We start from the raw sequence: 72,089 nt of genomic DNA, 5'->3' as shown, positions 1-72,089 counted from the left end.
GATAAATATTACATAAGGGCAGGATTTATGACTTCCGTGACGATTGTCTCCGTGTCCCTCCACCAAGCTTTCTGATTCATCAACTGTTGGCTTATGGTATATTTCATCATGCTGACCCAGTTTTATTTCATTGTATCTGACAGGAGCAGTAAATCATCTTGGAGGATGGATTCTCAGGGGGACTCCCCTGTCTTTATTTCACACATGTGCTGCCAGGACCTCGGAGTGTGTGTGAGTCTGAGCGCACGTGCGAGCGCTAAATCCCAGATCACCAATCCTAACAGTGTGAGCTGCTATCTCTTAGTTTGTTGCTCATTCATGGCCACTTGTGCTGTGCCCCCCCCCCCCCACACACACACACACACACACCATTATTACTGTATCCAACCCTGGTGATTCCCCTTTCACTCCATGGAATTAAATAATTGAGCAGTGGTGTAAGATGGCGTCATCACACACAGCCTCCCCGAGAACACATCCAGGCCAAAGAAACTGATGAGGATGTTAGTTGCCTGTAGCTCGACCGTGCCCCAAATATCACACACACACACACGCACACACAAAGTCATGAGATCCACGTGCGTCCTTGAAAACATGCAGTCGCCGTATCTCGGTCTTTTACCGTGTCCCAGTCGGTGACATCACGGCAAAGTGGACCACAGATGGATGGCGAGGAGAGCAACCCGTCGACCCCACACACACTGAGGCCCGTCGCTACGCTGCGAACGCTGCGAACAAACAGAAATGACTTCAAAACAGCTTTGATTTCTGTTGCAGGGCCCGGCCACAGAGCAATTTTAATGAGCATTGAAGCAGTTTTGGGACTTGTCTGCACTAAAACCCCCTGTGGACTCAGGGTGAGTAAGAGAGAGCGTGTGTGTGTGTGTGTGTGTGTGTGTGTGTGTGTGTGTGTGTGTGTGTGTGTGTGTGTGTGTGTGTGTGTGTGTGTGTGTGTGTGTGTGTGTGTGTGTGCAGTTGTAAAGTCACAGTGAGGCTTTAGCTCACGTGAGTTTTACTGGAAGCGAATGAATCATGGGGGAAGGGAGTTTAGAATAAGTAAATAAGCACGTCATTGTGTCTGCCTCTTCATTACGGTCACAGTGCATCCTTAAATCATTAACTTGTTAAAACCAATAATGGGACATGGACCTACAATTGAAACCAACACGTCGGGGGATAAGAGGTGCAGTAAGGTCATTATGTGCAATCCTATTGATGCAGGGACACACATGCTCTATTAATCCAGAGCACGGTAGTTGGAAGTGAAAAAAACAAAAAAACAAAACCCCAACAGCGAATAAAGATAACATTAATTTCCCTCAACCTTCAGACGACCCAACATGGTACCTTGAATACGATGGGACAATTTAACAAATAAGGACGACTCAAATGGGTGCAGCCGGTGGAAAGTAAAGAAAAACAAATATTTCAAAATGAGTGTTTAAAAACAGAAAATGTCCTCCATGCTTCCCCAAAACAGCAGTTAGGTCAGGTGTCCTCCCCGTGCCCTCCACACGTCCTCTCTTTCCGTCCTTTTCCTCATGCCCCTCGTTTCCATCCTCCAGAGGAGAAAGTCGGTTGGAGTGGGAGAGGTGGTGGTGGAGGTGGTAGTGGCGGGGATTTGGAGGGCATGGGCTTCTCTGCTAAAAACTGCATGGATACAAGGGGGGGCTGGAAGGGTGGGAGGGAAGGAGGGAGGGAAGGAGGGAGGGCATCTATGTTTTTGTAACGTGGAGCAGTCAGTGTGTCAGAGACAGGCCCATCACAAAATCAGCCAGTCAGTGTGTCAGAGCGTGTGGCGGGGAGTGGCGCACGCGAGTGCATTTGCCTGTTTGTGACTGTGTGTGTGTGGGGTGGGGGTGGAGGGGGGGGGGGGGGGGGGGGGGTTGCGTGCATGCAGCATGGCTGATTTCTTCCCATCTGAGCTGGGAGAAGTCAAGCCACACCCTCCCCCCAAAAAATTACCACTCTGGAGCCCATGTGCACACAGTGAAGAAGATGAATGTTTGAACGTTTCTCATTCAACGACACAACTTTGCTCTAATGACATGTTTAAAATATATTTTATTTCAATTATTATTTTTCTCACATCATTTATCTATTTAGTTCGAAAAGTAATGGAATGATTCTCCATTGATCAGGTAATGAATTAAGTCCCCACCTTATTGTCATTAAGAGATATTTTGGCAGTGTTTGTTCCTTTATGGGTCTTTAAAAAAAAAAAAATCTTACTCATGTTTAAGTGTGCTTTTTAGCAATTTAATATACCACAAGTTTGTTGTGTGTTTGTAGTCAATGATGTTGTTCTTTTACCAGAGAAAAGAAATCCTGCTTTACAGTTCATTCTTTACAGAATTTTCAATCTTTATTTACTTTATTATTCATCTGATTAAATGTTCTATCAACCAATCAACATTTATTTATACAGCCCTTAACAACACTAAGTGACCCAAGTGCTTCACAGTAAAAAAATACAAATCAGACATTAAAATTGAGAAAGAAAAGGAATTAAAAGAGAACAAGAGTAAAAACTATTATTACAGTATTATTTAAAAAAATATGTGATACATTATATTTCTAACAAGCACCCTATTTGGTGTTCATGTTTTGTCTCTCACTCTCTCTCTCTTCTTTTCATAGTTTTCATAGAATCACTTTTTGAGGCCTCAATGTGGGCAGTACATCGCTGACACCACATCGCAATCTCTGACTTATTACTTTTGAAAGGGACTGAAATCACTACGCTCAGTTCAGAGACCGGTCTCTCTCTCCCACACGCAGTTCTTTCGAATAAAAGAAAAAGCAGAGAGGAAGCAGACTCAATCGCCACCCCAAAGTCTTCTACCGCACACGGGAGGTATTTATTTACTATAATCTCTCAAAATAAACACCCAACTCACGCAAGCGTACAAGTAAAGACGCAGGAGTGCTTGCGTTCTGCAGTAGCAGCTGGTTGGAGGATCAACCAGGCCCCCCGCTATTCTCAGTCAGATTACAGAGGCTGGAGTCACCCCCCCCCCCCCCCCCCCCCCCCCCCACACACACACACACCCGCCCACCAACCTCGTCTGATCGCCCCCACCCACCCACGTACACATACACACACACTTAAAAATGTACAGTCTCTAAATCTGCACCCCATTGAGTCACACATCTGTTAAGTGAGAGCTGCTTTCCAAAATAGGAGTCTTATTTAGGCTGTTGAATCTCAGCAGAGCAAACAAACAACCCCCACCCACCCCCCCAAAAAAAAAAAAAAGTTAGTAAATTTGTGGAGACAAAAGAATGTTTCACAAAACTACACCAAGACGGTTTATTTTTCCAAAAATGTGTCATTTATTAAAAGATTTTTTTTTTTCATTTGTGTTGTCATTGAAAAGAAAAATAAGCCAGGAGAGTAATATTGTGTAAGGATGTGGTGAGAGAAGACAAGAGTTTAGTTAAGAAAGCAAAAGGTACGAACAGGATTTGAGGGAGCTGAAGGAGAGAAAGCAAGGGCAGACAAGTGCAGCAGTGAGGGGGAGGGGAGGGAAGGCAGGGAGGAAGAGGAGGAGGAGGAGGAAGAGGTGGGGTGGGGGGGGGGGGGTAACTACAGTCAGCCTTTACAATGTAAAAAGAAGATAAAAAGAAGAAGGCAGCTAAAATAAACAAGACGTCATTATTTCCCGACCAATCAGCAGTGGTCACTGCAGTAGAAAACATTACATGGAAAAAAAATAAAAACACAATGAAAAAAAATAAAATAAGTGCAAGTGGTTTCTCTGACATACCACAACCGTAGAAAAGCAGGAGCAAGGTGGAAGACGCCCCCCCCCCTAGCCTGTGATCACCGAGTCAGCGTCTGGCACATGTCGCACAGGATGGGGTGAGGCAGACGCACCCCCGATCTGCCACCGAGGGTTTGTTCTCCTGCTCCACACACAGAGGCAGTAACATGGGGGCTGCCAGTGGATCTCGTGTTCACACATGGCGCTTTTATTTATCTGTTGAGGAGTGTTGCAAGAGGGGATTTTATTTTCCCCCTCTCTCGTCGGGTGAATAGTGTATGAAACACTCATACCAATTTAAAAATATTTCAGTCTAAATATTTACAATACACATTTCATTATACGCCAATCACAAACAATTCTCATATATTTAGAGGGATACTATGGGCAGGTTTCCGAATGAAGAAGGGGGGAGACTCCTGTGAAATACTTGGTCGATCTGGAATTAGAAGAACAATAGCAGCGGTAGAGGGTGGCGCACATAAAGGTATCCTCCCTTACATTTATATTCTCTGTTTATTTCAAGTTTTCGAGAGCACCAGCTAGAGGTGCAGGTCGGTTCCAACAGCTGATCAGAACATAAAGGAAACAAAAAGGAAAGCCCCACAGGAGCGCTTTAACGCTGCGCTCCATTCGCCTCGAACGTTTGGCTTTCCCATCTTAGAACGAGAGTGACTTTCTCGAAAAAAAAAAAAAAAAAAGTCAGGTTGTAATATTCCGGGTTATGAAAACTTTACAAATCAGAAAACAGCATGGATGGAACCAAGCTGATCTTGTGCTAGCTCTTTGTGAGCACGAAAAAAAAAAGAACAATAAAAAAAACAACCTTAGCAGCGTTTCATTGGAAAGAAACGATGGAAAAACTTCCGACATGTTGCAAAACATTGTTTATGTTAACATGTGACGCTGCGCACAGCCATGTTTTTTTTGTTGTTTTTTTCTTCCAAAGTCGAGGCAAATGGATCACAGCGCAACGCTGAAACACGACCAGACGGATCGTTGCCACTGCTGTTGGTGTATAATCGTAGCAGATGCAGGCAGTTCGGATCCATTGTAAATGTCGGGATACTAAAAAGTGTTGTCGATACCGTTGAGGCTGTGTGTAGCTTTTTGAAGCGGGACGACTACATGTAGGCTTTCATGTTTGAATGTGTTCTGGTTTTTAATGCGCGCAAACAATCAAAATGCAGTGTGAATGCACTGTAAGCACCAAATGCTTTTCCAAACACATCCTATTTGGTTAAAGGCACAGTAGTCTAGTTGTCTGATCCGAAAGGTTTTCAACTTCCTTCTATTGTTCCCTCCTCGTAGTAGCAATAATAACCACAATGTTCAACAGCATCTTTCCAAGCGCCTCAAAACAAAAAAATGTAGACCAAACTGTGCGAGTGCACAGAAGGCAAAAATCAGCTGCCCAATAAATAAATACAAACAATAAATAGATGTAGTGTCAGATCAACACATGAATAAATTAACTGAGGGACTTGAGAGTCGTCATGTCTTTGAGTGGTCCTTGTCTTTTACTCAAGCTGGTCTTTTTTGAAAGTCTTTCTTGAATCCTCACGACACCAATGAGCCGCGGCAACATGGGGGAGACGTTAGGTGACCTCCCATCGCCCGGATGTGGCTCCTGTCCAACGCCGCTGGTCTTCCCGACTCGCGCCCACACGATTCTTAGATTACATTCGGGAGTTGTGGCGTCAGTTTTCCGCCGTCGCCGATGACTTCGACGCGCCACACGCATGGTTCAATGCCGCGCTTTTGTGCGCCGTATTTCGCTTTCAATGACTTCGGTATCACTTTTGATTTTCCTCTGCAAGCCGGACAACTTAGTTCTATCTACAAGTTAGTGTCACGTCAATCACGTCTCCTGTCCTAAAAATTAGAATGAGCTCACCGGTTCACTCACGCCGGATTGAATGATAACGAGTTACTTCATCATGATGAATGTCGGAAGCTTTCCTTCTCAATACTGACATCAGCTTTTCTATTTTCAGTGCGTCCTTCAAGTTAGATGCCTGCTGAAACAGCCATTTCTCAGGATATTGATTGCTTTCTTGCCGAGGAGAAACGCGTATTAACTCCTCAAAAGTTATTCAGAATTGCTCGGATTGGTCATCCCAGAATCTGTCAAATACCTTTGATCATGAGGTGTATTCTTTATTCCTTTTCCCTCCAACCGCAACCTACTTTTTTGTTTCGATTGTAACTTAATGTGATTAATGCTCTTTCATAGAGTCGACTCATCTGAACACATTTTGCTTGAAATAGGTGGGTTGAGCAACGGTCTTGATGAGAGTTTATGTTTCATCCGTCGTTTGTTTGTTCAACTTGGTGTTGCCAACAATTCTTACCCCCCCTTCCCCCACCCCCCACTTCCTTTTCTTTGATGGATTTATAATAACAGGCCTTCAGCCTCTTCCCTTCTTCCCGTCACAGCAGCGTTAAGCCCGGTGGTGGAACAAACCAAGGCTGCCGGCTCGTGGCTCTTGCTGGGTATCAGGTCTCTACGGTGGCGGGACACTCCCTGGGCAAAGGCTTCAGTGTGACATGAGGAGATTGGCTCCGACCCTGACACGTCTCAGTGGTCTCTCGCCCACTCTCCCCTTCAGCGTCAGGCTGGCTTTGGCACGGTGTTGGCTTCTTCTGATTTTTGGGGTGCTTGTGCGGCGTGGTGGAAGATATGGAGCTGTCTTGCATTGCCGGGCTGCCTCTTCTGCCCGGCGCAAGGATTTTCTCGAAATGGCCCGCCACCATTGCAGCCGCACCCTCGAGGGGCAGACAGGCCTTCCTCGGGGACAAGATGGGCGCTACGTGCACCCATGTCAGACTGGGCTCGGAGCTGTGACCTGCTTTGTACTTTGAGAGCTTGTTTTGTTCGTCGCCGTCACTGTCTGTTCCCTTTGTGTCGTCACTCTGGCTGCGGCCGGCTACATCTGGCGAGATTTGGTTTGCATCAGAGGCCAGTGGTTGGGAAGGAGGGGGGCCGTCTCTTTCATCTTCGTGCCGCTTCACACTCTTCTCTTCCGCGCTGACACGAGGGCACTTGAGGAGCACAGGCGAAGGTGTGGGCGATTCCGTACCTGTCCAGCTGAGTCTGCGCTTCTGGAAAACAAAAAAAAAAAGGGAACAGAAGAGCATTTTGTCAGTGGATATCAAGCTTAAATTGTGGCGGTGGGAGTAGGGTTGACTATGCGAGCAAGTTGACTCCTGCACACGCAGGAATGCGTGCGCGCTCACCTTGACGGGAATATGTAACTGATCCCTGTGTTTGTGCGGCGGAGTGGCGCTGGATGTGTCCTGGAGGGAGCGCGTGGGAGACGTGGTCACGCTGGAGGCTGCAGACACAGGCTGAGTGGAAATCTGTGGGAACCACAGCTTCAGCATCATCTCCACCTGGAGCAGCGTGTTCAGGTACTTCTCCCTACAATAAACAGGAAGAGGAGGTATAAAGGTAAGGAACGCCTGCACACGACCTGAACATTTCTGGGGCTTGCATATAGAGATACAGAGGTTTTGGCGTTTCCCTACGTGGCCTGTGAATGCTGTAACTCTACCTACCGCAAGGTTTGTTCAATAAAACATGCTATGGGGATATGAGACTTGAAATACAAAACTACTTCATGTGCACCTTATGCAATGTATTAATCATTCACGCCCTGAGTGCACATTTACCACGCGTTAGTCCTGATGAATTTACATCGTCACTGGGATTTTTAACAATCACCCAAACTATGTAAATACATGGTAAGTGATCTATACATGATGTGACTAAGATTTTCCAACCTCAAAAACAATAGCTTGTGCCATGATAAATGCCCCGTGGAATTTATGCAGCCAACAATCAATTTCTAAATGTTTGCGAGTCATAACAATGGAAGGAAGATCTGGTGAAAGCAGACAGCGGTTCAGAGGGCTCTCGCATCCTGTTTAGTTGGTCTAACACCAAAATTTATAATGCGTTTCTAGTTGAATCAAACTCCCAAAAGATTAGGTTGTGGAGTGGGCCCCGAGACCCCTGATGGGAATGTTTAGGTCAAACAAATGAGCTGCACTCAGAGCGAAGCACAAGAGTTTGTTCCGATGAGGCCATACCAGCCAAGTGTAAACCGCGAGTGTGTGTCTCAACATGCTGGAAATGAGTTACAGAAACACCAAGAGTGGCCTGTGTGACAATGTGGAGGATATCTCACCCAATGTTTGGTCTCTGTAAAACCCCCACAATCCTCTGTATGCGATCCATGGCAACGCTCTGCTGGAAACTACTCAGACCTGTTGGACAAAAACATAATCCTCGCGTCAAGAGTTTGCTTTGAATGGCTGTGGACGTGCGCAGTAGTTATCTCTCTTTCTCCCGAGACTTTTTCGGCTGTGGCAAAGTCTCGTGAGCTAATGAGTCAGCCGCAAGACTGCTGTTTCACACACGCTGCACTTTGGGACTGCATCAATAGGCTGCGTCAATACAGGCTGCTGCACAAAGCAACCCTCCCTGTAGCAATAGACTGAGGCCACTAGGATCATATAAAGTTGTGTTCAGCATCCAGAACTTTGGCCGCTTGTCTACACACACACACACACACACACACACACACACATTCGCTCGAGGCCACTGGTGTGAGGATGCTTACCGCGGTCGAATCGGCCCTTCTTCAGTCCATTCAGCAGCTCCAGTAGGGGCCTGATAAAACCCTGCAGCTCAGCACACTGACAGAGGAGGTGGGAAAGAAGATAGATTACTACTCCGGCCCTCAGTGTCTGCTGGGCTTTCCTCAGAACAAACACTGCTTTGTCATTGCGCTCTTCTTACCTTCTGAGCAAACAGCAGATCTCCCTGTGATTTTGGGCTCTGGCTCGTCTGATCCACCTCGCCCAAGCCGATGCGTGCCGCCTTGCTGCCACTCGCCGACCTGTACGCCTCCTCCTCCTCCTCCTTATCGGTGAAGCCGTCGCACGTCCACTGGGACCCGGGGCTCTCTGATCCCCGGTCTTCGGTGGCCGCGGGCCCGCTCGCCCCGCCGATGATCACGGAGGAAGGGCTGTCCGTCAGAAAGACGTCGGTGTCGTCCTCCGCCTGCTCCGAGTCGCTGAACAAGAGGCTGTCGCTGGAGCTCAGGGAGTCGAAGGAGGGCTGCGAGGAGGTGCTGCCCTGGGACTGCATTGCTGTTGGGATAGCAGCAGAGGGTTTGGGATTACTGGGAGAGTTTTCACAAGGAGAAAACCCGGCGGTCTCGGCGCAGAAAAAGCAGCACATTTGAAGTTGCCGGTGAAGTCAGTTCAAATGTGAACGGACAGGAAAGGACAGGGCACAGACACAAATTCTTGGCTTTCCATTTGGCAACACCCCATTTTCCTATCTCTTCACCAAAAAAAAAAATAAGCCCCATTACTCAAAATGGTGGGTATACCAGTGCCCTAGTTAAACATGGTGCAGAGTGGGACTGGGGGTAGGCGGTAGGCACACAATGGTAGTGCATGTCTGGCTCCCATTGAGGAGATTGGAGACTGTAGGAGAGTAAAATGTGAGGGGGATGGGAGCTTGTAGAGTAGTGAAATCAGAATAAGCACACACTTGCTCTCGCTCTCTCTCTCTCTCTCTCTCTCTCTGCCACAGCCTCCAGTGCTCTCTCTCGCCCCTCCTCTCAGTCTCGGGCTTGTTCTCCATCCCCCCCCTTGGATACACACTCACACACAAACCACTCTCTTTCCTCTCTCGCTGCATTTCTGTATGCCTCTCATCTCTCCCTGCTCATCCTGTTCGTTATGCACACAAGCCCTGTGCCCCTTCTCTTCCTCTTCTCTCCAAACCAGCCCGTTTCCTCTTCCTCCTCCTCCTCCTCCTCCACTACCACCTCCCACTGCCTTTCCTCTCGTACTCAAATTTTACATTCTGTATCTTTGGCCATGTGCCGTTCTTTCATCTTCTGTCTGCCTTCCTCTTTCCCTTCTCAGTCTGTGATCTATGAGTGCCTGCTGGTCTCTGATCCCACCACCACACTGGGAGGGGAAGAAGAGGAAGAAAAAAACTAAACTTGTAACCATACAAACGGGGCATGTATTTATACGAAAGATACATTTAAAAGTCGCCCAAGGGCACAAACCGACAGCAGAACTCATTTCATACAGACTTTATGAAACCTGTTCATCATTTTACAACAGACAGCACGCGGTGCTGTTCACATCTGATGGCTTGGAAAACCAAATGTTGTTTACATGCATTAATCAACCAGAACAACTCCAGCTAGAACCACAATTCGGTCCTTTGCTCCCTTTTTTTCTCTCTCTCTCTCTCTCTTTCCCTGTGTCCACGCCCTGCTGGATGGCTTGCCTCACAGCCTCTGGTGGACAGAGATGGGGTGGGATGGGATGATGCATGTGTCGCCACAGCCTGCACAGGTAGACATGGACCATGAGGCTGCGTCTCAGGTGCTGGCAGCTCCTGTGTGCGTGTGTGTGGGGGTGGGTGTGTGTGGGTGGGTGTGTGTGTGTGTATGTGTGTGTATGTGCAGCACGATGCCAAACAGGAACCCAACCCACACACACCGCACATGGATACAAAGCGTTCAGTACATCCAGAACCGCTCGCGGGACATCTGAGTAAACATAAAGTGTGAGAGATGGAAGTAGACGATGTATCATTTCTTATCCAGACCGTATAAATCTCACATGTATTAAAGAATGTACTTGGAACAGAGCAACAATAATTAATATAGAGGTTTTCTTTTGTGTGTGTGTGTGTATTTAATAAATCGTAACAGCAGCACATATAGAAGATATAACGGGACAGGAAATTCCTTCGGCCTGACAACTTCGAAGACAACGGAACAAAAAAAAACAAAAAACCACACAGATAGAAGACCTACCTTCAGTATTTAGCGATAAAACTGCAGCTTCTACAATCTCCCGATGCGGGGGTTTTTTTTTCTCCTCCTGCTTTGCTGGTTCTGATCGTCAGTTCGCACTCCGCGGCTGGAGCAGCATCAGGGAGCCAGCGGCGGCTGTCTCTCTCTCTCTCTCTCTCATACACACTCACACACTCACACACACACACGTACACACCGCCCGGACGAGCGTCGGTCTGTGCGTTTGCTGGCTCTTTCTCTCGGCAGTTTACGAGCGTCAACATGTGCGCGAGTCCACGTGCCCACGTTTTGCGCGCAGCTCATTGGCCGCCGTCCCGGCGGCGGCGCGCGCGATTGGCTGACGCGTCCAGCCAGTGACGTGTTCACGAGCCGCTGACTGGCCGAGGAGCCGGGCGCTCGCGGTCCAACCCACTCATGTGTCGCCCGTGTGTTTGGTGCCGGGCAGGGCTGCTTCTACTACAGCGACCGGGGTGTAAACACACGCGCGCACGTACTACGGATCCTCCCGAGATGTGGGCCTATTTCTATGCGTTGTTATTTTTTTTTTATGTATACCGAAATGATAACTCCACCCTCAAACAAACATAACAAAATACAATAAAAAAAACAAACAAACAAAAAACGTGCGCAGTATGCAAACACACTGCAAAAGCAACCCCCCCCCCCCCCTCCAAAAAACCTAATGCAACTCAACTCATCCATAAATGATTTAATTGCAATGAATGCAAAGCAAACTAACACGCACAAAACACGGTGACCTTTCATCCAAATCTGCATATTCGGGAGAAATAACTAAAATCCATTTGTTTGGATTTTCTGACCCTCAATCTGGACAGTTTGTTGTGAACTGTGTGCACTGGAGATTAAACCATCAGGAACCTTCAATTTGATCCCAAAATAAAATATAAAAAAGCGGTAGGGTGAATCCAATTAAAAACATTTCAAGTGCTAAACAACTGTGGTTCCATATGTTTGGGCTTGAATACTGTTTAGCATTCATGCCTCAAAGCAAGATTATCCCTCGGTTTGCTTTATGAATGCTGTATATTCTTGCCGTGCTCCGGTTTCCTCCTGCAGCCCACAGATAGGGATTTGAGTTTTCTCTTGGTGGCTCAATTTGCTCTCATGTGTAAATGTGCAGGTGTGTGTGACTGTGTGTTTATGTTTGCCTTGTGATGGCCTTGCGACCCGTCCTTGTAGAGGTTAATACCAGGTGTTAGCTCAAAGTGATACGGATGAGGCTGAGTGACATGTTGGCCATACAGGACAAATCCTCCAGCGACCTTATCAGTTTGGACTATAGATGAATGGGACAATATAATAACACTGAGTGATGCACAACATGCAGAACCATCTTAAATGCCCTGTATTCATTAATCAATTCACTGCTTTTCTTTTTACTGAGCGCCGAATTTTGTTCACTCGGTTTGTTTTTGTTTTCATCACTGGCCCTTTTTGTATTATTACTGTCACTGTTATCTATTCTGCCAAAATTCTACCTCACTGCTTTTATGAGAGTGCAAAACAAATTTTGTTGTGATTTTTTTTCTTCATGGTAGTTCAATAAAGCCCTCTCATAATTTGATGGAAATTGATTTTCAGGAAGTATGTTCATAAAGCCTGATCATCTGTAAGGAAAATGCTGCATACCACAACAAGCAAGTTCCCAACGGCCAGGAATCCACATTTATTCAAAAGAAAATAATAACCCTTCATCAATGTATCTTGCATGCAATTAAGGGTTACAGGAGAAGATAACATTATCAAAATGAGATGCCAAAAAGTAACTAATATCACAAAACAACAACCCCATAAAACACATAGGTCACATAAAACTAAACTTAATGAGCGCTATCAGTAAACATGATCCATATAAACAAAAACCACAAATCAATGGTCGTTAGACCTAAAAGGACACAACATGAGCAAAGATCTAAAACAGGACAATCAGCAACCACATGTCATTTAAAATAACTACAAAACTCTGCAAGAATGTGCAAAATGGAAACGCACAACAACTACATTCTGAATCTATATGGTTTGTTGTTGTTTTCAATATCCTAATCCTTATCCGTGAGATAAGCAGGAGGTCTTTCACGTGCCTGAGCCGTGGGCCAGATATAATCTGGCCGTAATTGTAGGACGACGACAAGCCTTTTCTATATTGTTGTTGTGAAACATTAATTAGAGCAAATTTAACATTGAACCACGTATTGATATTAATTAAAGCTGACATTGTTTCCACGTTGGGGCTCGAGCACACTTCACTGTGATGATCATCATGTGGTATCATAGTGAAATAATGTGCACTTACATGAAATTCCTCTTGCACAATCTGTCTCCAGGCAACATCAACAACCCTGATGTTTGACTCAGTGACTTGATTGTCACAGTCAAGAATGCTACCATACATGCTTTCCTCTCTTCAGCCCTTCTAACAAGGATCCTCAAGGCTAAACCTCATCAATGAGCCTGAACTGGAGAACGACTGTAGGAGCAAAGATTCACTAAAGAATTTCTTCTGTAAGATTGTGGACAAGCATTAGTGTTTCATCCTTGGCAGGGGGTTAATCTTTATTTTCAATATCATTTTTATCATTCGGTATCTTAAAAAATGAAAATCTTAGCATTTAAAAATTATTCAGTAAGTCTTCTGTTGTTTTATCTTTCTAACCTCTTGTAGTGTTACTTCAACAGATATGAGTATTTTGTGATTTTATAGCTTTGAGAAGAAAACAAGCATCTGAAACATCAATTTAATTGGACATGATCAAGGTTTAAATAGCAAACAAATTCATGGTGGAAAAAAGAAATAAGACGGGATTTTTTTTTTCTGTTCTGTTGTGACATTAGTTATAAACATTCAATCATAAACACAACAGCATCAAAACATGTGATAGAAATGTGGCCAAAGCATCACACGTAAGCCTTGTATGCTCATGATTTACAGGCAGCCTCCCCCCACTTTGCCGTTAGGTTATTATAGGGTGAACTCCTTTACCTCGACTTGAAGCCTAAAGTCCACTTCACCAGCAAACATGGAAGACACCAACACACGCGATTATCATCTGTCACACACTACTCATACGTATTGGCGTTTTCACCCTTTTAAGTCTTTAATTGTTGGAAGGCTCTCTCCGGTATTTATAGATGGGAGAAATCAGTGGAAAACACGAGGGGCTGTGTTTGCCTCTAAGCCTGCTTTGCGTGTTTGAGTCAGGGAAGTGGTACGTGCAGCGGGCCCCATCCCCCACTATACATACAACACACATACGAACCCACTGACCTGCTCTCCTCAGCAGACCTACAGCGGAATGCCCTTGGATGATTGACAACGCCTGTTTATGCGGATAGTAAATATACACAGTCCACACACACACACTATGCACACACACAGTCCATACATTGACTTAAAACCCAGGTCAACAAACCAACCCCCCCCCCCCCCCCTCTCATTCTTATCGTTTGGTTACGGTAAACCAGAGGAAAGGTTCTTGTTTGTATACGTAACATAGACCAGGTTGGAAAAAGCCTCCCGCCCCCCACCAGCATTCCTCTGCAGCACACGAACCCAGTGAACCTACTCCGAGTTCATGCGTGCTGAAGACCACCCCCATTATTTCCATCTTCTCCCTTCCCCCAGAGTCCCATCCCCCTCCTCGCTGCCGTGTTTTTCTCCTCTCACCACCCTCATCTCGTTATTGTCACATGTATTGACATGCTCGAGAATCCAAGGGTCGTGGTAAAGACTAAGCCTGTTGATGGTCATCTGCTCCGTGAAATGGGCCAAAGTGCAGTCCAGTAAAATGGGACCCTGAGTGCAGAAATTAAAGCCCGTCCTCATCTGGGTTACAGTGGGTGAAAATGATGCAATAAAAAATATTTCTGCATGTCACAGCAGCTGCTGTGTGGAGTAAATGGTTTGTTTATGTTGAAGGTTATGTCCTTAAAAAGCCTCCCAAGCACAATAGATGATTTCGATTAGGAAGCTGTGCGAGTTCAGTCACGACATATGTAGACATATAGTTGTCAAAATGTCAGAAATACCAGAGATGAGGTCTGGTTTCCAGTGAAAGAATGCGACCCTTCAGGTGGTGAAAGTATGCAGGCGTTTTCTTAAAGCGGAATGCGTGAGCAGGTGCGGCTGGTCAGAGGACCGACAACAGATATCTAATCTGCCTCACGAAAACGGAGTCCTTTAGAGAGACTAAACTGTTTCTCCCCTTTATTCCATACCAACATATCACGTTTCACCTGGCAACCAGGGCAGCAGAGAAACAATTAGACACTCTCCTGCTCAGTTATTTTTCCATTCTGCACCTGTTTGCCACCTTCTTTTTCCTCAGCATTCTAATAAATGTACTAATATTGCTCAATAAATTGTATCTCCCTGTATATTACAATTGAATAATTTCAAGGTGAGAAAATGAAACACAAATGGTTCTCTTGTCTCTGCCCTTACAGAATTGTCCTTGGTAAGAAAAACACTGTAAACCGACTCTGGGTCAAACGGCCATTGCTAAGTGAATATGTGTGTATGTGAACGTGACTGATCACATGACCTGAGCTGAAACTGCCGGGGCTTCATTAGTAAAAAAAATCCTTATATTATTTATTTTAGCATTCATGTAGCCTTTATTTGTTTCCTGTTTCTTTTAGACTAATAACGTTCATTGATTGCAGTTACATAATACATGATTGGATAGTCATTTCAAACATCGACATATGTATTGGCATATTGACATTGACGTTTGAGTGGGATTCATGAAATATTGACAACACTCCGGCTTTACATTTTTCATAACATAATATCCTGAACACTGTGGTTTCATCTCATATGTCCCATGTGCAATAGGCATGTGATGCAATTGACTTGGAAATATGAGGGGGGAAATCCTGACACCATGCTTGAGTGCATGGATTATACTATTAAAACAAATGCAGATCATTTCCAAACATTGCTTTCATTCTTGTCATATGTAGGGTATAGCACAACACATAAGGTTGTGTATTTTACAATAAGTGAATCTTTTAAGCAAGAATTCTTTAAATATGACTTGTATCTGTCAGTCTTAACAACCAAAAAGGATCTATTATATCTGAATGGCATATGTTCAATATTGCTTGTTGATGCTAATTTTAGTGTTAAAGTGTTAAATCAAGTCTAAACAGGAATTTGTGATGAAATTGTCTATTTGTAACTGTTTTGACGAGTTTCTTGAAAGGATTCAAGTATTTAGTTCTATAGCAAGACAAACGGGAGTCAGAAGAAAATTTAATTAAAAAAAAAAAGTGATTTTAAGCGCTAATACAATCTTTCGGTAGTTGGTAGTTACTGAGTCTGCACTGATAATGGTGGAAAAAATACCTTCATAACGGCTCATTCGGTTACCAGAAAATTCAACAGAGCTGCAAAATAAATTAATCTGTCAGTAATTAACAGCAATTCACCATGCGCTAATTTTCACAGTAAAATGTTTTACTGTAAGACTATTTTGTTGACGACTGAAAAACCTCTGCGTTCGTCTTCCACCGAGGCTTCGGAGCTTCCCTCCGCTCACACCCCCTCAGCAGCGACATGCGTGCGCCGGTATAAACAGGGCGGTCTTCACTTGTCGGAGAGACGCTCCGCGGGTAGATTTTGTGAATGAAATCGCCCGGCACGCCCCCTTAATGCACATAGCCAATGGCGTCCGCGGATTCCTTGAGCCCCGCCCCACAGCGGAACGCCGGCCAGCCAATGAGCGAGCGGCAGGGGGTCGCTGCTGTTGCATAATTTGGCTAAAGCGCTTCACGTTTGAGAGGTCCGGTGCGCGGTGTGAGAAGATGGAGCGGCGGAGGCAGACGGAGGAGGCGGGGAGCCAATCAAACCGTGCCGCTCGAGCCCGAGCCGTGACTTGATGTTAGAAATATTCGTCACCAGACCAACAAATTACCGGCAGCAGCATTTTAATAGGGGAGTAATCCGGAGGTGAACTCGAGGACTGTGAGGCGATTCACGTGATCCCAAAACTGCTGCGGCGGAAATATCAGGTTACACCAAAGAAATAAACCCACCTACAATGACAGGCGCACACTGAAGTGACACCCTGTGTGTTATAGAATTAGAAAACTTATAAAAAACAACAACTTTATCTATCTATCTATCTATCTATCTATCTATCTATCTATCTATCTATCTATCTATCTATCTATCTATCTATCTATCTATCTATCTATCTATCTATCTATCTATCTATCTATCTATCTATCTATCTCTATACATGTTTCAGAGAGTGATGCAACCTTTACAGTTTTATTCTAACGTTTCAAGTTTATCCTTGACTCCACAATGTGATGCAATCCACACCAAAAGACATCTCGCTTTCGAAAATTTAAAGGAAACTGCACCCTGGAATGATTACTTAGCCCACAAGCATTAATTAACATATATGGCAGATGTATATTATATCGAGCTCTGCCAATAAAAATGGCACAGCTCGATGACTTTACTTGGTGGTGTATTTTAGTGTCAATTGGTTCAGAGAGAAACAGGGAGAAATTCCTGGTTGTTGTATTACTCACTTTACCATAATTTGAATTGTTGCCGTTAATCATCATTCTCTATCAAAATGCTGTACTGCTATTCACCATCTCTGGAGCAGTTGCAGGCTTGCAGCCAATCCTTGAAGTGACAGACTCGTCATCTCGTTTTGGGACGCCGTTTCTTTAAATGGACTTGACGTGAAGAGGGCGCCCTCTAGCGTTCACTCTGAAAATGTCCTCTATAAAAGCTCAGCGTGCACATTGTACAGTACACGCTGAGTACACTGAAACATCATAGGTCCAAAAAAATCTAATGAAAATATTACACAGACACAATTTGTTCAAAGTATAAAACACATTCCTTCACGACTCAAGACTTTTTCCTTTACAGAATGATCAAAACCACGAAAGCTCAGACAGAACATGCAGACCTGTTATAGAAAGACTCCCTCAGCCAGATTTCAACCAGAGAACCCAGTAAGTGCCTACTTATCCTTTAACCGTGGTTGTCACAGCAAGTCATTACAAATTGCAAATTATACCTGGATAATATTGACATTGGATAATGTTCATGTTGCAACCAGGATTTGATCCAAGTTGACCTGTATTCAAGAGAAAGTAAGTAAGTATATTTTATTTGTAAAGCGATTTTCACAGACAGAGTCAACGTGACAAGCCACTGAGACCTGAACCACATCAGGTCTGCTAATATGATTTATGTTATTATTTATACCTGTTTTTAAAATTTTTATTTTACATGGTGTCACATGCCGGCATTTTCAAGGAGGCCGAAATACTCACCTTGAGACAAATAATGACGTTTAAAAAAAACCTCAAATACTAAATTTTTTATTCCACAAAAAGCTTATAAGAGAAATAATGAGTGATGTAAAGAATGATCTATAATCGTCTTCTGATCAACATTTGTTCAAACGACAATTTGAGCTCTATCTTCCTGTCCTCGCAGTGCAGAGTGGACAAATGGCTGCTTCTGTTGCTCAAATGAATGTACATTCTCATACTGAAGGGGCCACACATCAATGTAAAGATTAATAATTCTACCTAAGTATAAGTACTGCAGGCTAAGTATCAGAGGTATTTGCAGAATGCGAGTGCCCAATGAGCAGGTCAGAAGCAGTTAGTACCTTAAGATGAGCTATTTTTCATAACTCCATTTGCCCTTGGTGCACAGGCATCGCTTGGCCCTTATGTACTCCTCTTGTCCCCATTTCTCCACTGTCCGTGAAACCCCGCTCCACCTCTCAGTGGAGTGGTCACCTTGCTGACTCGGCTTTCCTTTGCTCCATCAAGTCCTTGTTCCTCAGCGGTCTCCTCCTGAGACGTCCTCTGCTCCCGTGCCTTGTGCCATCATGGATTCAGCCTGTGGCGTCCCTCTCACTGTTCAACAGAGCAGTGGCAGGTGGGATCGCCAGGCTCAGTCGCTCTCCCCCCCTTCTGCTACCCCCCCCATCGCTCTCTCTCTCTCCCTCTCTCTCCCTCTCTCTCTCTCTCTCCCCCACTTGGTCCTCATCTCCATCCACTTTTATTCATTTCTGTGTATGGGGAAAAGAGGCAGAGCATGGATTCTTTTGGTCCCTTTATCCTGCTAATACTTATGTTTCTCCAGTGGACAGCTGCTCCCACTGCCGGTAAGGTCCTAATTAACATAGGAATAAGCATCATGTGAGCGTTTTTGGCTGTGATTTGGGTGTTTGGGGGGTGATTGTTTGGGTGTCTCAGTGCAAGCTTAACTGGAGAAGTTGCCGTTTTAAGCAGGAGAAACATTTGGATTAGGAAAGTATTTATGAAGCTGCAAAGCAAACCCAACTGACAGATTAGTGTTTCACCGGGCTGATTTATCATCAGCTACTCTGGTCAGCAGTTGTTGGATTTTGAGTTTATAAAGTCTGTGACTGAACCAAAAAACCCCAAAACTTATTGAATTTGAGTTGTGTTTCAATTCGCTTACTCCTTTTTTCAGGGGAAATCACATGGACCTACACTGGTAAGTTCTGCTTTTCTCTACTTTAGCAAAATTCTTTTCATGTTATGTCAACAGAGAAAAGTTCTGGAAGAGAGTGATGGAAATGACAAAAGATGACAACACAGAGACGAGGCTGGAGTGCGGCAAACATATTTTTAAACCAACCCTCACAAATACAAGACAAAGTTTAAATCTCAGACAGTTTTTTGACAAGCTTAACACAGATTTTGTATGATATCAAGTTCATATACATGGAAAAACTACCTGAATAAGACAACGCGTACGCAGGCATTTCTTTTTCTTCAAAACTTCACTTAGTATGTTATTTCTTAATCTGTAATAAATTCAAACCATCAGAAAAAAAATATTTTCTAACTTTAGATATGTTTCCTTTCCCCTTATATTTCCCTCCCCTTCCCCCCTCCTTTCCTCCCTTTCCCACTTTCTCTGTATTAGTTACAGTTCAGCAAGCTGGCATGAGCACAACAGTCACACAGAGATGATGGTGGGGTGGGGGTGATAGGAAAAGAAAAAGCAAGAAATGGACAGAGGGTGAAAAGGAGAGGAAGCGAGAGAGAGAGAGAGAGAGAGAGAGAGAGAGAGAGAGCGAGAGAGAGGCAGGTGCAAAAGGATGTGTGTGTGTGCATGTGTGTGTGTGTGTGTTGGGCTGAGACAGGGAGATGGGACGGGGATGCCGCAAAAGCATACCAAATCGTGCACTGTATTGTTGCGGTGCACAATAACCTATGTGTTTATTGTGTTGTTGATGCACACTGAGCGGCCTATGCTGTGGACAATGACATTGTGGGAATGAATGGGGCTCACAGAGTTTCACCCACTGCATGTATTCAGGAGGGCCACACTGAGATGTATAGTACATGCAGAATGCACAGCAAACCTTAGCGGCCGTGCCTGGAACCATTTGGTATCTAGACATGTGTGTGTAGGGTTCTGGTTTTTGTGTGTGCTTTTTTTTGTATCACAAGGGATACATAGGCATCTGGTGTAATCCAAGGGTGAACATGTTGATTGGATTGTTTTTTGTCATCGTCAGGGCAGTCAGTGTTAACAGGTGTTAGCAGTAGCGTGTGATGCTGTAATACGCTAATGAAACACCACTATTTTTGGAAGTAGTATGAAATGAGTCGTGCTCCCTCACTCTGTTAGACACCGATGGTTTGATGAACATAAGCCAAACCCATGGTTTGAACGAATATTATAAAAAAAAACAAAAAAAAAAACAACTCACTCCAGTCAGTTCACATGACAGTGACAACAAAAGATGCCAGAGTAAGCAACATTGACATCAGCCTGTATCCACAGTGCATCATGATGAAGGGGCCGTAAATAAACATTAGCTTCCATTTCAGCACCAATTTGAACTTGCGTCGCTTTATTTAGTCGTTTTTCTCATTAATGCACATCCACTTATCGCAAGAAGGGCAAATGGCCAGATTACAGAGCATTTTCCTTCAACTAATCAATGGAACTGTAGCTGATTTCAAAAGTGAATCAGTCTCCAGACTGACGTGTCACAGCAATACTACAATAATACAGCAATGTTCACCTTATACACAGGGACACAATATTTCACTTTCCCAAGAAGCTATGTTCTCCTAATTTAGTAGCTCGTGTGAGGACTTCTTCACTTGTCCAAGAAATAACTACAAACTGTAATAAAGTACAAGTTTTTAGCAACTCGTGATGTGCGTGGTGGTGTCTGACCCTCCTCTCATCATGAGCTGGACACAGGTTTTGTTAACACAGGTTTTGTCACTCAAAACCACAGAATTACGTGGCGTCAGAAATGTTTATTTTTTCCCCTCAACAGATCAGTTAGCGTTGGAGGAAAAGTCAGCAGTTCATCTCTCTATGCCCCCGTCAGCGAATGAAACTGCATGCGTGTCTTTGTTCGTAGCTGCATTCAGGACGCGAATAGCATGCTAGGAGAGGTAAAGCGGGTGCAGAGGGTCAGAAATTTCAGCCTCTGGTCGCCATGGAGACCTCCATGACGACCAGCGGCGGGACTGCGGGACTCACTTTTGAAGTTGGGTCATGGTGCGGGGCTTTGCAGCAAAGGGGAGCAAGGGATTGTGGGTAGGGGGCAGATTAGAGGTGCAAGGTGGTGGTGGTGTGTGTGTGTGTGTGTGTGCGTGTGTGTGTGTGTGTGTGTGTGGGGGGACATACAGTGGCATGTGTTTACATCACCCATCGTGTGTTAATGTGGGAAAAAAACGAGATGACTAAGGCCGACACTGTACCTCCACTGGGCTGATTTAAAAGAAGCTTCTGCTTTAAATGAGCCGTGAAGTGTTACGAAAAACAACAACAACAACAAAAACAAAACAACATCCACAACTTGCAGGCATGCTACTGCAGAACCTGTGACTGAAAACATGGTTGAAAATGCTGCATTTCCCTCTGAGAAACCCGTCAGTAGTAGTGTGGCTGTTTTCTAAAGCATTCCTCTCTTTGCAATTGAAATTCGGGTTCTTGGACTCACTTGTCACTCCTGTTTTCACCCAGACTTTTTTTTTTCTAACTTTCTTTTATCATGCAATGGACCAGACGGGTCTTTCTTTTTGTCTGCTCAACACAGCCTTAATAACTCTCCTCTCCCCATGCACCTTCTGTATCCTCTGTCCACCACACTTTTAATATTTCTTGCTGTGCAGGAATGAACAGAATCTTAAATGCACACGAATAAAAGTTAAAGATTTCAAATAAAAACCTTATTCTGCTGTGTAAGTGTCAGAATATTGGAAGCTATGAGAGCCAGCTTGAAGAGGCTTTATGTAGATGCCAAACTGAATAGAATAGAATAGAATAGAATAGAATAGAATAGAATAGAACTATTTTATGATCACACATGGAAATTCTTCTGTAAATAAATATGCATATTGGTGTAAATTGATATTCTTTATTAAAATGTATTCAAATCCAATTCAGATTCTGTACTATTTAGTCATTTAAATATATTCTTTTTTTTACTGACTGGATGCTAAATTATCTGTTTTTGGTACTTCAGTCATTTATAAAACATTATCTCCAGTTCAAAAGAATAGAGACATATCAGCGAGTAAATTGTGTTTGTATGTTTCACTATTAGTTTAATACACATGCAGTGACACTAACAAAATTGGATCTCAGTGCTTGACCTGAAAACTAATGTCCGAATACATAACATAATGCTGAAATGATGGTTTCGGCCAAGGTTTTCAAACGCCAGGAGATCCAGTCCAGTGCGGCCCACTGGCACGGCTTAGCAAAGTGTGTGAACGACACAGAAAACACTTTATTTACTTTATTTTTAAAATGAATAAACAAAAATACCGCTCTTTCTAATTCAGTAAATGGGCTGAACATGACAAAACACAGAGACGTGAGCAAGGCGACCAGTGAGTCAGCTGAGAAAACTCCCAGCCTTTTTGCTCCTGAAGTAACATAAGAACCAAAACCATGGCGACTGTCAACTCTGAAAACATGCATGCTGAACACACACGTGGCGGGATTTTGTGAACATCAGACCGAAGACAAACCATATGCAGGGTCGGATCGCAGCAGATTTGTCAGATGAAGTAAAATGTTAAACTATCTGTGATATTTACCACAAAAAAAAAATGCAAATGCAGGACCTGGTTTTGGGACATTTTACTGCACAATATTGAGACTGAAGGAATTTTACTTGGCAGGTTTTTCCAGTTTGTGTCAAGATACGTACAGTAAATAAATGAGGTTACATTGAGCTAGAAGTGACTCTGCATTAAAATCAGTTTGATTGAATATTCTAGTCTTATTAAAAAAAACAATTAAAAAAAACAACATTTTGGACTGTTCATTTCTTTCCACCGTGGGAGATGCACATTGCTTACATTTGAAGTTGTTTAAAGTCTTAAATATTTAATTATTTGTTTGAATGTATTCTGTGGAACAAAACAGATAATCTGTGGGTAAAAACTGTCAACTGTTTGTTTGTTTGAATGAATGAATGATTTCGGTTATAGTTGCAGTGCAACATTTAAATTCTGTGCATTTAGTTTATAGTGCTTAAAAGTTCATGCACACATGTTATTTTTTTATTGATTTATTTGCAATTTCTGTAGCTGAAATAGGTATAGGCTGAAACCAAGGCTTATTTTTGTCTTTCCATTAAATCCATAAAGTTACTCAGGACATCATTTTCATTCATTTCTTCATTTTGGAAGCGTATAGTGTTGAATTGTATTATAGAAGCTGAATGGAGGGGAATAAAGGGAAGCGAATAGAAATTGATATTAAATAACCGTATTTTTTTCCCCTGACGTGTGATTTCAGTAGGTTATAAGGTATTTCGAGGACATTGGATGTCAAATGTGTTAATTGCTGGTCAGTGTTTCTAGTTGTGGATGTTATTTTTAATAATGTATTATTTATGATAGACATTGTTTGCTGCACTGCTATTATGCTGCGAGACCATAGAGGAGTAATTGTCCTGCTTAATTAGAGGCCGATCAATGGAGGCTTTTCACTGACCGGCGGAGAGCCGCTGGGCTGTGTGATTGGGTGACATCACTGTTTGTGTCTTTCCTTTGTCGAAGGGTTGGTCGGTCAGTCCGAGTGGTCAGAGTATTTCCCCGAATGCGGCGGCACTTCCCAGTCCCCGGTTGACGTGATCACCACTAAAACGAGATACAACGCCGGTCTGCTGCCCGTGACCCCGCTGGGCTACAGTCAGCACGGCAACACGCCCTTTTCTCTGCACAATAACGGACACACAGGTAACTACGGCAGCCCGACGACTTCCTGCTCACAACGAATCCCGCTGCCGAGGGTTTTTTTTTTTTTGCAACATTGTCGTCAAGATGTTTACAGTGCAATCAGATGGAACGTGGCCACAATCCTTTAAGGCCCAAAGATCACATTCATAGAAAGAAATGTTCCACTTTAAGAAGAAATGCATGATTTCAAACAAATAAATTCCTGAAGTTTTGTTGAAATTAAAGACAAAAACTAATTTCTCTCTCCCCCAGTTGTCATTGAGCTGCCGGACTGGATGGGACTGGGCGGGCTGCCGTGGCTCTTTACAGCTGTACAAATGCACCTTCACTGGGGCAGCGGCGGCCCGAGTCATGAGGGCAGTGAACACACCATCAACGGGCAGAGTGCAGACGCAGAGGTACAGTGAAACACACTCAAGCTCTGATTCAACGGGTGAAATCGAAAAGAGTTCTGAACAAGGAAGGCACAGTTTGCAACACACCTGATCATATCTGTTAATGATCCCAGCTTAAAGGAACCAACTAACAATGGGCTTTCTCAACTGGAAGGTGTATGAGTACTAGTAGCTAAAAAATGTGATTTTAGCCGTGTAATAACTTATTTTTAGTGCACACTCATGGATGCTTTGAAGACATTATCCATAAACATCTCTATAAATTAGAATATTATTTGTTTCGCCATTAATTTCTACCCTCAAGCCATATTGACAACAATTATGCTCAACTACATAATAAGATCTGAAAAAAAATATCTTGAAATATTTTAGAATTTTATATGTTTGAATTTCAAAAATAAGTCAACAAAACTGCGTGAAAATACAACCGAAAACCGATATTGGTTCTTTTTGTCTGCATGATTCTGGATAAGAGATTTGATAATAAATAATAGCTCCTAACAAATCCAGGGAGTCTTTACAGCAGCATTGATATGAAAAAATACTTACGCACTGCTTTACTGGTTTCAGAAATAAAAAAAACAAAACAAACAAACAACCCTGCAGAGCCCGTATTTCAGTGTGTCACTGCAAAAAACAAATAATTAAATAAAGTGATTAAACAAATGGAATTCAACAATGTCAAAGATTAAGTTTGTGAGAAGGAGAAAATAACTAAGCAACTCATTAATATATAATTAAGAAAAAAAGAGTTGAATTTTTAGCTATATCCATATTCTCAACATACAAACTATCTTTTCAAAACATCTTGATAGTGATAATTGTGGCCACTGCTTTAAAATATGAAAGTACACGTTTTTTTTAAGAAACACTCTTAACATTCTGAAATACTGTATTTTCAATTTTCATGACTAAAATTCTAAAGAATAAAATAACGAGGCTTGAAACGTTTAAGTTTGTGAGCTAAATACAAAATCTATGGAAATTTCACTGATACAATTGAAGTATGGGAATGTTGTATTTTTTGAGCTGCACCTGTTTACTGCAGATTATTCAATAAGCTTCACGCATTGGGACTTTCCTTTACATTCATCTGCTCATACAAGATCAGCTAAGGAAAAGATGGGACGGCAGCATAACATTTAGAGATTACCAAATGTATTGTTGGCTTCCTTTTATTTAATTTTTTTTAACTCTGTGCAAGAATGTGAGACGGGTTGAGTCTCTTTCTTGCAGCTTATCCACACTGTGATAAACTCCTTTTTCCGCTTCACATTTCCTAAATTCTGTTGAGTCGGTCCTGGATTTCTGTGTGATTCCGATGTTGGATGCTGAGAGACAAAAAAAAAAGGATGGGCTGGAAACGCTGGTAAATGGTAAATGGTAAATGTGGGTTAGGGTTCGTGAATTGAAATAAGAAGAGAAGCACGAGCTGCGCCTGAACCGTAATGGAATACAAGAAAGAGTACGGATGTGAAAAGGAAAAAAAATATTATACTCAAGCAACAGTAAAAAGCTACTCCTCTAAAAAAAAAAAAAAACACTGTATGAGTCACTTAATTATAACCAGCAGTCATTTGATTTACTTTACCGCAGACAAACACAAGTTACTGGGTGGATGGATTGATGGATGGATCAGTAAAATTCTTAGCATTAATAAGAGTATTTACTGAGTAATATGAGTGAGGTAAAAAAAGAAAGGAATTACAAAAAAATAACATTATCATACATTCTGTAATATAAGTGACAAAAACATCCCTGTACTCATTTATCTTCTTAAGCTTCTTGTACAAACTTTTTTCAGGTATCCTGATTTCATCACCTTTATTGGAAAAGTGACCAGATTTGGGAACTTTGCCTTTTTTGGCTCTTTGCCTTTAGCAAAGCATGACGTCCTTTCATTCTGTGCACTTGATTGATGCTTCACAAAAAAAAACAAAAAACAAAAAAAACCTGCCCATGCATATGAAACTCGTATGTTTCAATAGCCAAAACTTTTATGACGACATTTTTAGGGTTATTTTTTTGCAAAAAAAAAAACATTATATCGGGTCAGTGGGAAATTTATCTAATATACTTTTTTTTTAATACCATAAATTGTGAATAATGTTTTTTTTTTTTTTTAATCAGTTTAATGCCTGTGAACAGAATTTCTTGTTTTTGTAACATAAATAGCACTGAAATTAATTCACTCTTTTCACACCATTAATTGTCTTGAAGCTTTAATCACTGATCACACTCAGGAATGTGCAATGTTAACTATTATAGTACGAAAGGTTAAGTCCAGTTTTCACCTTGTAATCTATTTATAAGTTTATAGCAACCACCACTGCGATTTGCAATAAGATTCCAACCTTTTTTCCAGCCAATAAGTTTATTATTTTAATGGAGGAGTGTCAGTAAACACAACTACTCTCAACAAGCTTCTGAATTGTCTGCTTCCACCCTTGGTATACAAGGTAAGTGAAGCTTGCAGAGGAGAGAGTGATGTAAGACGGGACGGTTCCTGGTCTCAGCACCTCGGTTCCTCTCCGGCTCTGCCAACACACAAGGTTCCTTCAGGGTCGAGTGGCTGATGCGAACGACGCTCCAATCACGCAGCGCTGATTCAAGCCAGACCGAGAAAAGGGCAAATATGACTAAAATAAGGAAACCCGTTCATGCATGAGTGCCCCTCTTACATAATGAGACAATTAGGCCCCCTTCTCATTTGTTTCATGCTGCTTATGAGAGAAAAGCTAAGTTTGCGTGTAATCTCCTCTCTGTTGCTCTCCCTCTTTATTTCTGATTAACCGTTCTCTCTCTCTCTCTCTCTCTCTCTCTCTCTCTAGTTACATGTGGTACATTACAACTCGGAGCTTTACCCCAACATGTCCACAGCGATGACACACAGAGACGGCCTGGCTGTATTGGGGATTCTCATTGTGGTAATCAAACTCTCGCACCCTGTCGCTGAAGTTACTTGGATAAATCGTGGAAATATTTAGTTGTGCTTTCTCAGACAGGTGAGGAGACAAACCCAGCGTTTGACAATATCCTGAACTACCTGAGCCGCATCAAACATGCAGGTAATCACGATTCTTACTGACACATCCTTTTAGTGTCGTCTGTGTCTTTACATTTTATTTACAAGGAATCCATTTCAAAATCTATTGTCTTCTTAAATATACTTTGTTATGCTTTCTGATTGTACACAGTGTCTATATTTCTTGTATTTATACGGTACCCGGGTCTTCTTTTTGTGTGTTGGTCACCATCAGATCAGAAGGTGTACATTCCTGCCTTCGATGTCCAGTCTCTACTGCCCAACGATCTGGAGCGCTACTATCGATATAACGGCTCCCTGACGACGCCGCCCTGCTACCAGAGTGTCATCTGGACGCTGTTCAACGAACGGGTCCAAATCTCAAAGGCACAGGTCTGTTTGAAACACGGATCACCTTGTAATGTATATATTCTATTATCAAATCGCCAAATGCGGTTATTTCCCGGCCCAACTGGAGATACGTGAAGTGGGGCTGCATGAACTCGACCTTCGCTCATCTCCATTGAAGCAGTTGCTCTTTTGTAATCCTGAAAGACTTTGTCTTCCATGAAACATGTGGTGTGTTTTAGTTATGTCAAGAACTTGTTAAGAATGTTAGTGATGAGTGGTGGCGAACATCCTCCCCTCAGTTCAATTCTGTGCTTGTGGGCCGATGGGAATCCGGGTGTGTCACATATTTAAAAAAGAATTAACAAAAGAAAAAAAAATGTTTTAAGGCAACTGAGATTCTTAAATTGGTGTGACTGTATATGTATGTGACTGTGTTTCTCTGCGTTTGCTCCGTTGTGGCCTGGTAATAGGAAGGATTTTATATTCAACAGGAATGATTCAATTAGAAGTGAATAGAGCAGCACCTCAGACTCGCTGTAGGAGGCAGAGTCGAGCACACTGGGTATCAGTAACGAGAAAATCATACTTCCATGTGTGCATACAGTGCAACATGATTCACACATATAATAACGTCTACAAATAGTAATAAAGTGACTTTACAATTTAATATATCTACCGGTATATATTTAAACCACTGCTTCTAATTATACATATTTTGAAATCAGACAATCTGGGAGTGGTTATCGTATACTATTGAGTCGTAATATACTATTTAGCAAAAGATACTCCAGATAAGTAGGATTCCAGATAGGAATCATCATGTCTTGGAAGATATTTTGTCCTCGTGCAAGTGGCTTCATCACTGTTTCGCTGCTCCCTTGACCAGTCCATCCTGCCAGCATGGTCAAGAGAACAACATGAACTGGATCAGGAGATGAAAAGACACGTCCAGTTGATCTGATCCAACGGCTTCGTGTGCTCTGTCTGAACAAAGTGTGCACTTTAATTCTAAATCTAGAACTGGAGCAGTGAAATGTGAACTGGGCTCTGTCCTCCGAGGTCAATCTTCACATGTGACTTTACTTTAGTTCTGACTAACGTATCGGTGAAGTGCGTACTCCTCTCAGTATCTGTTGTTCTGCTGTGTTTGTGTTGCAGGAAGCAAATATGATAAAACATCCTCTCGGGACACATTCACAGATTTTGTAACTGTGCAAGTAAAATCTTGAAACGCCTGGTTGTATTAACAGCAGCATAATGGGAAATAAGTAAAAGTAGAAATAGTCTACTGGAGCCCCAGCGAATATGTTTTTGGCTCCATTTCAGATATATCAACCTTTTTTGCAACCACATATTATATGAGGGGAAGATCGGGTTTTAAAGTAATAAAACATATTAGTTACCGTTTCTATAAAAAAGTATGACACCATTGTGAGGTATTGTAGAATAACCTGCGGGAATAATTAATTGCTTCATTTCATTAATCATTTGATAAGATTATCTTTTTCAGTTATTTTGTTTCTTTAAGACAGTCAATGAAAAAAAAGAAAAAAGAACCTGTAATGTGAAACTCAAGAGTTTCTTGTTTCCTGCAGCCTTTTGTGTGGATCTACTTGTCACAGAAAACACCTCCATTGTACGGCAATGTTGGAACTTGCTGTTCATTCTCGGTCTCAGTTTTGTGTTTTTACCTCTACTCTCACTGAAACAATGACGAACTGCAGTTCTTTTCATCAGAGCTGCCAACTATTGAATTCAGCTGAGACAAGTTTGCGAGATGTCGCAGGAGGAGAGATTACTGGACATAGAAAGGAGAAATGTATGGGATAAAATAGTATTAGCAAAGCAAAGTTCCCTCAATATAATGTTTGAAAAGAAAAATGGGTAGATTGATTTAAGTCCAGTGGAGAACTATAATTTATTTAAATTGAAACATACTGTGCTGCAGTATTTTCTTTTCATTCAATGAATTGTACTAACAGTGTTCTACAAGGACAAATTGAAAGCTACACAATAAGCGATAACATCTGCAGGTCACTCATTTCTCGCCCCAGGCTGACAGCAAAGTCAAAAATCAGCCTAAATCTATCTAACCACATTCTGTACAGTGAAAATACCGTTCTGCCCTTGGGCAGCAGAGTACAATGCAAATTAATTATTCTTTCTGTGTTTAATACATTTTTCCGACCCTCAATGTACCAGCAGGACTTCCTTCTTACTTATGTTGCTGTATCCTGTATATCCGGTTGCTTGTAGCTCACTACAAGTCCTCCTCCGGTTTTTATATCTCTCTTCCAGCTGCTGAAGATGGAAACGATACTTTACTCCAGCAAAAGTGAGGAACCGGACAGGATGCTGCTGCAGGACAACTACCGCACGACGCAGCCGCTCAACCACAGAGTCGTCTTCACCTCCTTCTCTGCAGGTGAGACTGACGGAGATAATTCATCGCTTAGAAACAAACACAACCCTCTGCTGCTGGCGTGTGATCGACAGGCGGACAGCATCTCTGAGCTCCGTTTGTTTTTGTTCTTTCAAATCACTGACAGTTGGTGTAATATATGATCAGTGTGCTGTTGGGTAACTTAACCTTGAAACACTGATTCAAGGTCACAGCCAATCTGCTTTGAACGCCAGCGTTGTTCCCCATCAGCACCTCTTCACGCCGGTGGATTATAACGCCAACCTGCTGCTCACAGAACAATCCACAATCACATGTCGGTGGGTGGCCGATTGGTCGGAGGTGGCAATTAGCACAACACACGTCGAGAAAGAAACGTGGAATGTCGGAATTCTAACAATTGCTGGTCTGAGTAAAGAGCCTCAGAAAGGCAAGAGGTAGAGAGAGAGAGAGAGAGAGAGAGAGAGAGAGAGAGAGAGAGAGAGAGGCTAGAAAATGAAGGAGAGCTGTTTGTTTGTGAGCTGATTAGAGAAAAGGATTTACAAAAAAAACCAAACACTGACTCCATTGTTGTCACACGAGTCGAACCGAGAAAAGGGGAGAGGAAAAAATGGACGGAGAGGGAAGTGAAAGAGGGAGACAGAGTGTTGGACAAAGACAAAGGGGAAAGAATTTGCGTGAAGTGCTCATTGTAGTGAGCGACTGGACTGGAAGGCCCTCTGATATCAGCGCTGCTGTCAAACAGCGAGCAGAAATAACATTTTCAAACACGCCGATCAGCAGATTCAGCCGAGATAAACCAAATAACCAACCGTGAACTCTACAACATCCAGTCTGATGTGTTTCATACAATTCTGTCTTTTTCATAGAATCGGGGAAGAAGCTCTCGTCTGGTAAGACCGCTCGTTGTTTTCACTTATAGTGTTTCTTCTTTTTACTTCAAGCAAAACACAAAAAATAAAAAAACTATTTACTGCTGATTCATCTTTGTGTAATAAATATCTAAAAAAATAATTATTCAACCTATTTTCAGTCGCTCAACCCGCCCTGTGACGTTTTTATCTGTTGCAGTGACACAATTTACCAAAAACAAAAAAGCATGCGAGCTGTGGTGCCAAACGGGCTCAGGCGGAGGCGTGTGGAGCGTAATGATTGATAGATTTACTCCGCCAGGCAGCTCCTACGACCAAAATCAAAGTGTTTATTGGCACAGACAGAAGTCCAGCTGTCGTCCACATGTGCTACGGCCAAATAGCTCGCCATCAACAAACACATTGAACAAACACTTGACTTGCCACCTGATGCGACAACAATCAGAGGCATTTGAAGAAATACAAATTCATGGGCTTTTGCTTCCAATACTTTTCTCAAACCCAACTGAGTGGACTCAATACATTTCATATTATATCACTCAGTTACTGCTCAGGCTGATTTAAGCCAGCAGAGATAAAAGACGTTGAACAATAAAAACGCAGGTTAATCTCAAAAGATTAGATTACAAGGTAAAAAGTTCATTCCTCTATAGATTAATTAAAACTGTGACAATTTTTTTGCAAAAGTTTTATCAAGGGTTGCCACAGCAGATAGTTTACATTCAATTCCACCGTCTCTCGTATCCTTTCTCACTGCGCCCATTAAGTTCCTCAATGGCCTTCCACCCTACACGGACAATTTCTTTTTAAATGTTATTTGATCTAGTTTCTGCTTAAAAACTAAAAAAGTGTAGTATCTCAAAAGATTCAAATGTGTTTCCTATTTATTCAACCAAAAAGCCAATAATAATAATTAAAATGCTGAAAATAGTGTCTGTTATTGGTGTAGCAATATCTGACAAAACAGTCCACTTTTCAGTGATAATAACAATCTTGAGGTACGTCTATTTAAACAAGGCTTACGCATGCGATTTCCTTCCCAAATATCTAATTTTTGTGATTTATATCAAACTTGCAGGTTTCCCACATACGTGCGAATCACGATCTATTGATCAACCCGTCACAAAAGACTAAATGAAACAGTAAGAGGCACGTGGACACGAGTTTTTGCACCACTGCGACTTATCAAAGTGATTTTCTGTGCAGGTGAAGTCACCGCCATAGTGATTGGAGTGATGTGCGGATGCGTGGGACTGGCAGTGATCGTGCGCTTCATCGTGAAGACGATACGGTAAAGAAGGGTTCCTGCAGCCTCACTCGGTCAGCTCACCGTGTTGCTCTGCAGCCAGTTGGAGAGGAGAAAACACTCCGTGACTTGTGACTGTGGCGGAATTGAGCCGTTTCTCACTGCATCTCCTCTCTCTTGGCAGATTTTTTAAACTCCTTCACCTCGAAACAGTCGCGGTAAACAGGTGGTTTACCTGATCTCGCTACTGACAACAATGCTCAGCTCGCATTGCACAACTGTGATTTTTCTTCTTGTGCTCCAGAGATATCCTCGGTGCTGATCTCGTCACAGACAAGCTCAAGGATTCTTCTTTGGTTTTTTTTGAATGTACAGAAGTGCTAAAATATTACATGTACAATATTACAATATCTCATATCAGATGAGAGGCCATCTGATACACCAGCACAGACTGTCGTGATGGTAATGTACTATCTATATTAAATAGAATAGAAGGAGATGCAGAAGCAGACGTGAAGAGCCCTGATGTTAAATACTACTTGTTAAATACAAGAATGATTCAATTTAAACAGTGGAACTTCAAAACATTTTTAAATATTTAATACTCATCGATGGAATGATTTTTTTTTTTTTTGCTTCATTCTTTATAATTAAAACCTTTAAATAACAACAGAAAAAGATTAAAGTACATCTGAATATTAAAATAATTTATACTGTACTTCACACGATCAAATTTACTCAATTCTTTGTAGAGTTACCAAAGCAAATCAAACTTTTTAGTTCAGATGTCTCTGGGTACCCCGGTTGGAGTCCCGGTTGAGCTTGTCGCCTTTCTAAATTTAGTTGGCGTGTTCGCCCCGTTTATTTATTCATTTATCTTTATAAGCACCTGTAAACCTGTGACATTGTCACCCTTAGATCTGAGGTATCCGGTGAACTCTGGTAGAAATGTCAGCCGGTGCTACAGACGCCTGTAAGATCAGCACTGAGGATAATCTGATGGTTTGACCTCCGCTGCAGTAACTCGCCTGTTTCCCTAATGTTTTGTTTCTGCTTCCTCTCATAATTTCCTCTGGCTAATGGAAGTGTGTGGTGGGCTTTCCTCGTGGCCCACCAGTAAGTCATTTAACCTCTCTACCGCTTTGATTGGTGTTTCTCAAGCTTAATGATTTTCTTCTTTTGTTTTTCCATTTATGTGTGAAAGTCTCGCCACAGACCCTCGTGTCACTGTCTTCAGTCTTCAATATGAAGCAAGATGGATATTATCATTACTGATCCCCCCTCATGGAGGCTCAAACAGAATCCTACACCCCAGTCTTACTTCAAAATAGAATTTCCACACACTCTCTCCAACATGAGCAGGGGACGAAGCGGGAATGAGGGTCTGACATGGCGACACACGGTCTCTCTGAAATGTTTTACTCGATGAGTTTCTTCCTGATCTGGTCATGTGATTCTGTCTTTTGATCTTGTGACAGTTCTACTTCTAGCTGGGACGTCCTGCCCAGTAACCGGCCCGCTCCCATGCCAAGGTTCCAATTCACAATCGTAGAATTAGATTACTGATGACATCACTTTTAACCAGGAGTTCACAAGCACTCCCAGATTATTCATACTCATAAAAACAAATCCCTGTGTTTTAGAAATGCTTTAACATTAGCAGATACTAAGAAGAGTAACGCTTCAATCCCAAAGCTTCAGGTTCTGTTACTGGTCTACTAATTACTCACTGGATGCGTACGTGTCGCATGTCAGCTTTGTTTAAGCGTCATTAAAGCTGCGAATTTACTTGTCTTCGCTCACTGACAGAAGACTTGGATCATTATTCACATATTTAATCTTATGAACCTTTTTTAAAATATATTTAGAGCAAAGCAAAATGTCAATAAGTGATGAGAGATAAGAAAGAAGTAGCAGCTGATGACACAGAGACAAAGCTGACATGATGATGTGGAACATCTATTAATTTGTACTAAAGGTACATTGTAATTAACCATAATGTGGAACAAGCACAAGTGAAGATGACAGTCGATGAACCTTTTGCAATTATCATTGATGAAAACACGAGTCTATGTAGAAAAATGACAATTTAAGTCTAAAACATCCGGCAGTTGTTGCGACAGCTGTGCGAACACATTAATGGTTATAAAGCGAGAAAAGCCTAAATATCTAAACATTTCATGATATTTCATCTGCTTCTTGAGAAAGCCAAGTCAAAAAGATCAACCACTTGAGTCATGGTTCAGTTATGATACTTGTGTACACCTGAAGCGGTGACTAATGCATCACACACATCACAAGTGAGTAGGAGACAGAAACTGACATTTTATGCTCATAAACAGTGGTTTTCCACCCGTTTCTCCCCCGCAAGTTGGTGAAAAACATACAAAAGTAGTGTGATTAAAAGAAATATCTATATATTTTTAAGCCTTTCATTGTGATGTCTCTGGCGCCGTCACCAAAGTCGTCCTGAACCAGGTTGGAAACCACTCTTTTGAACTGTCCATCACTGTGCTACTAATCAGTAATAACGTTTTGAAAACGGGTAGATTTTTACACTCAGGCTGAACTGTATTGTTTTTAACCAGAGCGCCCCCTTCTGGGTGATGTAACAAACTGACTGACACAGAAAAATGCCTCCCGGCCCCATTGTCTTTTGCTGCACGTGGACTGACTCAGTGTCTGACTCAGTGGCGTGACGTTTCCCTTCGGCGTTTCAGAATAAAGGAGCCGGAGAAGGAGAAGGAGAAAAAACAAGACGTCGCCCTGAACTCGACCTCAGCCGCTGAGAAGAAAGTAGAGCCGTCGCCGTCCCCTCAGACCGCCGAGCCGTAGCCGACAGGTCCGTCCGCCTCCGACTAGACACTCAGACCTCTTCACCTCCTCCCCCCCTTATCAGTGATGGTCATACTGGTCACGTCTCCGCGGAGGACAGGAAGCAGACGGAAGGAGAAAGGAGGAAGCAATCTGGATACCCGCTGCCCTGACCTGCTGACCTCTGTCAAACGTCTTTTTCTTTTTTTTTCTCTCTCTCTCTCTCTCTCATCCCGTTGGACATTGGCAGTCGACGTGTCTTCAGTTTGCACGTGAAGCACTCGGTGTACATATATCCCATTTTGCTGGTTTGAGTTCAGGCGCAGACTTTGCCATGCCTGAGCTACTGGACTTATGCATGTAAATACTCTGTAAAGTAAACAAGCTTTTCTTTCTTTTCTTTTCTTTTCGCCACATTTTGGGTGATATTTCATCTTGTTCACTTTGTTCCTTGAAACACGAGCACACTGCACTATATGAAACATAACATTTATTGGTGAGTTTATTATCAGTGTAATATCATTGTTATTTTTAGTTTCCCCTGAAATGAAATCGAGATAATAATTACACATTAAAGCAGATGAGGGGTGAGTAAGCGAGTTTGATTTGTATATCCAGACGCTATTAAAAAAAACAAAAACAAACAAAAAGCAACAGCTCATGATGTAAATGTTTGTGTTGTATTTATGTACATGTGATTATTCTGTTGAGAAGGACATTCTGGGGTGTTGTAAATCATATTTCATTTGCGTTTTATCTAACTTATCAGCATGGGCACCACATTAAAACACTTGGACGCAAACATCCTGGGTTTGATTTTTTTTTCTTTTAATGTGCCACTTTGCAAACTACATTTTTGCTGTCAAAAACTAAAATCAATGCATCCCACACCAACTTATAAGCTATATAAGCAATCTCAAAAAGTACATAATGAATCACTTTTGTGGGATTTTAATTCCACTAACAGCTGCATATAGGATTACAGCAGCAGACCTACACAATCACCTATTAATTTGATGATTACCGGTATATATTTAATACGAGTTACTATTTATTGGTAATAAACACCATATGAAAATATAATAAAGTAACACAAGCAAAAGCCAACAGAAATAAAGTATGTGGTTGAGGTTCATGAATAATACAGAAACAGATGTAAAGTTTGTGTCCCATTTTCTCTTAAACATCAGATTTTACTTCAGGTCCTGACAATGTTGTTGGTAGTTACTGTGGAAAAAAAAAAAGATAAATGGTCTCATTCATTCTGAACAATATTAAATTGGAAGGCCTCTATCCTTGATTTCGAGACAGGCTGCCTATTTTCTCCCGAGTGTCTGGTATCCAGTGAGTCCACCGAACCCCATACGGACTGTAACACGTCTAAGATTTGAATGACTTTGGATTTTAACTATCAGCAACAAAAACATCAGGAAGTCCGACACACATAGTTCTTGGTGTTTTCATAGCACATCGAGTTTTGTGAGAATGTTTCCTCAGACGGCAATTTGAAAACTCCCAGTTTAAGCGTCAGGCCTGGCGGTAAATAAGCATAATCATTAAAAAAAATCATCATAATTGCTGCATTAGTAGCATTGTTATCCTCAGAGGTACAATTTTCACATTTCAGTGATGCCTTTCTTTGCTATAATAAAAATTCTCTATACAGACATTGGAAATGTTTTCTCTTATGACTGAATCCGGGTCAAATGCAAATCTACCACATACTTATTAATTATATCAAGTATATCATTTAAGAGGAACAGACTGAGGAGAAGCAGCATTCAAGTGAGCCTCCAGAAATAGCTCCCTGCAGGCCTGGCAGGTATTTATAGCAGTAACTGGATCAGCTCTCACCATGCAGGCAGGCAGGCAGGCAGGCAGGCAGGCAGGCAGGCAGGCAGGCAGGCAGGCAGGCAGCTCTTAGGCTCTGAGGCTCTGAGGCTCTGAGGCTCTGAGGCTCTGAGGCACAGCCTTGTGGACAGAGTTATGCAACGCACACACAGTTCTAGCTGAGGCCACTCCCAGTCGCAGGAAGTGAAATGTGGAGCCGTAACTAAAGGTCAGAGAGAAGAACTATCACAACATCTGGCGCTTTTAGGTCACTTCTGCCGCCACGATCAGGTACGGAGGTTTTCTCAGCATGTGAAGAGATGGTTTCTTCATCCTCTGCCGGTTTCATGACTGCAAGCAGCAGACAGGCTGGCAGCCGGGACTGCACTGTTTACTTTATGAGGTGGCATGTCTACTCAGTGGTGTAGAGGCAAAGGAGAACTATGCAACGGAAAGGGAATATGAAGTTGTTGTTGTTGTTGTTTTGCTTTACACTTTGAAAATGTTCATTTCACAACAGGACTACTGGGTAATGGCTGCTGCTGGAGTTTTTCTCTCTCTGGCCGTTTGTGCCCTGCTGGCTCATCAAATCCAGGCAAAAAACGAGTCTCCCTGCCAGGCCTCCAAATGGAACAACGCCTTCAGGACCTTCTTCAAACGCCACATTCGCTCTGGCACGCCCGCCTCTCTGGACCAGAACCAGTGGGAAGCCTATATCAGGAACAACGGCGGCTGTGACAGACCCACGCAGTCCTTCATCCACCCAGACGACCTGGACAGGGTGAAGGCGGTGTGCTCCAGCAAAGGAGGGAAGGTGTTCAAGGAGAACCTGTGCATCAGCCAGAAGCCTTTCTCTTTTGTCACGGTGAGGAGTGAGCCGGGGACCTGCGGCATCAGGAGCATCCGGCAGGAGACCAAACACCTCATCCTGGCCTGCGAGGTGCTGGAGAACCAGTGCCTGCCTGTGCATTTTGAGGGAAACCCACAGGATCTGAAGCCCAACAACAATGCCAGAGGATGCCAGGACCCACAAACTAAAGGTCACGCAAACGGCTTGAAAATGACGTGGCTCTGGCTGTTGTGTGTCGTACCTGTCCTTATTTATGGCTACTAACCTTGGAGGGATTTTTCTAATTAGTGGCACATCAGGGATTTCAAAAGAATTTCAAGGGTTTAAAAGTGCACTTTTGTCAGAGACATTTCACCACATCACATTTACTAAGAAAATGCACTTAGGAACAAAAACAATAGTGTGAAAATGTCTGATATCATGTGCCATACCGTCATTCGATTGTATTATTTCCAGTATATCACCCAAGTATGCATCTGTTTCTCCTTTAAATACATTTCAAAGAGAATTCCCAGCTGTAATTCTTGTTTTGGGGGATTTACCGCCTGGTGGGGGATTTTCTTTCGTCTTTTGATTCATGTTTGCGCCCTTATTTTCCCCCAGATATATTACAGCGAGGATATTTGGAAATCAAAAAAATGATTTTTGGCCACACACAGTGGGGTATAGTGATAAGCACCATTGCCTCTCACATTCTGGGTTAGAGATGATGGAGCTTGTTCTGACTTGCAGAGGTTTTGTCAAAGTATTTGTTTTTGTTGCAATTGTCTAAAAACATGGTATTGATTGATTATCTTTATATATTCACAGAATTGTGCCATTTTTCTTTTTGTGTACAGGTTCAGAACCAATGTATATGACCCGTATTCACAAATGCACACGACCTGTTGTTTACTTTTTGTTTTTAGTCTCATGAGGATTTCAGTTTTGTTTTTCCGGCAGAATTCCCTCCTTATTCACTAATCTGTGGACGTGCGCTTTGTCTCAAACATTCAATTCTGGTTTTACGTAAAGTGTTAAGTCAAGTCTGCTTTCTCCTCCCAACGGTTTTAGAACAGAAAACAAGAAGAGACAATTTGTGATTGTAGGCATTCAATATCATATCATCGATCTTGAACATTACACCTGGTTCAGACTTCATTTCTTCTATAAGGTGCTCCTTTATTTACAGAGACCTCAAATGTTTTTTATTTTCAAGGTTTCTTTTGGTTCTTGAAATGTTTCTACTTTTATATGCATGCAATGGTTTGTTTTGAAATGTTTGGTTATGGACTGCTCTAAAATGATGCTGAATCTAAATATTTGTCAATAAATTTATAAAAAGTTTATTTTATTGTTTTTGCGTTTACCAAACAACATATCCAAACATTGATATTGAAACCAACTCCCTCAAAACAATCTCCACAAGTCAGCAAAAATCTCACCACTGCTTTGTTTCCTTTTACGTATCAAAACAGCAAAAAATGAAAGATTAAATTCAGAGGAAGTTTGGATAAAGTAAAATCCAGACAGGAAACTGCAGCTAAGATATGATCATCACAGATAATAAAAATCACTAGTGTGTCACTCCAAGTGGAACATTTAACCAGATTTCAGAAAAGTGTCCTGTAACAAATTATTTTCAGTCATGAAAATTAGACACTGATTTCCATTTTTGCCTTATAAACACTGTCCAACTATAGATCTAAAACTGTCTTTCAATCACTTTAAAAAAAAAAAAATTCACTTCATGTAAGTAGCCTTCACAAGAGTGGAAAAACAGAAGCAGACTGCAGAAGACAAAATCCACCACTATTAGAAATCATTAGCATCATTTAGCAATGTAGTTCTTGATTTGTATAAAAGACTGCTGTACAATTCTCAAAACAAATTTAATGTAAGTTCTATTTCATGAACCGACCTCCTTTCTGGAGTCTTACAGTAATTGCTTTGTTGATACAAGGATTTTAAATATAAAAAGTGAAACCTAGACTTCCTTATCACATGTTGTGGCTAGAAAAAGCAGACTTAGTTAAAAATATCTGGTAGATTTTCATAAAAAGGAACCGCTGAGTAGCCACATCTATTTCATACAACTGTCCAGCTCTCATAGCCGTCACCCCAATGATTTTCATTCATTACATTTTTTTATCTGTTGCCATTACATTGATATAATTTCAGTTTTAAAAGTGCATGTGTTAATGAAATGATTTTACCCTCTTTATCTTGTCAAGCTCACGTTAAGGCAAAACTTGATTTCAGTCTGCAAGACTGTCTTGTACTAAAGGGTTCCCATGGAGACAAAAACACAAATGTGGGTTAAAAGTTTAATGTGCTCTGACCCCTCTTGTCCCTCCAGTCATGACTGACTGCGGCACGACGGCTATAAACAGCACTGATATCCGGTAACAGATTAAATGAGTGGCAAAAGTTGCACATCCTGTGCACATCCTGAACTGCTGCCACAAATGTCAAATCTGACACATGCTCTCGGTCACCACTAGATGGAGCTAGAAGATAAAATTAAAAGAAATATATAGTTCTATGCAGTTTCTTATCCAGTTTGGAAATGCTCGATTTAAAAAAAAAAAAACCAACCAAAACAAACCATTAGAATGTGGATCATTTTGCTAAAAGCAGGTACGGATCTATGTTGATTTATGTAATTATAGATATAGTCTACATGTATATAGGTAAGGGTACTGTACAGTATAAGTGTATACATGTGTACATTTCAATTATGTTTTGGATGTTTAAACGAGAAATATTATATTAAAAAAATACTATAGGTCTAATTATTTTATAAATTGAATAATGTGTTGACATAAGAATGAACTCATATTAAATAATAAACAACCACTATTGTATTCAGCTTTGCTAATATGGATCTGCATATGTATAGATATTGATTTTGATGGATATACATCAACTGGACAGTAAATATGTGGCATATTTCTCAAAATATAAAATTGGAGCATGTGTAGACACAAACACTTTACTGTTCCTCCTTTTCTTGTTTCACAGACGATATGAATCAGATCTAAAGTAGGTCAACAAATAAAAATCCAGGGAATATATCACAATAAATTCATTATATACAAATTGTGGAGCTCTTTTGTTCTGTATATGTCTACATGTGCAAGAACATCGACATGAGGGGAGAATCACTCTGGCTGAACAATGTTGACATCTGATTAAATATAATATCTAATTAAATGCATTGTAAAATTAAAAATGAGATTCCCTATGTCGCTAAAGTGCGTAAACTATTGCTGAAGGTGCTTGAAGGTTATCTATAGAAAGAAATGCATTGGGAGCCTGAAGCTGCTGCAGTCAGACGAATACAATTGATTCTCAGTTTGTGATTCAGCTTTCCAACACATTTGTGATTCTTTTCCTTCCAGTTTCTCACAGGCCTTTTTGCCAATGTCACAAGATCACGAAGAAATCCCATTACCGCTGAAACGTCATGTTATCTCTTTTTGGCCTTGAGGCCCAATTGCTCAATACGTACAGCTGCTGCAAGTCAAGCCACTCAAGACCCCAATAAAACTCATAAATCTGGGGCTATGTTGTCAGGTAAGTGTCCAGTCTTCAGGGTCACAAAGAGCAACAGTGACCAGAGGGTGACCTGCAGTTAGTCCATGAGGACATCATCATCATCATTATCATCATCATCATCATCATAAGGTCACAGGCAAATGCAGCCGTGCACATCGTAGGAGTGCAAATGTAAATGCATGCAAGAACAGAAATACACGAGCACAAGCAGCCTGCCGAGACGTAATACCAGCCGAGGAAAAAGCCAAAGTGGACAACAATCGTTGACTGGGGCTGAGGAGGAAAGGCTGCAGGAGAATAAGAGAATGAGTGCAGAGTGAGAGGCAGTGCGAGGGTGGAGGGGCAGGGCGGGAGGATGCAAGAAGGAGGGGTGACACGATAAACACAGCGCTGCACTTCTACTGAACTTTTTTTTTGAGGTTTTTGAGAAGAAAAAAAAACAAAACCCCATCGGCATAAAATACGGTGAAGAGCAATGAAAGTATGGGAACCGGTCCTTGTTTTGTTTCTCAGCTCTCCCTCTGCTCCCACTCCACGTCAGCTCACTGTACTCCACACAATCTTCCTCAAAAAAAAAAACACCTTTATCTCCCCCACTTCCTTTCTTTGCACATTTGACCTCTCTTCTCTCTTTTCAATGATCCCCTCCTGTTGTCCCCGGCCTTCCTGTCTGGTGTGAAGCACCACGGCATCGTTCAGGCCATTCAATACGGTTTTACAGTGCAGTTGTCCCGTCGTTAAAACTGTAGGTGGCAGTGACACAGAGAACACCACAAAAAACAACAACAACAACAAAATAAAACAGACGGAAAAGCTGAAGGAATCAGACAGCTCGTGGCTTCCAGAATAAATACAACTTTTATTCGTTTTGATTCAGTGCACACAGCCACCTTCAGCTCTCCTCCTTCCTAATCAGACCTCTCTGGACTCTCGCTCTCTGGCTGTCCAGACCAACTCATAACAAATGAGCGCGATAATTAGAACCACAAAGACTCGAGGGAGAGGGAGGAGGGAAGTTTAGGAGTTGGGGCTGATGGAGGTTGGGGGGGGGGGGGGGGGGGGGGGGTCTAAAGGACAAAAGGAATAGAGTGTGAGCAATACAAGCGTCTGGGTGCAACTGCACTGGCATCTGGAGGTCTAGTCTCATGTACACAACGAGGCTCAGCTTGAGTCATACACGCACGCACGTATGCACGCGCACACACACACACACACACACACACACACACACACACACACACACACACACACACACACACACACACACACACACACACACACACAGTCTCTAGTGATGTGCATGTGCTTGAGAGACAGAATTCCTGGTTCTTGTGGCGTGGTGTGCGTATGTGTGTGTGTGTGCGTGTGTGTAGGCAGGATATTAAGTTATAGTTTGTTTGTGCTTCACGTTTTCTGTTCGATTCCTCTGGCCAGACTTTTTATCCAAGAAAAACAACAACATATTTTCTGGACTAGAAAGTTTTCAAAAACATGCGTGCGCGTACATGTAAATACACCGACGATCAGACAGACACATTATCATATATTATAAAGCAGGAATAATTTTGCAATCGTTCTCAATTTTTCCTGCGACAAGGCTTCAGCCTATAGTTTGATATCCACAGGTCTGGTGACACCCTCTGTACGCACAGCGTGGCGAACACACTCGGAGTCTCACGTCTGTGGTTCACCTCTCATCTTCTCCCCTCTGCTCATGCTCTCAGCCTCTCTCTGCAGTGAAACGCTGCCATCCCCGCCGCTCTAATCTAACCCACATGGTTTGCTGGGTCAGCTTGCCAGCGGCCCAACGCTGCTGCACAAACAGTTGGCCGTGAGCACGTGTGTCACTGTGGCTGCTTGTTTGTGCAACTGTTGTGACACTAACTCTGGGCAGTAATCCCCACACATTTAGGCTTTGTAACCGCGAACACTAAAGGCTGGTTTAAACTCCTCCGGATGTCAGCGAAGGGCTAACGAGATTAAAGAAAACCTCACCAGGTTGTGTTTTGTCCTCTTGCCCATTAGCTTAATCCCCCCGCAGATTCATCCGACGACCCCATGGGGCGGCTCTAAGCCCCGACTGATGCAGAGATACAGTAAATCATATAAGAGAATTACAGTAATTCGAGGAGCTTTTGACTGCTCGCATGTGTACTTCTTGCTGAGTGGCTTCCTGTGAGAGTAGAAGGTCACTTAATAATGGCTTCCAGGAGTCTGAGGTTCGGAGGGCCCGGGGTCAAGTTCACATCTGGGATTACTAGGGTTACTGGGGTGAGCGTTTTTACTGGAGGTCATCCGGATGATAAAGTGGAGAATGCTACTGAAGTGTGACTTTACTACAGGCTGAATCACACTCACATTCACATGCACAAGCTCCAACTAGTACAGACATGTCACCACTTTACAAAAATGACGATTACGTCATCATCGTAATAGCAGCCACATTTAAAATGGGGCGCCGCTTAACAAAAGCAAAACAATTTTGAGCACCGTGGTACTTATCATCCTCGTCAGCGTCAAGATTCATGAAGACAATAAATCGCCTGCAGACAGAATGGATGTTGGTCAGACGTGTTCTGCCATTTGAATAAGGGGAGGAAATAGGAAACGATAAGCAGTGTAGGAGGAAGTGGGCATGGAGATATGTTACAGGTCACCCTGGCAAAATGTTGATAAGGCTCAGCTTGATTTGAAAGGAACAGAAATTTAAAAAAAGTACAGCTAAAGGCGTAAGGCGGTTTCAGTACAGGGACGACAGACAATCTAAAGTTTGATCTCCAGTGAGCTGCAACAGCAGAACGATAGCAGGACAATCTTTAAATAACAACAAATCCAAATGCATTGCTTTGTTTCAGTGGAGAGGTGAGTCTGTGTATTCCAAGCAGGTTGACACTCCGTCCACTCCTCAGTTATACATTTCTGTTGTGGTTTGTCTGCAGATCACTGACTTGTTTGTTTGTTTATTTTTAAATGTGGGAATAAACCTAAGTACCAGTTAAGGAAGAAGGTGCAAACTCCACACAGAACGGCCCCTGAACCTGAGCTTGAATCAGGGATGATCTCACTGCGAAGCTAGAATGTTAATGTTTAAACCGCTGTGTCGTCGACACAAACCTCAGTGAACAAAGTGAACAAAAAACAACAACTCCAGACAACCACCAACACAACTATATAATTAAAAGCTGTATTTTGTATAAAGAATCACATTTGAAGTCACTTATTCTAATTTGGAAAAATCTTTCCACTGTTGAGATCCTTTACAAATATGGCTTCAGTGTTTAGTCTGAAAAATGCCCAGTTTTTTTTTTGTTTTTTTTATGTCAGCAGTGGTTGATTGAGATAGTTCTGTGGACAATCATATGAGACAGAGGACAAACTGACATTTTTACATTAGAGCACAACGACAATGTTAAAGAACGCGGGATCCTTAGAAGAGAAACCATTAACGCGGCAATGTCCCGCCGTGTTGCTATTGCTGCTTATCGTCTTTTTCTTTGCAGGAATTGAGAAGGTTTCTCTCATGAGCTCATGCGGGGATACGAGGCAAACATTTCTGTAAACAAGTCCCAATAGACACTGTTTTGTTCGCACGTGGTGCAGCTTGTCAGTCTCTGTGACAGCCGGTCCTAAGATCATTTACCAACAACCATCTGAGCTTGAGAAAGATGAAGGTGAGTGAACAAAAGAGGGGAAGAGTATATGGGAGGACAATAGTTGGAACATCAGGAAATGGAGACGAGTGAAATAAAGTTGGCACTGAAGGAGGAAACTAATACTTCTTGTGCCTCCAAAGACAGACGAGTCTCTCTTCACATATCAGTTGCCTTCATTCTTTCGCTCTTTCGGAACTTTTCCATCTCTCTCTCTCTCTCTCTCCTGATCCCTCTCTCGGCCTCCGTCAGTCTTTGCTGACTCACTCTCCCTAACCTCTCCTCCGCAACAATGAGTTAAAAAAAGTGACCTGCACTCCAGTCTCTAGCACTCTCACTCACTTTCCCTCCTTTTCTTTCTTCCCCTTTCCATCCTCTGCCCTTCTGTTTTCCCCTTCTCCGTCTCTTCAACGTGCTTGAGGAATGTGTCAGAGCGGCACAAAAGAACAAAAGCTTGACAGGAGGAGGAGGAGGAGGAAGAAAAGAAGGAGATGGGGGAGAAAGTTGCATTAGGTAAAGGAGAGGCCGAAAGAAAAGAGGGGGAATGGAGGGAAGGAATGAGCGGCGAGGGAGAAGTTGAGAGGAGCAGAGCACGGTCGAGTGGCTCTGAATGCTGAGCGGCGCTTTGTCATCACATGCTGACATGCAGCATCACACACATTTCAGAGCTCTTTATTAAGCCCCCCCCCCCCCCCAACAGTATGCTCACAAGATTGGTGAGGCTGTCAGTGGCCTTTGATGCATTTCTCGTTATGTCATGGTAATGTGCTAATGGCCTCAAGATGAATCTTCCCAAAGCTTTTGTAACCTTTGAATCAGTCACTTTCAGATTGCAGCCATGATCGATTCCCCTCCTCTGAAGAGACTGACTGTCTGACAGACCACCAGAGTAGCAGTGAGGCAGACTGATTCTACACGCAATAACACCCAGGCTATTGTTCAGATTCAGACCGACCATTTTGGCATGATACATCTTTCAATAATTACTTGCTGTCTGTTTAATTTTAGTGACCTAGGTGCAAAGAGTGAAAGAGTTAAAGACTGAAAGTCAACTGAATAAGTAGGAATGGGAGAGTGCGGCAGAAATTACAGCTCTGTTATGGCTGTCTTGTGAGAACATGCTGAGTGTGGCACAGTGTGTGGCCAATCGTGTGTGTGTGTGCGTGTGTGGGTGGGTGGATATGTGTGTGCGCGCGCGCCAATGAAGGATACAATGAGGAGAGCTTTGTTCAGATCAAACAGACCCGCAGGGCCTGATGCAATCCGCTGGATATGGACGCAGGTCTGTGTGTAAAGGCGCATATCGCGTTACCAAAAAATTAATCTCCCCTCTGTTCGTCAGTGTGTCCTTCTAGCACGTCTGACATTGAGCCGCTGTGTTGTGTGTTTGGAGGTGTATGTGTGCGTGTTTGTAGCGGAGGACTTCTCCTGATGCCCGCCTCCCCACCTTTCTCTCCAAGTCGCCCGGGTTACTTCGCGCTAATTCGCCGTGCAGTGCAGCGGATGGGATCATCCATCAAGAGTCAATAGTTAACGTCGGCTTTGTCCATTTGCTATCCATCATCAACGCGTGCGTGCGTGCGTGCGTTGAGGACTACCTCCGACCCCCCGGCCCCTGACCCTGCCCTGTCTGACGCGTCCCCCTCCTCCTCTTCTTCCTCCTCCCGGTCCTCCTCCTCTCTCCCTTTTCTTCCGTCCGAGCAGCGGGGGGCAAAAAAAAAAAAAAAAACTGAAAACCCTGCGCCAGTCCCACCTCTTATTTTAATCTCTGCCTGTGTATGCGTCCATCATGGGTCCACTGCGTCTTTTCCTCAGACGCAAATGGATAAATGGATAGCCTACCGGCCGCAGCCAGAAACTGTATCCCATTACCACCGGTTTTATTTTTATGACAGTGCCGTGGCGTTCAGGAGGCTCGAGGTGAACTTGGCCTCTCATACCCCCCTCATCCCCCCCGCCGCCCCCACACACACACCTCACCCCCCTCTCTGCCAGCCATTCAGTCTGCCAGTTTACCAGTTGTCTTTCTTCCTTCACGCCTCACTGCCAAGACATGTTCCATCAACATATCAGCCTCACCACATCCTCCCCGTCTTGCAATAATTGCAGTGTTTGCATTTCAAGAGCTTACACACATTGCACATACTGTAAAATATGTGTATCAAACCGACGCTGCGCCACTGCGCACGGGTACAGTCATTTTGGCTGATATCAGGTGCGCAAGGATGTTGGCCGCATGGTCAATTCTGGAGCGCAGCGATTGGCTTCTGAGGCGTGGTTAGGTCCGATCCCAGACTTTTGCCCGTAATCTGTTGGCCCGTGGGGCGTGTCCGTACAGAAAGGGGCGTGTGCATCCCAACTCAAGTATCTGCGCTTTCCGTGCAATTCATTTGAAGCGCACAAGCTCATAACGCGCACTGGTGCATAGATGAGACAAGAGCTCTGACAGGCTTCCCCTGCAGTAAAGACAGACGCCACTGAACAAGCAGAGCCAAACCATCCGGCACACCCACAGACTCAGACCAGCTTTAGAAGAGACAATTGGAGCATTTTCGGCACACAGACGCACTCAGACACCAGCGCGCGTCCAACAGACTTGGACCTGACAGTTCACCTCCAACTATCCACAATTTACCTGTACTCAACATGGAACGCAAAATCCCAGACTTCTCTGGCACTTGGGAGATGAAGAGCTCTGAGAACTTCGAGGAGATCCTAAAAACATTAGGTAAGTGGTCGGCTTTTAAATGTCTCAAACTTGGCCGCTTTAACGTCCTTCTTGCGGAATCCTTTGAAGCGTTCAGACCCATTTCACAGGGCACAAGACACAGATCTGATGTGTCATCTCAAACTGTAGTTTTTTTTTGTTCCCCCCCCCCTCCCATCACATTGTAGGTCAAATCTTTCTCTGCATCAATTCGTGGGCTGCTGCATGGGTGGGGGGTCTTTGTAATTCTGCAGAACCCAAAACTCAGAGCTTGGCCCCCAGCCAGCTTCACCCCTTTTCTCTCCCATCTCCCCTTTTGGCCTTCTCTGCGAACACAATAGAGACAAACGGCGGCACATCTGTCTGTGTCACAGTCGCAGACTGCGTCCGTGCGTGCGCGCGCGTGCGTGCCCCTGTGTTATGGGGGGGGGGGGGGGGGGGGGGGGGGGGGGGGGGGGCGGCGGCGGCGTTATGGCTCAATACAGTGCAGAACAGTCGCACCATGATCTGAAGTGACAGAACGAGGGATGAACACCTGCTGCACAGTTTCTCGTTTTTGCGCCACATCTCTGGCGCAACTTTTTTATTTTCGTCGTGCGCGTGCGCGTATCGATTTATAGACGTCTGTTATTGGCGATCAGTGGTCGATAAGACGTCCTGCCAACGCACACCTGGAATTTATGTCAGAAGGCAGAGAACGATCCAGTGATTAAGACAAACAACGCTGCCCTTTATCTTTCTATTACACACACACACACACACACACACACACACACACACACACACACACACACACACACACACACACACACACACACACACACACACACACACACACACACACACACACAGAGCCAACTGCAGTGGATATCTAAACAGATTTCAAATAGCACTATTGTCCTGAATATAGAGCCATGACCACATGGCGGGAGCAGATTCCTGATTCCTGATGCACCAATTAGCGTTTAACTCCTAACTATTTGTCTCCATCAGTCTTTGTGACGTTTCATGCTCGAAGCAGAGAGTGGAGGGTGAGGAAGTGTGTATTACGAATGGAAAAATGGCACAGTGCTGATAAATGGAAGGATAGGGTTTATGTAATAATTTGTCTAAATGTGTGATTTCGATGATGAAGACGCCGATCTGCGGACACTTTCCACCACACAATCATGCAGGTCAAATGCTATAATTTTCAAAGTAGCTCTCTTACACACCACCGCATGAGTTCCTCTTATATTCCTCCACACTGGGAGGACTGACAGGTATGAATGCGCCACTCAAAATCCCAGCATCACTGGGGCCGAATCACAGCTGGACACATGGGTTGTCAGCACCCACTGCCCGCTTCCATCCATCCATCCTCTCTCTCTCTTTCCTCACTCCCGCTCCCCTCCCTCTTGGCCCAGCTTCCCCCATGTGTCCCAAATGCTTCCTCTGGCCTCTGCTCTTTGACCCCTGACTCCAACCGTCTGTCTCACAGTGGCCATTCATGTCCCTGGAATTCATATCTGTGTGAATTTAACCATTTTGGTGTCGGCTTTGAAAGAGTCTGTAAAGGTAATTTCAAACTTTTAACAACTGGTAGTTACTTGAGAAGCTTTGGCCCCCTTCTGTTGCTCCCAAATGGTCCACAGGCCAGCACTTGACCTCCGGGTCCAAGTCGGCAGACTGATGTAGGACACATTTCTAGCGCTTTACTGGTCTTTATCATGCCATATCAGTCATTTGTGAGAAATGTGCGTAAAATAGTAAAACTAGCAAAGTGAATAGAATTTATATGACCAAGAACTGTGGAAATCCTTCTTTTAAACCTTTTGACAATTGTTAAATATTTTTGTCTAAAATCACCAGAGAATTTCAGATATATAAATCTTTCTTGTGTACTGTTACAAACAAATCTATCATTCTAAGCACTCCTGCCCATCTTCCAGATAAAATGTATTTATTTATTTTTATATGTCGGAATTTGCATGGTAAGTGTCTTCACACTCTCAACAGTGACGATGCACACACACACACACACACACACACACACACACACACACACACACACACACACACACACACACACACACAATGTGCCGTACATACGACGCATGGATAGTGTGAGTGTGCATGCTGGAGATCCTGCAAGCTGAGTGACTGTGCATTTCTCTGTGTATATATTTACACTTGGTGACAGGTGGGAATGTGTGAGAGGTGAGAAGTGTGAAACCCAACTCGGCGGTGGATACACACCGAGGAGATGAACACACACTTCCCCTCGCACTTGGGCAGAAATCTGGACACTCCACACGAACCATTGTCCCGCGTCCGACGGATTATCCCACCCTCCCTTCATCCTGTGCTCGTCACTCCCTCTCTTTCCCGGTGCAATATCCACGAGCTCCCTCGTGGAACAGTTCAAAAAACGTCTGGAGAGTTGCCATCATTAACTAACAAAAGATACACACACAAAAAAAAAATACACGTTTACAATATTCGAGCAGGGAGTTATTTTAGGAATGTTAAGATTGAATTCTGCATATATTTATGAGATAAAAGACAATTATTCTGGTGTGAGGTTTAACATGTCGATATTTTCCTGGAGGTGCATTTTTCTTCTCTTTCTGCTTGAATTTATTTGCAATTGAAGTAAGAAAAATAATATTTTTTTTCATCTTTGAAAGATGCAAAATTAAGTAGATATTGTTACCTTCAATATAGTATACACGACACATAAAGGCGATTTATACAGATCTAGGTATATGTTTCAAATTAGCAGCGTGAGGCAGCAAAAAGGTGAAAAAGTCCTTCTGGTACAATTCTTGTTATGGGTGGAATATCTGATATTATCCATCAACTGATAATAATAGTGACCATGTACCACTTTGAATGCATTAAAAACAGAGGTGATTTGACAACTAAAACTTGCAAGTGTTTAAGCAGGCTCTCATGCCACTGCTATGATACTGTGATTGGAGGGTTATGCTTGTCTCTGGCTGCTTGAAGATGGAAACGGAGGGTTCATGCGACCTAAATGCCTAAATCCCTGGAATAATCAGAGTATTTAACATTTGGGAGTGTGCACATGTGCAAAAATGATTCGGTCTGGGGAGAATGCAGATGTGCAAGACAAGCTTTGTCAAATGACTTCACGGTTTCCTTTCCTTCATGAATCGCAGGTCTGCTTCATTTACTGGAGGCGGCTGCACCCAATAAATTAACACAGAGAAGAAAAAAAAATTGTCTGTCCTTGTGCAGAGTTACGATTTCGTCATGGGGTGGTCTTGATTCTGATTAATGCATGACATATTAAAGAGGCCACAACACTGCGTGCATGTTTTTTGGCTTGCTTTTTTTTGCTGCAGCTTCATCTAAATCACCTCCCGTGTGTCGATTTCCAGGCGTCAACGTGATGCTGCGGAAGATTGCGGTGAAGGCGGCCTCCAAACCGCTGGTGGAGATCACGCAGGACGGAGAGACGCTGTCTATTAAAACGTCCACCACAGTCCGCACCACTCATATCACCTTCACTGTGGGGCAGGAGTTCAACGAGAGCACAGTGGATGGACGTCCCTGCACGGTACACAACCATACACACACACACACACACACACACACACAAATATGCACACAATGACAAAACGGGTGCGTCGGGAGAAGAACTGCCCAGATTGCGTCAGCCTGTTTTTTCATTTTTCTTTTTATCGCTTTTAGACCTGATTGCCCAGCTTCTTTCTGAAGACCCATCGTGCTACATTGCACTCCTTCATACGCTTTACAACCCCCCCCTTCTTAACCTTCCATGCCCTTCAGTCCCTCCATGACTCTCCTCGTCACTCGTCCTCTTTTCCCATAGGTGGCCTCTGTTTTTGCCGTCTCCAAAGCAAACACGTCCAACCAGCCCGCGCTTCACCTCTCCTAACCATGAGCACATAACTTATCACCCCTCTCCAGCTACCTTGTGTCGTCTCTTCATTAGACACTTCTAATTATGGCCTTGTCCCTCAGCATCATCTGCGCGTCCATTTGTCCGCAGGTCCAGCTATTAACATAACTCTTCTAATGGCGTTTGCTTCCTCGCACTTTCTCTGTTCCCAGAGTTTTCCACGTTGGGAGACGGACAGTAAGATTAGCTGTGAGCAGACTCTGCAGAAAGGAGAGGGACCAAAGACATCCTGGACCCGTGAGATCACCGCTGACGGAAAACTGATCCTGGTAAAAAAAAAAGAAATAAAATAAAATAAAAGACAACTTTCACACACTCGGGCCTTGGATGAGAAAACCAAGAGGAGCTATACGAGCTGACTGGAGGTACCAAAGGGAAAACCTACAAAGAAATCATGTTAAATGAACAGTGTAACATATATAGAAGAAAGAGTAGAAACAAATGGAAACATTTAAAACTAAGTATATAGAATTGATGTTTCATTATCAGTCTTCATTTCTACTTCTCTAAGTTCAGACTGCATTCAGTCAACCTCTGCAAAACCTCAGGTGTCCTTAAAGGTACTTTACTTCATCTCAGCTTCAAATCCCCGCTCAGATTTTTTTCCATACCACTTGCTGTGAATGTATTGACAAAACATCAGCCCTGCTGGCATGTTGGGTAACTTTTCTTAGACGTCAAGTAAGAAAACTCTTTCTGCTGATGAAGGCTGCGTAGGAATAGAACTACAATATTTGACCTAATTCAAGTCTGACAGGACTACAAATAGAGAGCAGAGACATGCAGCAGAATTCTCTCAGGTAGACCAGGACTGCCTTCAAGACAATGGGAAGGGGCGTAACCGCCTCAACCTCCAACAAATCATACCTACTCAGAATCAGTTTAGTTATCAGGTTCTTCATAAACCAAATGCTTTTATTTGTCAAAACTCTTTGGGTTCACTTCATGTTTCAAGACATGTTTTGTGTCTATATATGGATTTTTATATTCACCCTAAGAATTTAGAACATTTGTTGTTAATGTTTGCTGTGTCTGACATGGACATGTTTGATAAAAATCTCCAATGCTTTCTACCTGCCATTTATGTTGGGTCCTTTTCTGTGAAACAAACCTACACTATGCAGGCTATAATCTGTGTTGCCTTCAGCTTGTGTAATTATATAATTTCTCCCAAAATACTATTCTCAAATCCTAATTACAGCCCTGGCAAGCAATCAAAAAGCCGTTATCTAGATTACACGCCTTTTTCTATATTATGCAAACAGCAAATTGTTAAAAATCAACTCGTCCATGGAGTGATACATAAAGCTTATGCTGGCCATTTTCAAACTGACAGCTAAAATAAATAAATAATCTCTCATCGAATCGGGGTTAATAATTATACCGAAATACCAGTTAGTCAGTTTCTGTTCTTTTGAAAGCAGAAACAAAGCTGTACTTTTTTGGAAAAATCCCACCCAGCCTGCGCTTCAGGTCAATTAGGAAGAGAAAAAAAAACGTTCACATGCATTTAAAATGATTATCAGATCAGCTCCACCTGTAAACCAGTTCAACTGAAGGTGACACAACCTCTCCCACTGTCTTCTCCGGGGTAAACCGTTTCTGAACGTTGCAAAATGCAAACAGAAAGCAACGTTCAAGTGAGAACTTTCATTGAGAGTTGGCAGTGAACTCACCGCCAGGGCTCCTGATTTGCTTTCAAACACCAAACCCACAAAATGCTTTTTAAAAGCCAGCAGCAGCAGCAGAAGAGTGTGTGAATGTTTTTGCTGAGCCGAGCATGTTTATCCCGATAATTTTCCATAAACAGCATTTGTTCTGAACAGTTTGGCACAGTGGGATTATGTTGGTTTCAACCAGTGCAGTTGTTTAAAAAAAAAAAAAATCTAAATTATGAGGTTGAGGGTGGACCAACACTGAGATCTGTTCTGTGAAATAATACTTTTTATTATGAATTCACAACAGAGATTTGTTTGTTTATTGGTTTTTTTTGTTGCCCGAGTGCCTGCGTGCGAGTGAACTCATTAAACGCCCTCACTGGCCTCTCTTTCTTTTCAGACCATGAGAGCAGATGATGTGATATGCACCAGAGTCTACGAGCGACAATGAACAAGAGCACTTCTCACTTTTCATCCTTCCAGCCCCCCCCCCCCTTCCTGCATCATCACATGCGTCACCCCCCTGTCCACCTCCATCAGTGCTGGGAGAGATAGCAATCTGTAGTTTTATTCCACTGTTCCTGTTAGCTTCACCTTGTAAGAAGTACGGTAATTGTATCTAGCATGTCACATATACACTATAGTCTTAGCTCCCGTGTGGACCGTCCGTCTCCCCAACGTGACCGGCCGGAGTTTTAAACATGAATATATATGTTGCATTGTGTGTGTGCATGTGTGTGAGACAGTTCATGTATCACGGCATTGTTTGAATGTGTGCGTGTGTGTGTCTCTGTGTGTGTGTGTGAGAGTGTGTGCGTGCGTGTGCGTGCGCAGCAGACGAGGTGTGAGTCTATATTTATAGACATGTAAACCAATCTAAGAGCTCTTCCAGTTTCAGGTCAATTTTGACGTGTCCCTCTTTTTTCTGTAGCCCCCCCCCCCCCCCCCCCCCCCCCTCCCCCGCTTCCTCAACTTTTTTCTATCTCATAACGGCGTTTTATATTTATTACTACACTAGAGTCAGTTTTTACATTGTGTGTCTTTTATATGAAAATGTGATCATAGGAAAACTACACTTTCTATGGGAAAAACAATAAACCACAATATTAACTCAGCCTGACGTCAACTGCGTTTTTCTCCGCCTGATAACCATTAAGAGTGTGAAAAGTATTGGACAATATGTTTCCTTCATGGTTTGTGAGCTGCAGAGTGGGACTACATTAGATGGCTCCATCTTATTTTGGACTTTCTGTCAGCTGTCTGCATCTAGAATAACTTGTCTGTCCCCTCCCTTTCAGTCTCTCTCTCTCTCTCTCTCTCTCTCTGTCGCTCTCATTTCTTTTCTGTCTTCCCTCCCTTCCTCGTCTCACTGTCAATCATCTCTGTGCCACATGTCCTCATTATTCCACCCTCGATGCATTTCGGGGCTTCAGACTGTCCAATCAGTGCAAATCTGTTCGTCCAGCTGTTTTCCATGGCAGCTGGAAGAACGTTAGTGCAAAACTCTGCTCATTTTTATTTCCATTTAAGATGCCAGTTGGAATGATATGTTTCACATTATTCAGGTCTTCAAAAGGCTCCTTGACTTAAGGCAACGTGTCATCTTTTTTTGTACTTATGTAGGACGTTAGCGCTGACCAGGGTTACCATTTGGTGCGGACCAAAATGTGAATTTTAAAAATGGTAGTTCTTTTACACCCAGTTCTTCTGATGTGGGCCGAACACTGTGTTTAACTGGTTCTGCACAAAGCAATCCATCCATCCATCCTTCCATCCATCCATCCATCCATCCATCCTTGGGTCAAATATCCACCCACAGTTGTTGAAAGGCAGTAAAAAAGGCAGGAGTGAAACCTGAACAGGTTGCCAATCCATCACTGGGAAATCACACAGAACTGGACACATGAACACAGGAACAACAAACAAACAATCTCGAAACGCCAATTTGGATGTTGGGAGAAAACATGAGTCACTTTGGAAACATTTCCCGCACGCAACTGCAAAGAAAACATGCAAACTCCACACAAAAAAGGCCCACAAGTAGTGAGATGACAGTGCTCAGCACAGCACAAGTAGCCCACAGGTCCTGAGTTTTATGATTTTTACATGATGGAGAACAGTTGTGACGTAGCTTCTCCGTCTGATTCCAATGATGACAAAGGTGATTTGCCGCACTTCTTACTACAAAAACAACTGTAAGTCTTTGTTCTTACAGTTCTCATAAAGAACTCTGAAAATAACAACACTCTGCTCGTTTTAATCAGAGTTTTTGATACAATTCAACACATATAAAAGTGCACGAGGTTTAATGTTGGCCCTGATATACAAAGACTGTCGGGGGAGTTCTGCTTGCTTCTCATGCAAAACTGACTCCTCTCTAGTTCAAAGAAACAATAACAGATCTTCTCATCCTCAACTGACTATGGCTCTCGTCACTTCAGCTTTATCCAATCAATCACTGTCTCTTATGAGACATAGGTTGGCATAGCAACCGTGGAGAGTTGGTGGACAAACAGCAGGCGCATTGTGACCTTTGGGAGCAGAAGGCTGCACCTCTTGACCAGTCGTCATATGGTCAGCGTGCAGGTTAGTGGGAGTCGCCACAGGCAGGAAATACCAGTTGGATTACAAGGTAAAAGCTGAGTGACAGCAGAAGACAACGAGACAGCGGATGTACTTAATAACTACTGAGCTCTTGAAAGTCCTGGAAATGGAAAAGAAAAAAGGGGGTGGGGGGCTGAGGGGGTAAAAGATGGATGATAGTGTTGGCACACACATACATTACATACAGTTACATAACAAGTATAAACTAGATATGGACGTATTCCTGAGGGAGGAATTTAGTGATGACAAAGCCCTTTTTGAAGAACTATCTCCTTTTTATTTCTCCTTATGCCCTGCAGCTGTGTGTAGTTACAGTGTGACCCCAATAAAGTCCCCTCCTCTGCCTCCTGCTCTAATAAAAGGGGTAAATAACTACCCCTCCCTCTCTGTTTATTGCCCCCTGGGGCAGTAAAAGGCAGCTGTCTGGCCCTCTTCAAAACACCCGACCCGCACTCGGCTCCCGTAAAAAAAAACAAAGAAAACCCACACATACACACATATATGACAAACTAAAAACACACATTCTGGCAGAGATGATCAAACACACTGTACGTGTGTTTCATAATACCACTGCTGAAGACAAACTGTCCAGTGAGAGGAGGGGAGGGCCTGCAACAACTGGAACAAACAGAGTAAACAGTTGTTGACGTCCTGACTGCAGAGTTGCCCCAGCATTTTTTTTTTTCATAAGGAGCAACAACAAACACAAGACATCTGAAACATCTGCAACGTGCAGCATTTCCCTGCGACACGTAGAATAAAAACAGACGTGCCGAGAAGAACGTAAAACACACTCAACACACTGAAATACCAACGAAATAAGAACCACATGCATGATGAATAACTAAAAACCCATCATCCATCAGAAATAAGTGGAAATCTGACACCACTTTCAACATGTCAGACAAAGTAACCCCTTGGATATCAGCAGATAGCTGTATGGAAATGCAGCACTGGTGCGACTGACGTTTATGGGACAGCGGGTTGCTTTAGACACCCCGGGGCCGGCCCGGACTCAAGGGTGCAGTTTGATGGATGACTTATGTGCAGGGAGGAGCCCAGTGTGTGCAACTTGCCTGCACACTAGTGCATGTCACAAAAGTCAAGACGGGTGATTTGTGACCTGGTTGAAGCAATTATCGGCAGAAGGGTCAAGATCGTTGAGGGTGGAATAGTAAAGAAGTGGGAGGCCTGGTGGGAGAATGCCCTGCAGGTGGCCGGGAGGGCGGGCATGACGGGTACAAAGAGGTGCATTCCTGTCACATCTTCACGAAAGTCTGCACGCACACACACACACACACACACACACACACACACACCACACACACACACACACACACACACACACACACACACACATTCATTATGAGCGCTTACAATTGACAGTGCGCTGACAGGTGTGTCATTAAACACCCCCGCATACTGTACAGGGTCTGTGCACAATATTACTGACACACACACAGACACACACACACAAACCTGCAATCCTACACTAACTTATACATATACTAACTAAAAGTCACACGCACTGAGGTGCACTGATCCTCGGTGGCAAACGCGATCAGACCACCCAGAAACCATCGAGGCCTCCTGTAAAACGCTGGTCCAGAATACTGTACACAACAGCACAGCGAACACACACTGTCCTGTGTCCACGTCTCCCCAAATAGTAATTAAGCTTGAATTATGACCTTCAATTATCCTGAAATTCTCTTCTTTCTTTTTTCTTTTTCTTCGCCCCCATGATCAAATTTTAGAGGTAATAAGCAAGAGGGAAGACATGAGAGAGTGAGGAAGGCATTCAGGCGAGGGAGTCTGGAAAGCGGCAGTAAATGGGCTGGCACCTTGGCCCACTGAGGCTCCGAGACACGCCAACCAAGAAACTTCTAAATCTCTTCTACTTTTATGTCTGGGCTGGAAATCTTTTCGTTGGTGGAAATAAAATGAAAGAAGAGTGCAACTGAGAGATGCAGAGACGTTGAGTCACGACCCAATGAGGGAGTGAGGTAAGGACGACGGTTTCCTTTAAACTATCATGTCTAATTTTATAAAGGATGAATCATTCGCTTCCTCATAAAGAGGGCAGGGCTTTATTTATGTACGCCGCTCAGTCATCTGTGACTCTTCTGTGAGCTCAGTGGGGGAGAAACTCTTTACTAATATCACCAGTCCGGAATGAGCATCCCGGCTTGGCTCCTCTTCTGAAAGCGGGACAATGATCTTACAGTAAACGGGAGGTTGGATGAATGAAGTCTTTGTGGAGAAGAAAAATGCAATAACAAATGTGATTACAGACTCTTAATGTTGACCCCTGGATAAACCTCTGGATAGAAGATAACATCTGAATGGAAAAAAAAAAACCATGATCTACATTGTGTCAGCAGAATGAACACTTGGTTTCATCAGAGCATAAAACGTCTCGCAAGTAATGCGTAATAACATCTTGGTTTATGGAAATCTAACAGTGAAAAATGAGGCATTTCTCACAGAATCAATACTCTTGGTTTCCAACTTGTCCGTTCAATATCCAACTCATTGTACAACACTGTGTGTTTAACGTTATATGTGCTGGAAGCTATTCGCTACGGAGAAGAGGCATGAACTCATCCCCATTTGTGAACAGATTGTCTGACTGTGGACTGATCATCAATCCATCATATTCACCGCTCCAGCCATGATGGTTTGTGACAGTTTGTATCTGGAGCCTCTCTCGTTCATCACTGACAGGCCGGTGGTGTTTCCCATTGAGTGGGGACTGGTCACTCCGGTGACCCAGCTTGTCATTTACTTGAACAACAACAGGGCGATATGAAATATTTCTTTGTTTTTATAGCATTAAAAATATGAAAACAAGAATGATTTCACAGGGAGAGGTCAAAAGGTCTCTCTCTCTCTCTCAGTGGAACTGGAAGTTTGTGGTCTGAGCCCATCACGCCTGCAGCGAGTGGATTTATGACTGTCTGTTTATTGTTTTTTCTTTGTCTCTGTGCTCTCCTTTTCTCTTTTTCCATCCCGTCACTCCACCCGGAACTGCAGAACGCCTCCACCTCTGAGCCTTATCTACAGTGGACCATGCTTGGTCTCGCGGGATTGTTGGGTTTATCTCCGTACAATAGATGGATAAATAAACAAATAAAGCAATATTGAACTAAAATGATCAACCTATCGACTTACTATCACTTCCAGCTCATTGCTTGTTAAATTGTATTTCAGCTATGAACCTGAATTATTGAATTACATTTTTTTTTTAAAGTGCGTTTACAGCAGGGAGCATCCTGGACAAGCTGTCAGTATATTACCAGACTCTACACAAACCTCTCTTCTGGTAGAATTTCAGATTTTGTTGTCGTGGCACTCTATCTGTATATGAATGAATGAATGAATGAATGAATGAATCAATCAATCAATCAATCAATCAATCAATCAATCAATCAATCAATCAATCAATCAATCAATCAATAACATTCCCAGTTCAAGAGATTTGCATGTTCTCCCTGTGCATGCCTGTTTCATGTTTCCTCCCATAGTTTGAAGACATGCATGTTATTTGAATTCTCTCTCTCTCTGTTTCCTAATGGAGAGACTGCCAATAGGGCCAGGGTGTATAATGAAGCTCGTCAGATAAGTCAGATCATGTCGTGTAGAATATGGACCAATAGTTTGATGTCATTGTTCTCTGCATTAGTGTTGGTTTGTACTGATTGCCTTGTTTTTTTAGACATCAACCTTCTGGTTGACAGAAACATTGGCCTTTCTCTTGCATGGACACTGAGACACAGCAAATAAATTACAAATAAACTGTCTCTGATCTTTAAACACACTTCTACAGATCAGGACATCTGTGCCAGCACGCTTCGATCACGCAGCGGAGCAACATGAAGACATGTTTTATGCAGAGAGGGTGAGATCAGTGAAGGAGATGTGAAGGGAGGCATCAGGGAGGATCACTACTCCATGACTCATTACTTGTATTTGGGATCAGCTCATCACAATGTTTCTCACACATATACTAATACGCAAAACAATGCACAGACGCATTCAAGCTGGGGATCAGCTGAGTTATGACTTCACACAAACGAATGGCGCAGCGGCTTCAGGGTCAAAGATCAGAGAAAAGCAGGACTGTACTGAAGCCATTAAACTTCATAATCTTTCAAAAAATAAATTACAGCTGCAGCTCAGTCAGTGGCACTTCCAGAGGCTGCAATTAAAACGGGCCTGGAAACGTTATACATGAGGTTCTGGTTATCACCCTCTCACTCCTTTTCCTCTGTTTTCCTTCTCCGTCCCTTTCCTGTGTTGACTGGCTCCAGACGCACGCTGCAGCCCGGCATGTCGTAGCTGAGCGCAGTGTGACGCTGGCCTAGGTGAGCCGTGGTGTCGTTTGACTGGTCACAGAGCACTGCGGCTTGGGAAACGGTGGTTGGAGGAAACACACCTTGTGAAAACCAACCGGCTGCTGCACATAACCACACACAAAACATGTGTGTACACGAAAAAAATTAAATAAAATAATCCCACGGCTGCTGCCTGATACTTGACGGGTGTGTGTGTGGCGTGTGTGTGTGTGTGGGGGGGGGGGGGACAAAAAAACCAGACCGTTTTCTCATTAAATAGCAATGCAGTTCACTCCTCGTGGGAAAAGATAAGGAGGGCGTACGCAGACTGACGGGAGTTATCATTGAGCACAGGTGTAAAACGCCGGCACAGCTCCTGTCGAACACATCAGGAGTGACGTCTCGGGAGCACCTGTTGACAGACGACCCGGCTGCTCTCCTGACACCACACTGTCACTACCGTCCGATGCGTCTACAAGTCACGGCTACCCTCCTGCGAGGAAGGAATGTAACACACCGGTGCTACAGTCTCCTACTGCCCTCCATCCATCCATCGCCGCATGTCTGACACTGATTTACTGATCCTCCAGCAGAGAAAATATCCCACGAACATGCCAGGCAATGCAGTGTGCCCAGCAGACATTCCACTTTCCTCCTCATCCTGAATTGTAGTTTTGAACTGACCCACAGCAGAGACCCACTGAGCAGGAGACGTCAGTCCAAACATGCGCTTGTGGGACGAGCAGCAGTAGAAAGTTGAGCAAATTAATGATTTACCAGCTCTGATTCTATACCACCGCCAAACAGCTTATTCTGGAAGGGATTCCTGTTACGCTTCGAGTTATCGCAGTGGTGTCTGACACGTGGTGCGCTAGCCAAAACTAAAAAGAAACTGCTGTTCCTCATTTGTCTACATTGTTCCAGTATGAGTAAAGACTGTGACGTAACTCTGAGAGCCAGAACTGAAAAGCAGATAGCAGCAATGATAGATCCGTGTCCAAGCACTGAACGCTAGCAATATTATTGTTACCAAAAACTCACATTAGAATTAAAGCCAAGCCTGGATGATTGAGGATTAAGGCTGCAGAGAAACTGTGTTCTGGGAAGTGACAGGTTTTTCATGTTTATGTCTGAGAAACACCGACAGCTAGATTTCAGACTGCTTTGTTGTTTTATTTATCAACCCAGTTTTTCATTAAAAATAAAGTGCATCAATGAAACCATTTTTTCAGGATTTCATCAGATTTGTTTACATTAAAACTGAATAAACACCATGTTGTCTGTATTCTAGGTTAGTATTCCATCTCTTCTATAGTCTGACCCAGAGACTGAATCGATGGGGCCCCAGATTTAAAATGAGTTTGGCATCTCTGGGTAAGGAGGTCAGAAACAGAAATACTAAACAACTATTGCATGCCCACTCAGTGTCAACCTGTTTAGACAAGGAGCACTTTGCCAACCTATTGACTTGATTCACTCTCATGTGCAGCCAGTGAGTGAAAGCCATGAACGTTATCCACTGCATTGACCTGAGGAGTGTTGTTAGAGCTGTGTGAGTCTGCACAGCTCCAGGTTATGTCTGATGTTAATGAGTTTTTGCCAAGCTGCCATTGCTACTGGTGTGAAACGGTCTTTGTGTGCGTGTGTGTGTGTGTGTGTGTGTGTGTGTGTGTGTGTGTGTGTGTGTGTGTGTGTGTGTGTGTGTGTGTGTGTGTGTGTGTGTGTGTGTGTGTGTGTGTGTGTGTGTGTGTGTGTTGACCGCAGCCGTGGTTCCACCTCTGTGCAGGAACCTGCACTTGTGTACAGCGAGTCTTGGTTTGCATGTGAGCGAAAGTGCGTGTGACTCTGCACGCAGCTGCCAGTCAGCTCTGCCAGTCGAGTTTCAGTTACCAACACATCCCAGAAATGCTAATGTGTATCGCTGCACAGATAAAAAAGAGCGTGCGTCTCCTGGCTCGGGGTTTCCTTCAGATCATCAGATCATTGCTGCCAGGGAATGATAACACTGCATTCTCGGGAGGCTCTCAATAGATTCTCCGCAGGCAAAGGAAAAGACTAAAGATGGAGAGAAAAAGAAGAAGTGGAAGGTAATAATGGCAAGGGCATAGATGAAGACCAATGTCACTAATGCAGTAATGGTGAGAAAATTGATACAGCAACTGAGGTCAGTTCTCCATTAATGACCGTCTTCCTCCCACTGGACTCATGAATCAGAGATAATGAGATCCTTCCTGGTCAAGATGTGTCGGCGACTTATGAGTACACTCTGTAAATCCCCCGCACTCTCTGTCTCACTGCTAATAAAGAACCACTACTCCATAAATCTAATTGGGAAAAATCTGAATTTTAAGTGTCTTAAAACACATTGTGCTCAGTTATTCGAATGTGAAAGGAGGGTTTAGTATGATCTGCCATCAGTGACCATCATGTGGCTCCAGCACCGACAAACTGACCTGAAACGATCTTTGCAATCAGCTATAAAAGGAAACAGCATCAATTCTGAGCAGCTGTTATCGTGTCAGGCCGGACAGAGAAGCTCCCAGACTGCATGAGTTGAAGAAGAGCGACACCAGGTGGACACAAGGTGGATGACGTTTCAGCGGTAACTTTTCAACATCAAGTTCGTTTAAACCAGTGCTTCTCAAATGGTGGGGCGAGCCCCCCTGGGGGGGCGTGGTGGGGTGTCAGGGGGGGCGTGAGGCAGGCGCAACTTTCAGTATTAGTGTCTTTGTTCATGCTTGAACGATAAAAAAAAAGGCCTCCAGCTCATTTTATGAATTTATTTTGATAAACAGGCGATTGTATGCAGAATGCTGGTGCCAGCAACTCATACAGTGGTTTATACAGATAAATAAATAAATATTATCAGGTTCTCAATGGTAGTACAATTCGGGGGGGGGGGGGGGGGGGGGGGGGGGGTGCTGAAATTTTTTTTGTCCTCTAGGGGGGGCGTGACAGAAAATAATTGAGAACCACTGGTTTAAACGAACACTCGTTTCTTCTGGCAGCATAAAAGCATCAAATAATTAGATTTTTAAAACTCGTGAATTTACAAAGAAACATTAGTAATTGATCATATGAGTAACATCATATGAGTAAAATCAAACATTTCTTCTTGCAGGAGGTGACAAATCATCACAGAAAATCACGTCCGGTGCAGCGGCATTTAATGTGAAAATCATTCAAAAATTATTTTGTTCATCATTTTGGAACTGACAACTTCAACTTATAAACAAAATTGTTTCAAGCATTTGAAAAAATCACCATGATGACCACTGCCTTCGTTTAAAAAAAGAAAAACAACTGATGTAAGGAAATATTCTGTTTTTCAGAAAATATTTATTAAAAAAATGTCAGATTTGCATGGCATAAACTAGAACTATAAGGACTGAAATATATACTTTGGTTACTTTATGTGGAAGTTTTGAAAGTTACCAATCATCTTCTTCGAAGCCTCAGATGTTTTCATCAGGTCAGATCTCAGTGCTGCAGTTGATACAGAGACTGTTGATCATCATTGGGATTAAAGGTGCAGCACTAAACTGATTCCAATCATATTTATCAGACGTGTTCACTTTGCTCACGTTAATGATGATTCTTCAGATCAGGCAAAGGTTAGCTGTGGAGCACCACAGGGTTCTGTCCCAGGACCTACAGTATCTGTATCAGACCTTTCATTTTGAATTCATCAAACTGAATGTAGTAGTTCTGCAGAAAACATGCCTCGCGAGACAAGAAATACTCCACACAGAAAGGAGGAACAATGTGAGGTTTTCATATCAATGAAATCCAAATCCTCATCTAAAGGCCCAGCTCAGATTTGAACCCACAATGTTCTCGCTGTGACACAGAACATCTTGCAGCGACTTATTATTTCAGAAGGGTTTTCTGGAAAGCTGGATTTCACACACAGGTAACTGTTGGGTCTGTCCACCGAGCAGCCAGGTGTGTTTCCTTAATGGCAGAGAAATGATGATTCACTGATATTCCTTTCAGTCATGTCAGCCCGAGCTGCCCGTATTGGGAGCAATAATCTGCAGTCAAATTGATAGAATGTGAAAAGTGAATCTCAGGCCGTTTGATTTGGCCCAAGGAATCAATGAAAGGACAGTATGATAATACGACAGACGCAGTAACTCATGTGCTACTGGATGGAAATTCGGCTTTAAATGCTGCGTCGATCATTTTGTGAGTGTTTTTATTCTTTCAAGACAGCAGCTGCTGAAGCCCTCAGGGAAGATATACGACCCCAACGTCGACCTGGATACAAGGGTCAAGAGACGGAGGCTAAATTGAGGACGACACAAGATGAGAGAGTTTCCAGATACTTGTGAGACGTGTGTTCTTTTTCATGTGGCCTAACAACATACTTTCCCGTCGTCACAGAAGAAACTGAGACTCATGAGGCAACATTTTCTTTTAATCTTCTGTTGTCCAATTTTGGCGAGTAAATATTTTCACCCAGGGAAGTGCTGCTCACCGAATACTTTCTCCTTTTCTGGCTACTTTTTGGACCCTAATAATCATGTCACATTTAATCACACTCAAGTGTCACAGTAACAGTTACATACATTATCATACAATATAATGGCATTTCTTTTTTGTTTTTGGAATTTTTTAAAAATCTTTTTTTTGCTTGTCAGTAACTCCAGCTGACCTGTAGATGGGGCCAATGTCACATTAAAAGTTACATCCACACGTTGCATTGTAGGTTTATGTGTGTGTGTGGGTTTGAGGTTGTCGCTCGGAGGGTGGTGGTGGTGGATGGAGGAGGACGGATGGCTGGTGGGAGGAGGGCAGCAGCAGCAGCAGTGAGGATAAATGCGCTCTTTCATTTCAAAGTGAGAGAAACCCGTTACTTGAGGCGCATATTTACACCCGACAGAGAGGCACGGAAAACAGCCCTCTTTTCTTTCTTTCTTTCTTTTTTTTTTTTTATTACTCTGGATGGAGGAAAATCAGCGGGCAGGATCATGGATGACAAGATTTGAATGAAAAGAAAATCTTCTCAAACTTTGTGTTCAAAGAGTTCCAGTCAGAGGAGAGACGCTCCACCAGGAGTCCGGAGGGACAAAACCCCAAAGCTCAGTGAATTTCCGAGGAGGTCATTCGCATTTGTGATTGTTTGATGACTTTGAACTGGGGCCTCTTGTCGGATGGGACAGGTGCAGTTATTTTCACGGCCAGCGAGTGGGTCAGAGGGCTGCGTCAAGTATTATTTCATCTTTTTTTTTAAGAAAAACATTTTAACGCACTTTAACGCAACAAAATCCAAACATCATTTGGAGTAATCGCCACAATCGCGGATTACATTTCGTTGATTTGCCAGGTGGACTTCAGTTTAATCTGAATTAAACAGGTAGCGTCTGAAGTGAGAGGCACACGCGCACAGCCGACATGCCGCACAGTTTGAGCGGATTTTACGCGCCTCCTGGGGAAAACTGAAGAAGAAAAAAAAAAGAAAAAGAAAGAAAGACCCGTGCGCGTTTGCATGAAGGTGTATGGTGGGCATTTCCACCACCTCAGGGAAGACCACTTTGCCAAAGTGGTTAAAGGAAAAAGAGGAACAGAACCGTCGCTAGAGATTGCGTCTATTTGGTTTTATAAATGGAGTTGCGTAAATACCTGTTGTTCGTGGAGCTCATCCTTTTTCTTAAAGGTAAGATCTTTTCAGTCATGCAACACGTTACCTTTGTGTATCCAAACAAACAAAATGTTCTAAATGAAATGATACTGTTAAAAGTCTGTTGCGGTCTGTAAAAGCAGGTGAATGGGTCAATTTCGCCAACCAATCTTTGTACAAAGGCTGTATCTGACTTCGTTTTCAACTGTCAACGTCAATATTAGGTTGAACATGTCCCCTTAGTTACATTCTTCTCTTCAACATCTGCTTTTTCAGTTCAATCAGTAAGGGTTAGGGTTAGTGTTGTGTTCACATTGCTTTTAGGTTGGAGATGCATTTCCCTAATTGTTGCCCTGCAAACACTTTTCAGATAGTTAAACATTAAATAATAGTCGGAGTAACACGAGGCACAACTGGCACAATAGTACAGTTTACCTTTGAATCAGAAAACCTGTTTGATTTCATTCATTTAAGTTAATTTAAAGTCAAATTATCATTTTAAGGCAGGCAGGTTGCTTGTTTTGAAAGATCCTCTCAGTACACACAGCTTTCAAATCCAACTATAGGAAAAATCTGGAATTTGAATCCTTTTTTTTTTTTTTCCCTCACTCTGTTTAAATCTTCATGTCATCCTCCCCTGCTCTGCTGTCCGGCTCCTCTCCTGTCTCCCATTTCTGTCTCTGTGAGTGATATGGTCATTAACCTCGTCAACTTTGACAGACAACATGTGAGGATAACGGTCACACGTGTCTAACCCGCGAGTCCCACGACGGTTTTATTCTGTGACAGTAAACCACTGACCATGAAGACGCTCCTCAGGTGATTGTGTGCAGGAGAAGAAGAGAAGCAGGCACAATAAAACACCTGGCCGCGCTCCATTTCCCAGACAGATCAAAGGTATAGGAAGTTCTGCGCGAGTCCAACAAAACGTTTCCTGCTTCAAAGTGGGAGCCTTTCGTAAATCCGTCAGTTCTGTTAGTGCAGAGGATGTATTTCATTTTGGTTGGAGGAGCAGATGACGATAGGAGCCATCACAGATATTCGTATGTATCCTCTGCCAAAAAAGGTTACTGGTTCATCTCCTCTTACAGCCGACACCCTCTGACCCCGGCAGCTGTGTAACTCCACCTCACATCTCATATCAGCCATTTCCATCTCTCGGACTTGATGTCTAAAGTTCCCCTGAATGAGGCGCCTGCCATGTGTGTTTCCTCTCACCAGCTCTGCTCGAGGCCTCATGTCCACTGTGGCACAGCAGCCACACACACACACACACACACACACACACACACACACACACACACACACACACACACACACACACACACACACACACACACACACACACACACACACACACACACACACACACACACACACAGACACACACACACACACACACACACCGAGACGTTTCTTCTCACCAAGAGGCTCACTGAAGAAAAAGACCATTGTTGTCTGCCATAACTGTGTGTTTGTGCAGCTGATAAGTGGTGGTTATTATAGCACGCAGCCATGAAGTCAAATGAGATCAATAGGCTGAGAAATTGTGCTGCGCAAGGTATGTTAATGCCGCTGAATCACACAAGACCTCTGAAGTTATTTCCATAGATTGAAATGTTTGCATTCATGGCAATTTGCGGCACAATTATCCACGCTTGTTCAGAAACTTAAGAATGAATGAGGAGTGGTGATACGGCGACCTACACCAGCAGCAGAGGTGTTTGATGTGGATAGATTTTACATATCACCCTGTAATGTCTGCACCGTATCTCTATTTCACCTTTTGACTTTTTGAAACGTGGACTGCAGATTTGTTCTGGCCTGCGTGTGAGTCTGCATGTGTCATACAGGAGCATGTAGGTGAGTGAGTATGTGTGTAATGTTAATGGCTTCAGCAGAGCCGCTCTGATGCAGGCAGCAGGCAGCCCATGTCTGTTACACTCTGTCATGCTTTGCCGAGATGTTAAACACAGGTGTGTATGTTCAACTTTGTTTCACTGGTCATTCATAAATTCTGGCTATTATTCTCCCGGCTATCTCCCCATGTTTTCTTGGATCTTCTCCCTCTGATAATTGGCTGACTTTTCATTCCTACACCCCCACTTCTTTCCACCCACATTTTCCCACGAGAGGGTGACAAAGATGGGAACAGAACACGATCGAGGTAATGGATAGAAAACCTGTGTAAGAGTGTGAGAAGAGGCGAAGGGAAGGTGGAATCAGTCAGTTAAATGACGATAACAGAAACAGAATCAGATCCAACTGAAAGAAGGCAATCAGCTAGTTCGTCTGTTGAATCAGACCACACAAACACAAACGTTTCCGGGACGCCGTGACTCAGTCGTCCCGGCGTCACAACGTGGCTGGAGAAATCTTTCAAATCCTTACCTGAGGTCGTTGACCAAGGCGCTGCTCGGTCTCAGAGGCCAAGTTGATCAGGGGCGATTCCGTCTTTTGCCTTCATGATCCAGCTCCTTTGCCTGAAAGAAATCAGATTGTTGAACTTGCGGCCATTTTTTTTTTTTAAAGACATACATTTATAGACGTATCTTTAAAGAGTTTTCAACATGAATATCTTCTTGTGTTTGTTTTCACTGAACTTACTTATACATATACACACCTTTATATACCTACATCTCCCTTTAACATTTACTTCATAAATATAGTTTCATTATAGTTTTCATTTAATTTCATTATGCTTGCCCAATTGTCGTGCTTCGAACACAGCAACTTTCAGGATAAAACGTTCACTTCAACCAAACTATATTCCAACTACGAAAGTGTGCCAAAGTAAATAGATAATATCTCTTAGTTTCTTTTTTCTGCAAGTGGTCATCATGCTATGGCCGTACATCATGTTGCTATAAGAGCAAGCATTGGCTATAAACACTGCTACGTCTACCTCACTTCTTTACCCTCCACTTGCGCGCACACACACACACACACACACACACACACACACACACACACACACACACACACACACACACACACATACAGTAGACACATATGCCCATGCTACACAATCACAACCATTCACATGAGGCAGTGCCTAGAGCCGGTCGTGCGGTCGAGGGAATCTGGACTTCGTTTGGCTTGATAAATGTTTGCCATCAGTTGTCATGGCAACGGGTGGTCAGACAGCCTGTGGTACACTGTCGTATACATAAACCTCAGTGAAAATGGAACCAGGGGAGTGAGGACTGGACAGGAAAATCAGGGGGGTGATGGTATGTTTTTTTGTGGAAGCTGGAGGGGTTGAGAAAAGAGGTGTGTGCGTGTGTGTGTGTGTGTGTGTGTGTGTGTGTGTGTGTGTGTGTGTGTGTGTGTGTGTGTGTGTGTGTGTGTGTGTGTGTGTGTGTGTGTGCGTGCGTGATGAGCAGCTAGCTTGTTATCGAACAGTTTGTCTAGTTTCTCTTGGAAAGAATTATATAGTTGGAGAGTAGACGTGGTACAGAAGATGTACATGCAAGGCGTCTTACATAACTACAGGGAATGACTGAAACGATGGAAGTTGACCCTTTGTTTTTAGTTATGAAAATTAAAGATTTATTATGAAAGATTTGCTCTACTTTTGCCGACGCATATTTCCACCAGCTCAGTGCATTAAACATCTGTGCAGAAGCACATAAGCACATTCATATGGTGACAGTCACTGGAGGAATTTAGCATGTCAGCCTGTCATAACTTAAAACAAAGTGTTTGATGAGTCTGTTGGAAACGTCTGTCACTTTGTAGATCTTAAGTCATCAAATACTTTCAAATGCATTTGAAGCAACTGAAGAATCAGAGGATCACCAGAGTTACTAAAACGTATCTGGATGGAAACACAAACAAGTGCACAAAACTTGAAGGCAATATAGTCAAAAGTGTGTTGTGCAAAAACCTCATTGTAATAAATGCGCAAGTTGAATGTGTCTGTGACCCAATGAGCAGGCAAACCACTTGATTTACAACATTTCTGTCTGTGGAATAATGTTGCAGGTGTGGCTGTAAACACAGCAGAAGAGCAGTAAGACAATATGGACAATTATGAGAAGAAAAGGCAACGTCATTACAGGACAAACATCTGTCAGGAAGGAAAAAGTGAGAGAGCAGGTAGAAAGAGATTATGGTGCGTGAGAAAAGGTCAAAACAAATGCAGGAGCCGAGATGGGAGAGAAACCAAGCAAATATCTAGTTTCTTTCACAAAACCGGAGTGGAATCCCCCTCTGATTGGCCTGGCCGGGGTGTGTGTGTGTGTGTGTGTGTGTGTGTTTTGTGGGGAACTTTCTGTGTACACATGCATGGGTAACTGGTGCATAACCACAGCACCAGTGTTCTGGTTTGGTTCTCTGTCCTGGAAATGATCTCTCCAGTTCAATCACCAGCTTACAGTAGCAGAAGTATTGTAGTCGTCCCAGAATGTAAAAAATAAAACAAAACACACACACAAAGAAAAAAACCTTTTAGCATTCAACACACCCTGTTTCCCACGACTACAAATGACATACAGTAGATACACCAGTGGGACAAGTTAAATACTGACTTGTCAAGAGAGTGCGCATGGTTTCTTATTCTGAGCTGAAAATAATACATGACAGTGCCCTTTCATTTAGGAGGAAATGTGTAGGTAGGAAATGTAAAATAGTTGATCCCCTGTGAGCTCCTGGCAACACCAGCAAGACTTTCTGTTGAAAAAAAAGGGAGTAAATGTTGATGTAATGTAACCATTTATTTGAAAATATAGCTGCCTTCACACCGTAATCACCCATTACAATAATTCTGGACCCAAATGGGAAGAAAAACAGTAGTTTGGCTCCGTTCATCACTCGTTTACATGAAGAGGCTCAAAAGTATTCAGAAACACTTTTCCTACAAAAGTGTCTCGATATTATGTCTGCCTGCATAATGATGTGTCACATCAGTTTATAATACACTGTGTATTCTAGCTTTCACATAGTAAATGTACAACAGATTTTGCATCAATGAGCTGTGGCCGCCAGTGATCCCGTCTCAGGTTCACCGCTTTTCCTTTGAATATTTTCACCAGACACTGACCATTACAGACCATGAAGAGCTGGAGTTTTGGACACGCTTTGACCCATTTCATCTCGCCAACACAATTTGGTCTCTGTCAAACGTGCTTGAATCAGTGTAGAGTTTGGAGGATTTGTCTGGCAGCCCACACGCTACCTTGTTTTAGATTTCCGAGATCAAAGACCGACCAAATCACACTGGTTCTGCCAGACATGTCCTCCTCTCCGCCCTACGCTGTTTAAAAACTGCTGCGTCGTCCAGCACTGCAGCGGGGAGGCAGACTGCTGTCTGACAGCGCTGCAGCTCCAATTGAAGGCATTTGGCTGCGTGACAGCTCAGCATCGTCTCATAAATGAATGAAACACAATCAGACTCTTATTTCTGGTGCCGATTAGCGAATGTGTGTTGAGGTGTAATCATTTATTACACTATTTGAGCACATCTGTATTAAAAAAAAACAAAAAACCAGATGATACAGATCAAGCTGTGTAGTCAAGAAATTAGATGATTTTTATAGTTTAACTGTCCAATGATTGCAGTGTAAATAGTCAATCACGCGAGCACACACACAAAGACAGTCCCATCCTTTGGTGAAGGCATCCACAGCCATAAGTGCCATAGTTGTCACATTACAGCCTGATCATTTTCAAACTAACAGATTCTTACTATTAATTGGATTAATGCATGTTTTTTGGGGTTTTTTTTCTAAATCATTGAAAAAAACGTACTGACTGTTGCTTTGGCTCAGAGGAGGACTCAGAACGCCAGACACCGCCGAGGAAGCTCACCTTTACACCCATCAAGAAAAAACCAAAAACCAAAATCCAAATGACGAAAATGTCAATGAGATAACTGGAAAATCATAAAGTGGTGACGAAAATGTCAATGAGATAGCTGGAAAATCATAAAGTGGTGCTGGAAAGTCCAAACATGGGAATACAGGAACACAGACTGAGATGCTGGCCACACAGGAACCCCGGAACACAGACAGTGTTGCTGCTGTCACCAGGTGCAGGCAATCAAACACTCACGTCGTGCACAGGTGACACACATCAGGGCAGGAAACAACCATCAGACAGGAGGAGGGGAAGCCGAGGAGCCTGAAATGAAGGGACAGAGTCAGAATTTCAAAATAACGCAAGAAACACTGAACGTGAACCATGAAACTGACTTCACATTGAGCCAACGTTGTGGATTACTTAGCCAACATTTGATTTTAATCTTAATCTTCTTCTTCATCCATTCCTTAAAAATATTACCAAGGGCTCCCCCCCCCAAGATTTCTACTGACTGAAGAAAAAAATAATAAATATGGATTTCATGTTGTCTCAGCCTGTAC

The 72,089-nt window shown here is 43.0% G+C and overlaps 5 protein-coding genes across 5 annotated transcripts in view; 4 read left to right on the top strand and 1 right to left on the bottom strand.

Moving 5' to 3' along the window:
• Positions 1–6,266: 6,266 nt before the first annotated feature.
• On the bottom strand, positions 6,267–8,925 carry LOC308133577 (uncharacterized protein; the record flags this gene model as incomplete). The annotated part of the gene is made up of 5 exons (XM_080501010.1): positions 6,267–6,872; positions 7,008–7,191; positions 7,961–8,039; positions 8,396–8,471; positions 8,575–8,925. The coding sequence occupies 5 exons, from the start codon at positions 8,923–8,925 to the stop codon at positions 6,267–6,269; spliced, it is 1,296 nt and encodes a 431-aa protein (XP_080357136.1).
• Positions 8,926–18,731: 9,806 nt separating this feature from the next.
• Positions 18,732–35,018, top strand: ca14 (carbonic anhydrase XIV; the record flags this gene model as incomplete). The annotated part of the gene is made up of 13 exons (XM_080500325.1): positions 18,732–18,801; positions 19,134–19,157; positions 23,714–23,893; positions 24,146–24,291; positions 27,120–27,215; positions 27,290–27,356; positions 27,549–27,706; positions 29,963–30,089; positions 30,935–30,958; positions 32,144–32,228; positions 32,368–32,409; positions 33,662–33,715; positions 34,904–35,018. The coding sequence occupies 13 exons, from the start codon at positions 18,732–18,734 to the stop codon at positions 35,016–35,018; spliced, it is 1,188 nt and encodes a 395-aa protein (XP_080356451.1).
• Positions 35,019–36,995: 1,977 nt separating this feature from the next.
• On the top strand, positions 36,996–38,997 carry LOC308133843 (uncharacterized protein). The gene is made up of 2 exons (XM_080501360.1): positions 36,996–37,118; positions 37,348–38,997. The coding sequence occupies exon 2, from the start codon at positions 37,360–37,362 to the stop codon at positions 37,939–37,941; it is 582 nt and encodes a 193-aa protein (XP_080357486.1). The 5' UTR covers positions 36,996–37,118; positions 37,348–37,359; the 3' UTR covers positions 37,942–38,997.
• Positions 38,998–47,272: 8,275 nt separating this feature from the next.
• Positions 47,273–54,277, top strand: crabp2a (cellular retinoic acid binding protein 2, a). The gene is made up of 4 exons (XM_080501527.1): positions 47,273–47,595; positions 50,961–51,139; positions 51,658–51,774; positions 53,564–54,277. The coding sequence occupies exons 1-4, from the start codon at positions 47,514–47,516 to the stop codon at positions 53,612–53,614; spliced, it is 429 nt and encodes a 142-aa protein (XP_080357653.1). The 5' UTR covers positions 47,273–47,513; the 3' UTR covers positions 53,615–54,277.
• A 10,770-nt stretch (positions 54,278–65,047) lies between these two features.
• Positions 65,048–72,089, top strand: part of itga10 (integrin, alpha 10) — a 28,592-nt gene continuing 21,550 nt past the window's right edge. The window contains exon 1 of the mRNA XM_080500760.1: positions 65,048–65,763. Coding sequence (XP_080356886.1) covers positions 65,712–65,763 — 52 coding nt within the window. The 5' untranslated portion in view covers positions 65,048–65,711. The remainder of the gene's footprint in view (positions 65,764–72,089) is intronic.

Source organism: Blennius ocellaris (assembly GCF_963422515.1).
Source record: "Blennius ocellaris genome assembly, chromosome: 8".
NCBI classification, from domain to species: Eukaryota; Metazoa; Chordata; class Actinopteri; order Blenniiformes; family Blenniidae; genus Blennius; species Blennius ocellaris.
Note: the sequence above shows the minus strand (reverse complement) of the source record. Positions and strands in the feature narration are given on the sequence as shown.

Coding starts and splice junctions, on each gene's coding strand:
- LOC308133843 (XM_080501360.1), top strand. CDS start 37,360: ATGGCTGCTGCTGGAGTTTTTCTCTCTCTGGCCGTTTGTGCCCTGCTG.
- crabp2a (XM_080501527.1), top strand. CDS start 47,514: ATGGAACGCAAAATCCCAGACTTCTCTGGCACTTGGGAGATGAAGAGC. Junction 47,596..50,960: donor GGAGATCCTAAAAACATTAG/GTAAGTGGTCGG, acceptor GTCGATTTCCAG/GCGTCAACGTGATGCTGCGG. Junction 51,140..51,657: donor TGGATGGACGTCCCTGCACG/GTACACAACCAT, acceptor CTCTGTTCCCAG/AGTTTTCCACGTTGGGAGAC.